The sequence below is a fragment of the Acipenser ruthenus genome, chromosome 8 (assembly GCF_902713425.1).
Source record: "Acipenser ruthenus chromosome 8, fAciRut3.2 maternal haplotype, whole genome shotgun sequence".
Classification (NCBI taxonomy): Eukaryota; Metazoa; Chordata; class Actinopteri; order Acipenseriformes; family Acipenseridae; genus Acipenser; species Acipenser ruthenus.
The window spans coordinates 63,061,444-63,131,713 of NC_081196.1; the positions used below are offsets into that span (position 1 = coordinate 63,061,444).

General features: G+C 44.9%; 4 protein-coding genes across 7 annotated transcripts; 3 read left to right on the top strand and 1 right to left on the bottom strand.

The window, feature by feature from the left end:
• Nucleotides 1-13,984: 13,984 nt before the first annotated feature.
• On the top strand, nt 13,985-18,548 carry LOC117972940 (uncharacterized). The gene is made up of 5 exons (XM_034923460.2): nt 13,985-14,244; nt 14,749-14,889; nt 15,681-15,715; nt 16,675-16,828; nt 17,699-18,548. Exons 1-5 carry the CDS (start codon nt 14,148-14,150, stop codon nt 17,728-17,730), a joined length of 459 nt encoding a protein of 152 aa, XP_034779351.2. The 5' UTR covers nt 13,985-14,147; the 3' UTR covers nt 17,731-18,548.
• Nucleotides 18,549-19,061: 513 nt separating this feature from the next.
• On the bottom strand, nt 19,062-33,479 carry LOC131696635 (chloride intracellular channel protein 4-like). Of its 2 annotated transcripts, none has more exons than XM_059029440.1 (6): nt 26,063-27,766; nt 25,471-25,580; nt 24,511-24,636; nt 23,690-23,796; nt 22,030-22,211; nt 19,062-20,897 (listed from the first exon to the last, which is right to left on the bottom strand). In XM_059029440.1, exons 1-6 carry the CDS (start codon nt 26,123-26,125, stop codon nt 20,736-20,738), a joined length of 750 nt encoding a protein of 249 aa, XP_058885423.1. In that variant the 5' UTR covers nt 26,126-27,766; the 3' UTR covers nt 19,062-20,735. The 2 variants fall into 2 exon arrangements, with proteins under 2 accessions (XP_058885423.1, XP_058885424.1); XM_059029441.1 differs by lacking the exon at nt 26,063-27,766 and adding an exon at nt 32,971-33,479 and having other exon boundaries at nt 19,079-20,897.
• Nucleotides 33,480-35,714: 2,235 nt separating this feature from the next.
• LOC117406709 (calcipressin-1-like) lies at nt 35,715-57,356 on the top strand. Of its 2 annotated transcripts, none has more exons than XM_059029442.1 (4): nt 35,715-36,445; nt 54,681-54,854; nt 55,281-55,440; nt 56,212-57,356. In XM_059029442.1, exons 1-4 carry the CDS (start codon nt 36,305-36,307, stop codon nt 56,379-56,381), a joined length of 645 nt encoding a protein of 214 aa, XP_058885425.1. In that variant the 5' UTR covers nt 35,715-36,304; the 3' UTR covers nt 56,382-57,356. The 2 variants fall into 2 exon arrangements, with proteins under 2 accessions (XP_058885425.1, XP_033866874.1); XM_034010983.3 differs by lacking the exon at nt 35,715-36,445 and adding an exon at nt 53,335-53,932.
• Nucleotides 57,357-66,028: 8,672 nt separating this feature from the next.
• Nucleotides 66,029-68,169, top strand: LOC117405163 (potassium voltage-gated channel subfamily E member 1-like). Of its 2 annotated transcripts, none has more exons than XM_034007997.3 (2): nt 66,029-66,488; nt 67,297-68,169. In XM_034007997.3, the coding sequence occupies exon 2, from the start codon at nt 67,571-67,573 to the stop codon at nt 67,916-67,918; it is 348 nt and encodes a 115-aa protein (XP_033863888.3). In that variant the 5' UTR covers nt 66,029-66,488; nt 67,297-67,570; the 3' UTR covers nt 67,919-68,169. The 2 variants fall into 2 exon arrangements, with proteins under 2 accessions (XP_033863888.3, XP_033863887.3); XM_034007996.3 differs by having other exon boundaries at nt 66,029-66,479.
• Nucleotides 68,170-70,270: the final 2,101 nt, after the last annotated feature.

Consider the following 70,270-nt stretch of genomic DNA (forward strand, 5'->3'; position numbering starts at 1 on the left):
AAAATAACCACAATTAAAACATCGACAGAGTTATTGCAGGGCTCCAAATCAAATTAATAGATATATTTCTGTTTTAACTCTTTCAGCACTGGACAGCAGTACAGAAACAATAACAGAAAGCAACAGACCAGCTTGTAAAGCGAGCCTAAAGTGTTGCCTAGTGTTTTGTCATTTAAAACACAAACAAAACCATCTTGAAATGTGTGGCAATTAAATTGATTTTAACAGCACAGAGTTAAATGAGATCATATTAGCACCAATTAAATATTCATTAGGGAGATTTTAACAAGATCTTAAAACTGATTGAACCAGCAATGTGTGTGAATGTATGTGATCATGTGATCCACTAAGACACTATAAGCTGTATGAGAACTGTGTGCAACTAATCAGCAACAATAACAGGGAAGCAGAAGGGGCTCGGTGACTTCACAAGGGGTCTGATAGTGGGTGGTCATGCATTGACCAACTGCAGTGTCCATTAAGACAATCTCCTGGGCTATCTTATAACCCTTCTACACTGGGTAAGACACACTTGTTTCCATTGAACGGAGCCCTGTTCACACACTATTGAGCCCAATCTCTAATTTATTGCCCGGTATAATTAGCCAGTAGAGGGCACTGTTATATCCTGGATCCTTTTTGAAAGACAGAATAAAGTGTATATCCATTGTGTTTGAAAGTGTCATGCTTTCCTGCACCGAGATGTCAGATGAAATGCATGTGCTCCCTTTACAGCAGCATTGCTAGGGTGTGTATGACACGGTAGACAGAGCTGCAGCTTGGCACAGTGCAAGCTGACCAGGTGAAGCTGCTCATAGTTAAACTTCAAGGACAGCAACAAGACACCGTAGAGGAAGGGTCAGTGGGAGGTCAAATGCTCTGACATCATTTCTTTCTTTTTGTCTCCATTTCTTTCTTTCTTTCTTTCTCTTTTACAGCTGATTAAAAATTTACAAACTTGAGGGAATCCAGGCCGAGTGTGATAATGATTGATGGCCTAACGAGAGTGCAGCAGTTAGCACTAAAAAACACACGATCAGGTTACTGTCCTTATCGATGTGACACCCATTAGTGTCTGCTAATAGTAACCAATCACTTGTACTGTCTTCCTCAATTTCCTCAAGGGCCTGTCTGCTTTTCCAGCCAAGCAGCCCACCTTTCAGAGAGAGGCAGAGCTGAAGCACTGACAGTGTGGCCAGCAGGACCTGGGCCGCTGCACTATTTCAATTAACCTTAGCGGACATTGCGGAATATTTCAACTCCGCCATCAAACACATTCCTGAATATATTAGAATATATTTTTAGGGTGTGCTTCTACAAGGGTATGTACAGTAGTACAGGGCATATACAGACACTCCTGTATGTCCATTCATGCATTCTTGCTGAGATGGACATTTGTCTTGATCTGATCCAGACACTGTCTTGAGATGATCCAAGCACTGTCTTGAGACGATCCAGACACTGTCTTGAGATGATCCAGGCACTGTGTTGAGAAGATCCAGGCACTGTCTTGAGATGATCCAGGCACTGTCTTGAGACGATCCAGGCACTGTCTTGAGACGATCCAGACACTGTCTTGAGATGATCCAGGCACTGTCTTGAGATGATCCAAGCACTGTCTTGAGATGATACAGACACTGTCTTGAGACGATCCAGACACTGTCTTGAGATGATCCAGACACTGTCCTGAGACGATCCAGACACTGTCTTGAGATGATCCAGACACTGTCTTGAGACGATCCAGACACTGTCTTGAGATGATCCAGACACTGTCTTCAGCCGATCCAAGCACTGTCCTGTCTTGGCAGTCACAATGGGGGGAGGGGGCAATGAAGAACAAGTATCCCATCCAAATGAATACAGTGTGGATACCACTGCACTTGTGAGATTGCTCATTGAATTATTTAGCATGTTGTGTAAATACTGGTATTTAGTGAGGAATGACTCTAGTAAAATGGGCAACCAATGTCCCTATCCCCAGCTCTGCTGCTAAAATATCTTAAACTGAGGGAACAAGAAACCTCTTTTTGAGGAACAGTGGCTTGAAACCTGGTTCCAGGAGACCGGGAGACCTAGTTTGAAGCAGCTTTACTGTATCAAACCCCAAGTCTCCCCTGGTGTGCCGTGCAGTGGCCTGAAACCTAGTCTCCTGAAACCAAGTTCCAAGCTGCAAAGTGGCTTTGTGTTCCCTCAGCTTTACCCAGAAGAGCCAGCCCTCCCACACTACTGTACCTGTGAGTTAGGGCACGTGGACTGTACGTCCAGCCTAGTTCTGCTAAAGCAGCAGAGCTAACGTACGGGAGCAGTACAATCGGGTTACATGATTTCACAATTGCACATTCTGTAGGGGGCTAGATGACTCTAATTTTCTTCTTTATTTAAAGGTTTTCAACCCTCGGCATGTTGGTTCAGTGTGCGCACACAGAGCAGTGAAGTGAGCTCACTCTCACAGCGCCTGCTAACACTGCCTGCCCTCAGCCAGTTCCACAGTCCCACAGAAAAAAAATATGCACGTGAGGGTAATTACCAGGAAGGATTGGTACTGCACCTTGACACATGAAACTTCACTTCTGCACTCAGTTTGCCAACCATTTAAGCCACTTACTTGCAAGACAAGACAACATGAGATACCAGGCGCTGTTTCTGCACTGGTGTTTTGAATTGCTCCTAATTGATTAGGGTAAATGATAATACAATACTAAGTACTTTACAGGAGATGGATTAAGTCTGTGCTCAGGACACTGTTTAAGGGCTGGTTATGGGGTTGAAGTTAGACCTGATTCTTATTGGGTATGAGTGACCTGGTGAAACGGGACCTCCTCATTCAGGTGTCCACACCCTTTTTATGGGAGAGGGGTTGCATACCGGGCGCCTAATTTCTGAAAGGAATAAAGCTTTCTGGAAACAAAATTTTCAGAATAAAGGGGGACAAAGTTTCACACAACAGTTCTTGCGACTGTTGAAGCAACTGGGTTAAGGGAACCTTTGAAACAGCTTTCAACACTGAGAAGTTGAAATCAAGAATGTTTCCATTTTGTTGCCTGGTCGATACACTTGATGGAGATTGTAAATGTCAACAATGACTTGCTTTGTCAGAAAGACAGCTGTTTGGCTAAATCATAGGTAAGAAAACTAAAGCATGGTAAAAAATCAGGGTTAACCATGGTAAAGTATGGTTAATGCAGAGTGTCACAGACAGTGAGACCGTCAAGAAATGAAGCAGGATCCCCAACAGGAACAATATGTTGCTCGGCAACGGCCCTCGGCAAAGCGATGCTCAGGCGATATTTACATGCAACAGTCATGATTAATTCAATAAAGTCCATTTAACTTTACTGAAAAGTTGTGGGGCGTTGTTCTCCTGAACGCAGTGTCAAAGCCCTGAGGCTGTTCCTCCAGGAGACACAGCTGAGTGCCTGAACCCAGCCCTCCACACCCGAAGCAGCCACAAGGGTGAAGCTCAGCTCCAAACAACACACTTCAAAATATTGTTACAAACACAGGAGGAGGAGGAATAAAAATGGTGGAATCTGATCCCTAGCCACTCTGCCCTTCACTGGGTAAACTGTGTTCCTCTCAGTGCGACTGCATGTGCAGTTTGTCGCTGTGGTTAGGCATACCCAAGCCACAATGAACCACACTGTCCTGTGGTGGTCCACTGAGGTCGCCCGGATTAAATGACAGCTCTCCCTAGTGGCTGTGCTCCTTGGCAGAGTGTGTATAAACCTGACCCTGAATGAAAGAGCAGAAAAATGTCATTAAAATAAAATCTTATTAACTCTTTCTTAGCGTTTGATCATTCACAGATTCCACCCCCCCTCAAACCCTCCTGCAGTTTAATCACGCACACACACACACACACACACACACACACATGCACACAGGCACACACACACACACACACGCACACACACGCACGCACACACACACACACACACACACACACACACTCCTTCGCACACTCTGCTCGCGAGGTCATGCCCTTCTTTGGTTTCGCAGGTCGAGTTTCGGGCTGACAAGTGGTAAGTGATTCCGCTGCTGGTTAGGTTGGTGGTAAGTGGGGGGGATATTGTTACACTGAAAACAAATAGCACTTTGCTCAGAGCTGACCTTCCCTCCCTCACCCCCCCCCCTCACTCCTCTGTCCATCTCTCCCTCTTCCTCGAAAAATAAAATATTTTTCCTTCCATCTTTTAATGTTTTTTGTCCTCCCACTGTGGATAATCCTGCTATCTATTCGGTATCATTTCCCTCTTGCATTCCTTCTCTCTCCCCTACCTCTTCCCTTCCTCTCACCCCACCTCCTCAGTTCACTTCCATTTTTGATATTCTCTGTCCACCCTGCAACCCTCCTCTTCCCCTCGACCTCTACCTCAAACGCTGGAACCATTTACTATAGTTCTATGTTTTTGAAATAGAAAAAACAACTGCTAGCATTACAAAACTTTAAATGCATATCAATGTGTTCATTTCAAGACCCCAATGAACACATTTTTGTGGCTGTTTATATGTAACAGGGGCAGAGGCTGGGCGTAATCCAGCGACCCCTAAAACCACAAGTGAGCGTCTCAACCACAATGCAAAAGAACCAAACTCGTCTGCAGGACTGGATATGGAGCTTTTAACAGCACCTCTGTAATGGCAGAGCATCACACAACACAGCCCGTTAAATAAAGATAAGTGAAGTTGAAATGAAAGCCCATACACATATACAGTGAGCAGGTTCATGCATACTGGTATATAATAAATCCACCTTTAATATAATATAGGACGTTTTTCTATACTTTTTGAATACAGTACTGACACTAATTATGAAAAATAACACATGGTTTCCAGAAAGACCAATGCTGAATGACTCTGTGGAGTATTTGTTCTCTATTTTACCACAAAATGACCTTCCAGAATGGTGACTGCCACCACTGGTACAATATTGAATGTAGTGTCGTCACTGGCTGTCCTAAGACAGAAATCTATTTCTGAGGCAAAATGAAGAGAAAAGGTCACCCCCATTCATTCTGCATTGGGAAGTGGATCATATGGGGCACCACTGCACTTGTGAGACAGACTGCTCATTAAAATCTCTTGTATCTCTCTAATGAGGAGACGATTATCTATTCAGGGATTCCAAGATATTTAGTAAGTACAGGTTCTGATGATTGAGGAAACATGGGCAATAAAATCCACTGCCCCAGTCGTTCTGTAAATCATTGTTGTTTCCATATTGTGTGTCAGTACTGCATATTGTAAAACAAGCCGATAGTCATTGAACTTACTGGTATGTGGTAAGTAAGGCTCCACCTTGTCTTGTTACTGTGTACCATACAACCAGAAACCCTGGGAAAAGGAGCCTTAGAAAACAAACACACACACACACACACTCCTGATCACACTACGTATATATCAAACAAACACTTGTCCTGACTACAAAACACCACAATAATTCACACACACTGACGGTAGTCGTCTCCATCCTGCACTTTCCAAAAACAGACACTCGGATCACATTACATCAGAATGCTTGTATCACTGACTGGATGTGTCCTCAGCACAAAGAGGGATGGACAGGCCCAGGAGTGCTCCTGTGATGTCATCGGTGACACTGGAAGGGCAGGAGATGATGTCATTGTTCCAGGCACAGTGGAGCTGCTTTGGAGATCAAGCACTCGCAGTCTTTAGGGTTTCATTGACAGCGGAGGTCTGGATGATAGGGGGTTAGGGTTAGGGTTAGGTCTGGATGATAGGGGGGTAGGGTTAGGGTTAGGTCTGGATGATAAGGGGTTAGGGTTAGGTTTAGGATTAGGTCTGGATGATAGGGGGTTAGGATTAGGGTTAGGTCTGGATGATAGGGGGTTAGGGTTAGGGTTAGGGTTAGGTCTGCATGATAGGGGGTTAGGGTTAGGTCTGGATAATAGGGGTTTAGGGTTAGGTTTAGGGTTAGGTCTGGATGATATGGGGTTAGGGTTAGGGTTAGGGTTAGGGTTAGGGTTAGGTTAGGGGAGTTGATGAGACGTGAGAATCAGTCAGTTTACCCGGGCACAAGGATTCACACCCCTCCTCTTCTTCTAAAGATGCTGGTGGGATCTTCAATGACAGGAAAGACTTTATGTCCCTCAAGTCCTCCCGAAGATGACCTATCAGGGACTTCCAGCTCCCTCCTCCCTTTGGATGAAAGGTCATCAGAATTTTTTGTAAGAAGGCCAGCAGCCTGTGGGACAGGGCCCCCGTCTCATATACATGGCCTGGACAGTTAGGAGAAAACCTTTACAGCATGATTCTCCAGCCCTGTCTGTAACCTCCGTGTCGAGATGCTTGTCAGACTCGTCGCTTGCTCTGCACAGCTCTGCACAGCTTTGCTGACTGCGGTTTACTGGTGGTCAGAGGTGACAGTGGATGATGCCTGAGAGTGATGCCACTGCACTAGAACATGACACAAGACCTGTGAGTGGACTGGAGATTGCCTGTGTTCCCAGGCAGCGGCTGCATCTGAAACAAAGTCTTTTCTAAAGAGGCCGCTTTGCACCTTTCACACAAAGTCAATTAAGTGAGTGGCCAGTCGATAGCTCTTCTTGATTAGTCTGTGCAAATGGACCAATTTGTATGCAGTCAATTAATGCAAACAGAGAAGGAGTCGCTGGCTGCAGGGCTGGGGCCTGGACTCCCAGCATTGTTCTTCATCAATCAGCTTGTAACCATCATCAAACTATAGAAAGTAACTACCAGTGTTGTACCTGCTATGCAATTTCACCAAGTGATGGACCAAAGTAAGCACTGAGGTAGTGCAATGCTGGATTTTTAAACCAGGTACATTCACCTGTGTGTCTGATAAGCAAATCAAACCCCTCTACCACCTAGCCATCCACCCATTCATCTACCCATCCATCCATCCATCCACCCATCCATCCACCCCTCCATCCATCCATCAATCCACCCCTCCATCCACCCCTCCATCCATCCATCCACCCCTCCATCCACCCCTCCATCCATCCATCCACCCCTCCATCCACCCCTCCATTCATCCATCCATCCACCCCTCCATCCATCCATCCACCCCATTCATCCATCTATCCATCCACCCATCCATCCACCCCTTCATCCATCCCTCTATTCATCCATCCATCCACCCCTCCATCCATCCAGTGGCAGCAGTGTGGAGTAGTGGTTAGGGCTCTGGACTCTTGACCGGAGTGTTGTGGGTTCAATCTCAGGTGGGGGAAACGGCTGCTGTACCCTTGAGCAACGTACTTTACCTAGATTGCTCCAGTAAAAACCCAACTGTATAAATGGGTAATTGTATGTAAAAATAATGTGATATCTTGTAACAATTGTAAGTCGCCCTGGATAAGGGCATCTGCTAATAAATAAATAATAATAATAATCTATCCATCCACCCCTCCATTCATCCATCCATCCATCCACCCCTCCATCTACCCCTCCATTCATTCATCCCTCTATTCATCCATCCATCCAGCCATTTATACACACACACATACACACATACATACATACATACATACATGCCTCCTCAACAAATACTCCAGGGCCTCCATCAGAAGTCATTTCACATACTGTACACTGGCAGCAGCATCAGGGATTAAGACCAAAACTATGACTCGTGCAACAGCATCTTGCGTGAGCGTGTTCCTATACTCTATTCATTTTGATATGCTGCTGTGTTTTGTTTGTAAGCACTAACAGCACCGCTGGACTAGGATCTCCCTCCCTTCCTCAATCTCTGTCCAGTCCTTACACCCTGGGCTAATTACAGCACAAGGTCTCTGGTGTCCTGTGAGCACTGCACTGTCACCTATCTGAGTGCTGCACCCGTAGGTTCACACATTACTCACCAGCCCCTGGCTTCTCATCTTCACAGCTTCACTGATCCTCTGTACCCGAGCCTGCAAAGACAATGAGAAGAGCCGCCCCTGAGGGGAGAGCAGGGAAGCTACTGCGCTTTGATCCCACACTCAGGTCACGGGCAGGTGGAGAAACCTCAGTGTGTGCCTGTGATCCAGAGCTCAACCTCACTTTGACAGATTATGCTGTCCCCTCCAGGGTGTGTGTGTGTGTGTGTGTGTGTGTGTGTATATATATCTGTGTGTCTGTGTGTGTGTGTGTATATATATGTGTGTGTGTCTGTGTGTGTCTGTGTGTTTTTGAATTACAATCACGTCTCATAACCTTATTTCAAACTTTATTTATTGTGTTATGTATTTCTTTTTTATGGTAACTTATTTTTTACTCACAAAAACAGCTGTGAAGTATTTTATAATGCTCTAAACAGTAGCAGATATACTTAAAGGCACTTTATAAAATTATTAGTAGTCGTAGTAGTAATTCAATTGCAAATCTGCAGTAGCACAGAGACCTTGCGGATGAATGAAGTTCTGATTTTTACAAGAGGATTGGGGTAAAAAAATACAATGTTTACAGTTAAACAGTGCCATCTTGTGGTTAGCAAAAGCATTGCAAAGAGCAAGCACTGGAGAATGATGCAAAGGTGTTTGCCAAACACAGCAAATACCCCCAATGTGCACTCCAAGAGCATTCCACTCTGGGTTTTACTATATCTGCATTTCTTACTTGATTTATTCCCCCACCTTTATACAGCCGTATTCAACACTTCATATCAATCCAAATAGTGCTTTCTAAATGCTGCTGTCTAGTGTGTCTATCAAAGGGACTGTTTGTTTATACAGTTCCTGCTAGTGGTATGTAAAGTGTCATTCTAACCCTTCTAACACTGGAAGCTCTGGTTCTTCACATAGAAGAAGGTTTTCCCACTAGCTCTTTCTCACTGTATTTAATGTATTATGCATTGCTCCTCACTATCTTGTAAAGCGCTTTGTGATGGTGGTCCACTATGAAAGGCGCTATATAAAATAAAGATTGATATATATATATATATATATATATATATATATATATATATATATATATATATATATATATACATACAGTAAATATGGACTGGAGAGGAGGGCTATTGTGGAAAATTATTTGCCCCGAGTGAAGACTATTGTTACCAACAGGGGGCTATAATACCTGAAGCCTCAGATAACAATAGTCTTCCCGAGGGGCATTTATTTTCCACTATGAGCTGAGTCTGCAGTAAAATATTTAATATATGAATGGGTCAAGAAAATAAGTGAGGAAAGGTTGGACAGTAAATATGACTTTATATATTTTGTTTAAATATAGCTGATACGTAAATAAATAAATAAATAAATAAATAAGAGAAAATGTTTTGAAGTTCATACCACACAGTGTAGTTATAAACGTTTTTTTGGTGTCCAGCTCTCCGTGCCGCTTGCTGACTGCTGAATCCTGTCTATATTGACGAGTCAGAAAACAATGACAGTGACGTTTTTGAACAGTCTTGAACAAAGAAGACTATGCGGCGATCTGATTCAAACATTCAAAATCCTAAAAGGCCCTTTTTTACACAGAGAATTGTGAGGTTCTGGAACCAACTCCCCAGTAATGTTGTTGAAGCTGACACCCTGGGATCCTTCAAGAAGCTGCTTGATGAGATTCTGGGATCAATAAGCTACTAACAACCAAACAAGCAAGATGGGCCGAATGGCCTCCTCTCGTTTGTAAACTTTCCTATGTTCTGATGACACTGCTGCTGTACCCTTGAGCAAGATACTTTACCAGTAAAAACCCAACTGTATAAATGGGTAACTGTATGTAAAAATAATGTGATATCTTGTAACAATTGTAAGTCACCCTGGATAAGGGCGTCTGCTAAGAAATAAATAATAATAACATGACAGACTGAGACTATTGCCCGGCGGTGTAAGGATGCCAGGCCAATAGTTCAATCTATTTTAAAGAAATGGAAACACCAATGCAAAGTCACTTAATAGGGCGTTGGGCCACTATGGTATCCTGCTCTGTGGAGTTCTTGGCGGACCTTTTCTGATAAAACTGTCTGCTCACGCCCCAGGTTGAAATTTGCAGTCAATTGATCTGCAGTTGGTCGCCTGTTTTGCCTTGCACTTCAAATTAATGCACGGATATCACGATCCTGGAGTATGCGCTTCCGCCCACTGTTGCCCTTTGCTGATGATGTCTTTCCCTCGGAGTCCCATGCCGACATCACCTTAGACACCGTTGCTCATGAAACATCAGCAAGTTGAGCTGTCTTGGTCACTGAAGCTCCTGCCAAACGCGCCCCAACAATCGTCCCTCTTTCAAAGTCACTGAGGTCTCTTGCAGCCATGCTAGCCATAATTATAGGCAACCAGGCCTGTAATTTTATACAGGCATTTTTATACATGACCCTAAGCATGCTGGGATGTTATTTGCTTAATTAATGCATGAGCCACACCTGTGTGGAAGCCCTCGCTTTCAATATACTTGGTGTCCCTCATTTACCCAGGTGTTTTTTGTCCACTACCTGTATATATATATACAGCTCTGGAAAAAATTAAGAGACCACTGCAAAATTATCAGTTTCTCTGGTTTTACTATTTATAGGTATGTGTTTGGGTAAAATGAACATTTTTGTTTTATTCTATAAACTACTGACAACATTTCTCCCAAATTCCAAATAAAAATATTGTCATTTAGAGCATTTATTTGCAGAAAATGACAACTGGTTAAAATAACAAAAAAGATGCAGTGTTGTCAGACCTCAAATAATACAAAGAAAATAAGTTCATATTCATTTTTAAACAACACAATACTAATGTTTTAACTTCGGAAGAGTTCAGAAATCAATATTTGGTGGAATAACCCTGATTTTCAAGCACAACTTTCATGCATCTTGGCATGCTCTCCACCAGTCTTTCACATTGATGTTGGGTGACTTTATGCCACTCCTGGCGCAAAAATTCAAGCAGCTCGGCTTTGTTTGATGGCTTGTGACCATCCATCTTCCTCTTGATCACATTCCAGAGGTTTTCAATGGGGTTCAGGTCTGGAGATTGGGCTGGCCATGACAGGGTCTTGATCTGGTGGTCCTCCATCCACACCGTGATTGACCTGGCTGTGTGGCATGGAGCATTGTCCTGCTGGAAAAACCAATCCTCAGAGTTGGGGAACATTGTCAGAGCAGAAGGAAGCAAGTTTTCTTCCAGGACAACCTTGTACTTGGCTTGATTCATGCCAAAGCTGCCCGATTCCAGCCTTGCTGAAGCACCCCCAGATCATCACCGATCCTCCACTACATTTCACAGTGGGTGCGAGACACTGTGGCTTGTAGGCCTCTCCAGGTCTCCGTCTAACCATTAGACGACCAGGTGATGGGCAAAGCTGAAAATTGGACTCATCTGGGGGTGCTTCAGCAAGGCTGGAATCGGGCAGATTTGTCTTTGTGAAGGACGCATGAATCAAGCCAAGTACAAGGTTGTCCTGGAAGAAAACTTGCTTCCTTCTGCTCTGACAATGTTCCCCAACTCTGAGGATTGGTTTTTCCAGCAGGACAATGCTCCATGCCACACAGCCAGGTCAATCAAGGTGTGGATGGAGGACCACCAGATCAAGACCCTGTCATGGCCAGCCCAATCTCCAGACCTGAACCCCATTGAAAACCTCTGGAATGTGATCAAGGGGAAGATGGATGGTCACAAGCCATCAAACAAAGCCGAGCTGCTTGAATTTTTGCGCCAGGAGTGGCATAAAGTCACCGAACATCAATGTGAAAGACTGGTGGAGCGCATGCCAAGACGCATGAAAGCTGTGCTTGAAAATCAGGGTTATTCCACCAAATATTGATTTCTGAACTCTTCCTAAGTTAAAACATTAGTATTGTGTTGTTTAAAAATGAATATGAACTTATTTTCTTTGCATTATTCGAGGTCTGACAACACTGCATCTTTTTTGTTATTTTGACCAGTTGTCATTTTCTGCAAATAAATGCTCTAAATGACAATATTTTTATTTGGAATTTGGGAGAAATGTTGTCAGTAGTTTATAGAATAAAACAAAAATGTTCATTTTACCCAAACACATACCTATAAATAGTAAAACCAGAGAAACTGATAATTTAGCAGTGGTCTCTTAATTTTTTCCAGAGCTGTATAGAGAGAGGGGGGGGGGGGTGGTACATAGATAGACAGATGTTTCATGTCTGCAGTTCTTATACTTTAACTTTTAAAACGCTGTGAATGTCACATGATTTGATTGGCTCTTGTAATGCTGACATTTGCATATCCCGATTACCTATAATTACATAGATAGATAGATAGATAGATAGATAGATAGATAGATAGATAGATAGATAGATAGATAGATAGATAGATACTGACCATTTTGCATTTTGAGTCTCTGAATGGAGCGCTCCAGTGGTAACTGTTTGTCTTCTATTTTAGGAGGATGTGTATCAGACACTGAGTCTCCACTGCGAGAGGGCTGGGCCGTGTCGCTGGTCCGTTGTGTGGATATAGCAGTAAAACAGTGAAGCGCTGTCTCCGAGGCCCAGTCCTGTGGAGTTTACTGAGTGAGCACAGAGAGGACTGGCCAGGGCCCAGCAGCACACAGACACTGACACCATGTATTAACTATTGAAACACAACAGTACACAAGCAGCCTACATCAAAATGTATTTTACCTATAGTTTGTAAGAGTGCCTTGGTTTTTGGTGATTTGCCTGATGTATTAATTTGAATCTATACGAAAACAGTGGACTTACAGGTATTTTTTCACCTATATTTCTTATTAACCATGTATTAACTATTGAAACACAACAGTACACAAGCAGCTTACATCAAAATGAAACAAATCATTACACTGACACCATTTATTAACTGATGAAACACAACAGTACACAAGCAGCCTCATCCCAAACATTAGACTTGTGAGCCATATTCCAGCCAAGGCCCCCAGAAGTGAAAGGGTGATGAATTAGTTCCTGTTGCAAAATTCTCCAATAAAAATAAAAAATGCACAAATAAATAAATAACTCATTTTATCATTTTGTTGCTACTGTTTTCTTTTTAAAGCTTGTGATTTTTAATAGCTGTTAATGATAAGGCTGCGTTGGAGGGCAGCATCATGGGTTTCGATATTTGTTTTTTTTCACTGGAGGTCTCTGGCAAGTGTTTCAGTGTTGAGTCCAAAGGGAGCTGTGCTAATCCAGGGTTATTCAGACCTAGTTGTACCACAACTAACTGCACCTTGCTTTCAGACGTGTGTGTGTGTGCATGCGTGTGTGTGCATGTGTGTGTGTGTGCGTGTGTGTGTGTGTGCATGTGTGTGTGTGTGTGTGTGTGTGTGTGTGTGCGTGCATGTGTGTGCTTGTGTGTGTGTGTGTGTGTGTGTGTGCGTGTGTGTGTGTGTGTATGTGTGTGTATTCTGCTACCATGCCATGGGTCCAACCAGAGAGCATCCACTGCAGGTCAATCAGTCAAACTTATAAAGTGAGGCTGGGTCATCGTTGTGTGCAGAGACCCTTGTTCTCAATTGAATGGCTGTGGTGCGCATCTGATCTCGTAGGGCTGGGTTCCGCAGCTCGCCACTGCTATTCACTTGGCTGAAAGGTCTAGCTGTTTGCTCAGTGCTGGGAGCTATGCCTTGCTCTTCCTGGCTAACTCACGTCATGGGGCGGCTGGGAGACCTCGAAATTAACTGTTCCCATTAACATGCATGAGGAGGACAAAGGAGATGGGGGAAGAGACTAAACTGTCCCAAGCAATGCCTCACCACCCCCACCACCTCTTCCCAAATCCACTGTAAAGTTTGCCCACACGTTGAGATTGCCCTTCTGTTTAAGCAGCGATAACGCACATTTAATATGTTTGCACAGGGACTAAGCAAGAAAGGGCTCTGACGTGGGAAGGACGATTGCCTACCCTACTGGTCACAATAGCCAGGCCGCAGCACTCAGAGACAAACACGTCTCCAAATGTCAGGGTGATGGATTGTAAAGTGCACTTTGATTGCCGATCTGCTTTCTGCTGGTCTGCTTGAGGCCGCCGCGGCCGAGGGGTTTAAATAGCGAGCGTTTCCCACAGCAGAGCAGAGCAGGGTTAGAGCCACAGCAAGAGAACCGACAAGCCTTGAAGAGAGGCGCTCTGATATTGGAGACAGACATATACATGCTAGATAGATAGATATAGAGAAAAAAACAATTAAATCACGGAAAAACCGCGAGCAACCTTCAGCACTTGAGAAAACAGTAAACCTCCTGTTACGAAACCAGAATGCAACCCAGTGTTCTTCTCAGCTTCCTGATCGCGACAGTCACCTTCACAGTAAGATGCTCCCCTGTCGGGTCAGAACAGGTCCAGTCGGGGGAGGGTAAGGAGTCGAGTTTGCTTACTTTCTAACAAATTAAATTGATTTAGCCCTGCAGAGAGCATTATCATATTGACTTCTATACACAGAGAGTGGTGAGGGCATGGAATGGGTAACCTTGCCCTGGTGAATCACTGGGATCATCCATAACTATTGCAAACTCAATAGTGCCATATTTAGAAACATTAAAAGAAACATAATCAATTCAACAACAAATGTTTCGAATAGAAATCTTTCCGAATGTCTTGAACCTGGTGATGCCTTCTAGTTGAAACATTTGTCATTGAATTGATTACGTTTCTTTTAGTATTTCTGAATTAGTGGGATCCTTTAAGACCCGATTTGACGAAGTTTTTAAACCAACCAGCTACTTGGAACATGTAGTGCAGAGCACTGATGGGCCGACTAGTCTCTCCTTGGTAGATTTTCTTCTGATAATTATAGACTAGGATTTTAGCAATCCTTTGAAGGTTGGCTGCCAGTTTTTTGGTTTTTTTTGTTATTAAGATGAGCGGAAGCATCCTGACTCTGTTGAGATCCACTCTGAGCGGCGGGGGAAGGTCCTGAGAATCCTGACAGCGCTGGAAGAGAGTCGGAAAAGTGAGAGTGTGAGCAGCAAACTGAGCACCCAGATCACCGGAGCCCGGGGTGAGTTAGAGCCAGTGGGAGCCACTAGCACAGCAAACACCTGCTGCAGCTACATGTCTGAATGCACAGCAAACACCTGCTGCAGCTACATGTCTGAATGCACAGCAAACACCTGCTGCACCTACATGTCTGAATGTATAGCCTGAGAATTACTTTTAAAACTTTGCTGTCAAAATGGTCAGGTACTGAAAGCTACGTTTCCATCTTTCACTTTCGATTTGGACTCCTTCAGCCCCAGTTAGGGTTACATTTAGACGTTCTAATTGATCGTACAAGCAATATAGCACTACTCTCGATTATAAACGCCTTAATATGTTTGAAATGCCCCTACAGTGTACGAAATAACCTACAGTTGTGTTGAGAACTGATCTGGCTCTGCAGTGTATGAAATAACCTACAGCTGTGTTGAGAACTGATCTGGCTCTACAGTGTATGAAATAACCTACAGCTGTGTTGAGAACTGATCTGGTTTCTGCTACCAGTTTTCTTAGCAGATTAACATTGAAGTGTAAACTCAAGCATTTGCAATAAATTCAATGGAACTAACCGTGGGGATTTCTAAAGAAAGAAAGTCATATCCTGAAGGTTACCCGGTTGGGGAGTCCCTGCAGATTGAGTTCCGGCACTGGTCTGCAGCCCCAGGGGAGAGGAACCTATTTCAGGCTCAAGGACTGAACAGACCTGCATGCAATGTATCCCTGTCTCTGAGTACCAATAATGCTTAAGACACAGGGCTGTGGGAGAGTACGTCCATATCATTTTAATATGTGTTTGTCTTTTCCTTATTGTAGCTAATACAAGGACTCTGGGGAGAAGGGCTAAAACGGTAAGACAAGCTCTTTTTAAAGCCCTTTAATTGCAGTGAGGTCGTATATTTAGCATTTTGTATTTTGAAAGGCCTTTTTCAGCCAAAGCAATTACAAAAAAGTACTATGAATCGATTGAAGTTTTGTTCTATGACTTATGAATGGCAGTTATCTGAAATTCCATCCCCAGTTCAGTAATCTATTTATTATTATTTATTTATTTATTTATTTACCAGGGCGACTTACAGTTGTTACAAAATATCACATTACAAAATATTAAAGTACAAAATATCACATTACAGATAAGAGCAGTTATAAAATACAATAGTCAGTAGTAAATAAGAGAACTTTTAAATAAGAGAAAATAAATCTACAATAAATGTTTGAGAGCGAGGTCAATCAAAAGCAGCTGAACTTACACTAAAAATATTTGCTTATAAGAGTAAGATCCATCAAGAGCAAGCAGGGAGTACAGTAAATGGATAAGAACGATTTCAAACAAGAGAAATTACAAAAAACGTGATTACGGTTACCTTTAAGAGTAAAATCAAGTACCAGATACAGAAATATAGTTCTAATTGAGAGCAGCAGTAGAATGCAGCAATGGTTATGCAGTAAATTACAGATGACTGTACAGAATTGCTATAGTGCCACTTGACATCACTCTCTGAGAGGCCAAGGAAGGCATAGAGTCTTTTTGGTAAAGAGAGCCATTGTGTACTGCATCCTATACCCGTGTCAATATAAATACAGCTATTCAATGCCCATACAGTGCATCAGTCGTCTGACCATGTCGATGCTTGTGTAACAGGCAGTGATGTAAGATACACTGCTGTTGCAGATTCTGTCCTGTCCCCTGTCGGTGAGATGAGATGAGATTAAAGCTCTAAATGTCTTTATGTTTTTTATTGGGTTAGGGTTAGGGTCAGTGAGCGCTCTGCTGTCTCTCATGCACTGTGTTGATTTATTGTCTCCCCAGTTCTCTGAAGAGTCTCAGGTAGCTCCCACCCCTTCCTCTCAAGACGAGGGCAGCTTGCTTGAGTTCAATGACGAGCTCTCCGACCCCCGCTATCTGGGAGGGAGAAGCTTCAAGAAATCTGTCCCGCCTCCAGCGAAGAAGCCGAAAAAGAGAGGTGAGTGTTCCAGCAGGCACCTTCATGCACATGTTCTGAGATTGCCCTGCGATTGCAAACCTTTGGAGTTATGTGGCCTCCGTGCTATCCAATCTGTTAGTGGTTAAATTTGGATCTGATCCCTGTATGTTTGTTAAATGATGATTCAATATTTGATTTTGCACTGCCTCAATGTATAATTCTATTAGAAGGTCTAACTTCAGTGAAGAAGTGAATTCTGCAGCTCTGGATAACCCCAAACTCGCCTCTGATCCGATACTGGCTCACTGCTTTTCCAGCCATTGTGCAGCTAGAGAGCACTACAGCTAGATTAAATAGGGCCCGGCCAGCTACAGTAGAGGCATGGAACCACTGCCAGCTTTATCCAGGCCTGGCAGCTTTTATTTCAGTTGTACAGTTATTGTTCCTCTTGCTTGTATGATGTATATGTGTAAACATGCCAGCGGTTCCTGTTTCTGTGTGCTTTGTTTTGGGTTTTTTGGGGGTTTTTTAAGTTATTGTTCTATGTATGTAAGTGTGATCCATGCATTTCCTTTTTATTGTGAAAATTATAAAGAAAAAAATATTGATCACAAAAAAAGTGCCGATTTGATATGGCAAGGGATTAAAGGGCTAAAAGGCATTTTTAAAGCTGACTGTATTCCCCCACCGGTCGGACACGACCGCCTATCTGTCTGAAGTAGCTGGCACCAAAGTCACTTTGTAAACCCTTTTATGTGCTGCAGACTCGAGTTGTTAATCTTTAAACCAGCAGTGAATCCAAGGCTCAGAGCAGCTGTTCAGAGGCACGGGTCTTGTGCATCAGTGCTGGATCACAGGCAGTTTTTGTCACTTCCTTTATCTATTTATTTTTTATTATTCTTTTTCCAGCATGTTTCTGGAAGTACTGTGTGCAGAACTGACCTTTAACGCTTGACCCCTCGACTGAACCTCTCCGGTGACCTCCTAACCCAGCGCACACCGACGATGACAACGATGACGAACACTTCAAGGAAGAAAGTGAAGAAGCTTTACACTAACCCACTGACGCCGACCATAATCACATAGAACCTTATGTGAATCACGACTTGTGTACCGGCTGTGTGCATTAAGAGCAGAATAATATACAGCACAGTAAATAAATGTTAAGGCATGAAATAATAAAACTGAATTTTATTTTTGTACAAACTGGGGTGTTCCCTGAATTCCGTAGACATGGTTTCTGGGGTTACACTGTGTTATCATACAGAGTTATAAGGAGGCTGCCCTTTACAGAAAGGAAAAGAGTTGTGCTCTTCTCTGTTTTCTGTGAAAGAAACACAAAGGAGACGCGGCCCACCCCTATGGAGACGCAGTGAAATCCAGGCCCATAAACCAGAGTCCGGGCAATAAACAGTGTACCGTGAGTCCAGGCAGCTGTCAATCCTCCTGTTGCCATGCCAACTGGGCAATTAATGAGCAAACGACTTCCAGCAAACGAGAGGACTAAAATAACTCGCCCTGGTGGGAAAAACTAATAGAAATCAAGAGTTTCCATTCAGCTCAGGTCACACTGTGGATGAACACCAAAACATACAGAGGTTGGTCAACAAAAGAAATAGAAATAATGTTCTACAGGGTGCAGGGCCGCCATGGGCACGGGTCTGCGAGGTGTTTAACATGGGGCCGTTCCTGAACGAGGGCGTTTCAGTTCACTCTAGGACCGGGCAGCTCTTGAAAGTTTCCAGCAGAAAGCAACCAGACTAACCCCAGCCCTAAAGGCATACCAGCTCCGTAGATATAGGGCAGGGGGAACCATTTAGCAAAGAACAAAGAAGGTATAGAGAGACTCGACTGCAGTGTTTGAAAGCTGAAAGGAGTCTCTGCATAGTAACCCTAGAGTCTCTACTTCAAGCACAGGGGGTAGGGGACTGTAGTGAGAGCATGGAGCAGAGGGGAGGGGACTGTAGTGAGATCATGGAGCAGAGGGGAGGGGACTGTAGTGAGAGCATGGAGCAAAGGGGAGGGGACTGTAGTGAGAGCACGGAGCAGAGGGGAGGGGACTGTAGTGAGAGCACGGAGCAGAGGGGAGGGGACTGTAGTGAGAGCACGGAGCAGAGGGGAGGGGACTGTAGTGAGAGCATGGAGCAGAGGGGAGGGGACTATAGTGAGAGCATGGAGCAGAGGGGAGGGGACTGTAGTGAGAGCATGGAGCAGAGGGGAGGGGACTGTAGTGAGAGCACGGAGCAGAGGGGAGGGGACTGTAGTGAGAGCACGGAGCAGAGGGGAGGGGACTGTAGTGAGAGCACGGAGCAGAGGGGAGGGGACTGTAGTGAGAGCATGGAGCAGAGGGGAGGGGACTGTAGTGAGAGCACGGAGCAGAGGGGAGGGGACTGTAGTGAGAGCATGGAGCAGGTTATCAAGCCACATTGTAGCTGCTGACTCACTGGAAGCCTTTAAGAGCCAACTGGACAAAGTTCTGGCACCAATCCGCTCCGTGTTTTACAAAGTTTTGGGACCAATCCGCTCCGTGTTTTTTGAGTCAGATCAGAAGGTAAAGAAACACATATAGAGATAAATCATTAGACAAAAATAAAAACATAAAAGCATTGTAATAGATTTGTATTTTATTCTCTTTTGAGATGAATAAGGCATGTGTACAGTAATACTGGTGTTCAAATTGTTAATAACAGCTGATATAAAAAAAAACACTACACTACAAATAGTGGCAGATTAAATAACCCAGCAAATTAAAAATCAATAATTATGATTAATACCAGATGAGGATATAATTGGGTGATTTTTTTTTGGTCCTGGTCAAATGATAAAAATACAATTAAGTATTGCAAGCTGTCTAAGTCTAGTTTTCAGAACACAAACTAGAGCCAATGACAGCTGATACATCTAACTGATTACAGCTGTTGTTATTATACTAATTATATATTTATGCAGGATTGTTTCACATTCTGTCACAGTCATCTTTCAAAAGCAGGAGTAAATCCCAGATGGATTGGCTTTTTCTAGACATGTCCTGTTAACCTGGTCCTATTTTTGAAATAACGGGAACGGGAAGTGTCAATACAAGCCAATGTGCCGAGCTTTGGTATTGCTGCTACTTTAAAATTTTGTAAAAGAAAAAGTGTAAGAACTTCTATAACCTAAACATTTCACACACAAAAAAGGGGGCAACGATGCAATTTCAGCAGCGAAGGAGGCAATAAAAAAAAGGTCATACATAAAAGTAGAGAAGGAGGGGGGGGTGGGAGGGGCTCAAAGGAAATACGGTGTCGTATGGGGTCAAAATGATGACTTGTTTACTCAAAGCTGGTAAACTTTAGCATTTTATACTAGTGTATTGATAAGGCGATATTTGTTATGAATTTGCAATTCGTGTTCGGGCTTAGGGTTTCCCAGTGAGTGCTGAAAATATGATGCAAATCTCTTAAACTTAAATATTGTGAAGCCCCAGTTTGAAGGAGAACTGGATTGTTCCCATTCAAAAAACTAAAGAAATGGACTTCAGTCTACGCTCACTGTAACTGCAGATTGTAACAACAGTACCGTTCATTGATGTAAAACAAAAAACTCCAGATACGCGTTGAACCCAGACACCATGTGATTGCAGTGCAGCTTAACTGCGGTTACAGTTAAACTACGGTCTAACTATTCACTGCAGTTAATTGACATGGCTTGACATGGGGGCACCAATGGCAGTCATTGAATTCCAATGCCCCCCAGCAACATAAACCCAGTCAGAGTGCAATTCACCACTGCACATCACTGAGCTGGGCAAGGACACACTCTCTGGCACCCCATTATTCACGCTTTAGTATATGCAGAATCCTAGATTAAAATCACCATGAGTCTTTCTTGATAAGGGGACTCTTGTGTATGAACTGCTGTCCGTAGCAGCTGTGATCGTCCCCGCCTTCCCAGAATGTTTGTTTTTTTATTTAATCCTCTTCGCCACGTCCAGGTACGCGACCTCGATCTCGCGGTCCACCGGGCACGTGTTAGTGAACTCGTCCCTGCTGTAGGCGTTATTAAGGTATCTCCAGACTGCTGTCATCTCCACTGGGATCTCAAAATTGCGATATTTCCTCGCTACCACCTTAAATAAAATTACATTAATAAAAGTAAGAACAAAATTAGGATTACAGATAATTGTGATGGGTAGTTTTTTGAATGTGCAGTTTGGGGAGCAGGTTGCAGTTCAGTATACATTACTGTAGTGTGGGTGGAGGGGTACCTTGATGATGTGTAGTTTGGGGAGCAGGTTGCAGTTCAGTATACATTACTGTAGTGTGGGTGGAGGGGTACCTTGATGATGTGCAGTTTGGGGAGCAGGTTGCAGTTCAGTATACATTACTGTAGTGTGGGTGGAGGGGTAACTTGATGATGTGTAGTTTGGGGAGCAGGTTGCAGTTCAGTATACATTACTGTAGTGTGGGTGGAGGGGTACCTTGATGATGTGCAGTTTGGGGAGCAGGTTGCAGTTCAGTGTACATTACTGTAGTGTGTGTGGAGGGGTAACTTGATGATGTGTAGTTTGGGGAGCAGGTTGCAGTTCAGTATACATTACTGTAGTGTGGGTGGAGGGGTACCTTGATGATGTGCAGTTTGGGGAGCAGGTTGCAGTTCAGTATACATTACTGTAGTGTGGGTGGGGGGGTACCTTGATGATGTGCAGTTTGGGGAGCAGGTTGCAGTTCAGTATACATTACTGTAGTGTGGGTGGATGGGTACCTTGATGATGTGCAGTTTGGGGAGCAGGTTGCAGTTCAGTATACATTACTGTAGTGTGTGTGGGGGGGTACCTTGATGATGTGTAGTTTGGGGAGCAGGTTGCAGTTCAGTATACATTACTGTAGTGTGGGTGGAGGGGTAACTTGATGATGTGAAGTTTGGGGAGCAGGTTGCAGTTCAGTATACATTACTGTAGTGTGGGTGGAGGGGTACCTTGATGATGTGTAGTTTGGGGAGCAGGTTGCAGTTCAGTATACATTACTGTAGTGTGGGTGGGGGGGTACCTTGATGATGTGTAGTTTGGGGAGCAGGTTGCAGTTCAGTATACATTACTGTAGTGTGGGTGGAGGGGTACCTTGATGATGTGTAGTTTGGGGAGCAGGTTGCAGTTCAGTATACATTACTGTAGTGTGGGTGGAGGGGTAACTTGATGATGTGTAGTTTGGGGAGCAGGTTGCAGTTCAGTATACATTACTGTAGTGTGGATGGAGGGGTACCTTGATGATGTGCAGTTTGGGGAGCAGGTTGCAGTCAGCCAGGGTGAGCTCCTCCCCGTCCAGGTACTTCCTGCTGGAGGAGGGTAGCTCGTCCATGCTGTCAGCGTCGATCTCGTCAGGGAGCGGAGTGGTCAGGTATTCATCCAGCCTCCCCAGGGCCTTCAGTAGAGCCTTTTCCAGGTCTGCAACCAACACATGGCCATCAGCAGCAATACTGAACTCTCCTCTACTCTAGTGCATCTGGGTCTCATGAGAGATCAGCAGCAGCACTGAACTCTCCTCTACTCTACTCTAGTGCATCTGGGACTCATGAGAGATCAGCAGCAGCACTGAACTCTCCTCTACTCTAGTGCATCTGGGACTCATGAGAGATCAGCAGCAGCACTGAACTCTCCTCTACTCTAGTGCATCTGGGGCTCATGAGAGATCAGCAGCAGCACTGAACTCTCCTCTACTCTAGTGCATCTGGGGCTCATGAGAGATCAGCAGCAGCACTGAACTCTCCTCTACTCTACTCTAGTGCATCTGGGGCTCATGAGAGACCAGCAGCAGCACTGAACTCTCCTCTCCTCTACTCTAGTGCAACTGGGGCTCATGAGAGATCAGCAGCAGCACTGAACTCTCCTCTACTCTACTCTACTCTAATGCATAGGGCTCATGAGAGATCAGCAGCAGCACTGAACTCTCCTCTACTCTAGTGCATCTGGGACTCATGAGAGATCAGCAGCAGCACTGAACTCTCCTCTACTCTAGTGCATCTGGGGCTCATGAGAGATCAGCAGCAGCACTGTGCTCTCCTCTCCTCTACTCTAGTGCATCTGGGGCTCATGAGAGATCAGCAGCAGCACTGAACTCTCCTCTACTCTACTCTAGTGCATCTGGGGCTCATGAGAGATCAGCAGCAGCACTGTGCTCTCCTCTCCTCTACTCTAATGCATAGGGCTCATGAGAGATCAGCAGCAGCACTGAACTCTCCTCTACTCTACTCTAGTGCATCTGGGGCTCATGAGAGATCAGCAGCAGCACTGAACTCTCCTCTACTCTACTCTAGTGCATCTGGGGCTCATGAGAGATCAGCAGCAGCACTGTGCTCTCCTCTCCTCTACTCTAGTGCATATGGGGCTCATGAGAGATCAGCAGCAGCACTGAACTCTCCTCTACTCTACTCTAGTGCATCTGGGGCTCATGAGAGATCAGCAGCAGCACTGAACTCTCCTCTACTCTAGTGCATCTGAGGCTCATGAGAGATCAGCAGCAGCACTGAACTCTCCTCTACTCTAGTGCATCTGGGGCTCATGAGAGACCAGCAGCAGCACTGAACTCTCCTCTCCTCTACTCTAGTGCAACTGGGGCTCATGAGAGATCATCAGCAGCACTGAACTCTCCTCTACTCTACTCTAGTGCAACTGGGGCTCATGAGAGGTGCGGCACAGCGGTTATAGCCAGACGCACTGCTGGTGAATGCTAGTGTAATCACATGAGCTCAATTAAATCTGAATGCCATAAGCATCAGAAAAGGCGTAGTGACTGGAGTGGCTGTGAGTTCAGTAAGCATCAGCAGAGCTGTGGCAGCAGTTCACTGACCCTGCACTGCAATGGGGCTACACCTGCACTCAGAGCAAAGAGCCGGGCTATCTGTCGCAGGGCTAGCAATACTTACTTTCATTGAAATCCTTCCTGGCGTTTTTAATGTAGGCAGAAAACTTGGCAAAGACATCATTCCCTGCAGAGTTGGAGTCTGGGTGCTTGGCAGCCAACTTCGGGTATCTGCAAATAGAAACGCAGCGAATCATACCTGCAAATAGAAACGCAGCGAATCATACCTGTAAATAGAAACGCAGCTAAATATACCTGCAAATAGAAACACAGCTAAATATACCTGCAAATAGAAAAGCAGCTAACTATACCTTTCACATACTTTTGATGAGATTGGACTAACAGACCCTACTGTCATTTAGAGTGATGATAACAAACAAAGAACATTCTTTCAATTGCTCACAAGTGAATAGGAGCCATTACTGGATATGCACACCTGTGGTATACTGTATATTGCTCTTAGGCTCTTTGGATCTAAGGACAGTGTAAAGCAGGGGTGTATACATTGCGGTTCTCCAGATCCGTACTCCTCCAGGTCTTGTAAATTGGTCCCATTCAGTCATTTAGGGAACAGGTGCAACAAAGACCAGGACTGGAGCTGTGCACCCCTGATGTAAAGACCAGGACTCGAGCTGTGCACCCCTGATGTAAAGACCAGGACTGGAACTGTGCATCCCTGATGTAAAGACCAGGACTCGAGCTGTGCACCCCTGATGTAAAGACCAGGACTCGAGCTGTGCACCCCTGATGTAAAGACCAGGACTGGAACTGTGCATCCCTGATGTAAAGACCAGGACTGGAGCTGTGCACCCCTGATGTAAAGACCAGGACTGGAACTGTGCACCCCTGCTGTAAAGGCTGGGGACCCCGTTTCTCTCTCAGTACCTGGGAGGCACCAGCTTGTCCTCCAGGAACTCCTCTATCTTGTTCACGTCTGTTTTCACCTCCCCGTTAAACGTCATGAATGGAGGGTTCGTCCCCGGGGCCAAGTCCTGCAGGTCTGCTGGTTTTCTGTTGAAAGTAATGAACTCTTCTAGTACTTTTCAGGCTTCTGCTAAAATAGAGACTGTGCTGTCATTATAAATCAGGCATGAGAAATCAATCACAGTTAAGAACGTGTCAAAATCCTGGTGCGTCTTATTGTGTGTGTGCAGGTGTCACCCCGCGCAGAACATACGTTAGGTTTAATGTTAGTTCCTGTTACAGTCTTCATGCTTGTCAATTATAATAAGTTCATATTGTGTTACAACGTGTAGCGTGTCTCGTATTATAAAAGATTTCATTTGGCACAGTATGAGTCGCTTCGTTTCACGGTCCACTGCGCAAGATGACACCAAACTGCACAAGATGACAGCTCTTATACAATAAGAGGCACTCTAGACACATAGCAATCCCTGATATTAAATAGAAAAAATGCCATGCCTGACTATGAAAGCGACCCAACTGAGGTAAAAGTATGGGACATTGTACAGCAGCATTGGAAGCGTGGTAAAGCACAGGTATATTTTTTAAATGGGTTGCATTTACAGGTACATGAAGATCAAGACAGGAAGCTGTACCTTGAAAAATTCAATTGAAAGTTCAATTACAGGTTGAGGCTTCATAGTGCACCTACTGCACTAAAGCTAAGAGATGATGTTAAAAGGGTTAGGAAGTTTCCTGTTTGTATGTTAAAAATCTGGTAATACATTCTGAACTTTAATTACAATACACGTGTGCCTCTCACAAGCACATAGGCAAGCCTGGGAGAGCCAGGGACAAAGCTGCTTACCTTTTCAGTAGGAGAGCCAGGGGGACAAAGCTGCTTACTGTTTCAGTGGGAGAACCAGGGACAAAGCTCCTTACCTTTTCAGATCCACAGTGGTGACGTTGAATATTACTCCTTTAAGCCAGAGGATCATGAAGAGGCGCTGGCAGAACGGGCAGTTCCCAATGCTCTCCCCGTCACTGCCGGCCTGCAACAAATAAAGCAACCAGACAGGCTTTTAACAGGCAGCTGGAAACCAGACTGTCCCAAGTGGAGAATCAGAGAGCCGAGAAGGATCGGGGGGCTAGACTCTTTAGCACTCTCTCACTCAGGCTGTCTAGCCCACACCAAACTAGAAGCAAACCAGATTCCCATTTCACAAAGTGATGCTTACTGAGGCTGTCCTGGTGGAAGTGTTCATATTGAAAGAAGGAATTGTCTCAGTGTTGCATGACTTGCGTGGCTGACCCTTCTGTCGTCTGTCTAAGACAGTAGTAAGATATGTTTTTATTTATTGTTGGTCTGTTTGACACTGAGCTTCCACAGACAAAGTGACACATGAGCAATGGGCAATAGAAGAGTGCCAGCACTATATAGTGTGCACTGTACTGGCATAGTCTCATTACTCTTAGAGTTACATTTGTTTTTAAAATACGATATCCATCATTATCTCAGAAAAAAACACCTTACCTTTACAAAGAGCTCTATATCTGGAAATCCATACTTTTCCCGTGCCAAGTCAAACCAGGCCATGGCCGCGCCGCATTGAGCAGCTGTGCAGGTCCTCTTGTCTCACAACACTGACAACAGCTCTTTATTACCCAGAGGAATGACCCCGTGCCTGAGTTAACTGAGTCTGCTTTCACTTCTAAAGAGGGCTTCCTCTGCTGTTCCCAGTCCCAGTGCAATGGAAAGCGAGGCGTCCTGTTCCTACCAGGGAAGGTGCACCAGACTGCAGATCTGTGGGGCAGGGGTTGCTGTAGCGCCCTTGTGAGATTAAACATTTCTGTTTGTGGTGTGGGCTGACACAACATGATGAGATGCATGAAGTATGAAAGACTCCTACAGATCAGCTCTCTGTTGAAAAGCTCCATTGAGAAGCCGTCTGGATTAGGGGAGTGCCTAGTTGGGTTTAGGGCCTGTAAATGTTGTTGTTGATCACTTATTTTCTTTCTCTGGGCAGGGACACAATTTCTGAAAAACATATTTTTGTTAACCTATTTGGTACCAGATATCTTTTATTTTTATTATTTAATATTAAAATCCATGGAACTATTTCATTAGCTGTAACCCTTTTAAGCTTGACTGATACACAAATAACACCCTTCTCTAAAAAAGGTATTTGAATTGGTTAATAACAGACCTGAAACTACATCAAAGTGAGGGGTCCTTGTAAACCACACCATACAAAGCTACTGCTTCTGCTACACACACGGTCCCCAGTCGAATGAAATGTATGATTTCTGTCATGCATTTCTCTGGGTCTGTAAGCACTATCTTCCACAGGAGATCCTGAGTGAATGTGCGGTCAGATCAGTGTGATCCCTTATGCAAGTTTACCATGGGATTTTTGCACTATATTTTTTGCTCTTTTACCCTGCTTTTCCCATGGTAATAACATGTATTAACCATAATTTACCCTGGTTTACCATGTTTATTAATATGCTTTATCATACCTCACTGTTCTTTACTATACTTTACCATGCTTTCACTATGCTTTGCTATGCTTTTACTATGGTACACGTTTATAAAGGCTGCTATCTCAGATCAAGCCTCCTACATCCTTTCGCTCCTCTGTTCTCTCACAATGGAGTCTTTATGTTCCGCTGGGAATAAGAATTCCAGGGTGGCTGTTCTGCATTGTTCAGCCCGTTGCAAATCTCAAGTGCAAACACTGCCAAATCCATTGGGCCCTGCTTAGCTTGTGAAACGCTCCAGCATGTCGCCGGCATTGCTCTGGATCACACAGTATGAAATGGCAGAGGAAAGGCTGTTGACTTTATGGTTTGGTGGCGTCATTCATTCCAGGTGGCTTCTGCTCTCTGGAGACTCGCTCCCCTTGGGACTCTATGGTTACAGCCAGCACTGCGGCAGAATTGTACAATAGAATGGTACAGCTGAAGACTGCCCTATGATAAACCCTGGTGTAAAGGGTTATCTATAAACAGGCTGAACTACTGTAGATGGGTGTTTGTCTAGCACGGCGAACGATGTTGATTTCTGCTCCCTAAGGAGCAGTTTGTTATGAAAATCTGTAATTGTGCCTGTTTCATCGTTCCCTGCTGTACGCACGCGTGCACACACACACACACACACACACACACACACACACACACACTGGCTTAACAGTTACATCACAGGAATTAGTTGACATGATTGAAGGTGTTTATAGGAATCCTCTGCTGCTGTTCCTCAGTGACAAACCTGACACCTTCACAAAGGTTTATTCTTAATCACCTGTGCATGCAGGGGAGCATGCAGCTGCAGTTCCAAACTTTCCCACCTGGGGACACTGCTGCTCTGCTGTGTTTTAGGAGCCTGAGCTGGGAGCGTTGAGGTCTGTTTTAATGTGTCAAGATTTATAGTAGATTACATACAGCCTTACATGTTGTCATCTGCTAAATGGTAAGCGTACTGTAATTAAAATTACAAAATCACTTCAGGCACATGTAAAGGGCAGCATTGTGTGATACACTGCTGTTACGGATTCTGTCCTGTCAGTGAGATGAGATGAAGTTTAAAGCTTTATAATAACCATGAATCTAGATGAGCCTGGCTCTTTTGCACAGTGGTTAAGACGCTCACCTGCAGTGTGTGGGGTCGTCGGTTCGCACCCAGCCTCTGCCCTGTTACACATATAGACCACATAGTAGATTAGTATAGGGCAGCTTCTACTTCAGTGTCTGTTATTAATTCAATGTGGGTATTGATCTCAACCCGTTCCACTCAGAGATGCAGTTACTGAGAATTGCAGATTTCACGATTCAGATCGATATGGAACTGCGTTATTATATTAACTCAAGGCTGATGTAAATGTGTGTGTCGCTCAACTTCCTATAGCTCTGTGCTCCCCTATGATGCAGAGTAGAGGTTTGGAGTGAGGAATGCAGCAGCTGAGGGATTACTGCAGCTTGGAGCCAGTACAGCTCCAGCCCTGGAGAGGAGCGGAGAGCCGAGCCCAGCGTGGAGAGCATTGCAGGCAAGGTCTCCACTAGCAGAGAGAGGGACGGGAGCCTGCATAGAGAGGCCACTGCAGCTGGGAAAAGAGTGGCATGCTGGCTTCATTTAACCAGCTGAAACCACCAGCAACAAACAACTAAACAGTAAAGCACAGTGAAGGCATGGTAAAGCATAGGCCAGCATGCTGAATCAATGGGAAACCTTGGTAAAGAGCAGTAAATGGAAACACACACCATGAGCATTGGGAAGTGTAAATACAGACCCGTTTGGTGGAAAGGACCCAGTGTAAGAACCTAGTGAAGAGACCAGCACGCTGCCTGCCCTTAGAAAAGTTGACCACAGTTCATTTGCATGGTAATTTGGCACTTTTACCATGGTTGTACTATGCATTTACCATAGTTTACTACAGTCAGCTAGTTATACCAGTGAGCTGCTGAACTGTTCCTTTAAATAAGTCAATAAAAAAGCTCACTGTTATTTGTGTGCTTCAGGTACAGACTAACACATTGAGGGAACCGTGTTTCAGAACAAAGCAAACACTGTGCAGTGTATTAGGACTTGACTTCCGCCTACAGTTGCAGCTGTACAGTACAGATGAAAGGTTTTGAAATCCTTCATTAACTCAGGAGGCTTCCCCCCCTGGAGACTGTATTATATTCTTCTGAGAGAGACCTGCCATGGTTATCCCATCACACACTTTTTTCAATTTCTCCTGCAACACACAGGACCCTTTTTGTTAACAGAAATACCTCAAAGAAATGGAAAGTGGAATTAAAATATTTTCCCTCAGCTTAACCCTTCCCTCTGGTCCCAGGCCATGTTATTAAACAGGGATTTAGCTGTACATTCCAGTTGTGTGCCTGTGTGATTCCCATTAAGAGTTCAATTAGCGGGTGGTACTTGCTGTGGAGTTTATATGCAGGAGTGTGTCCATTGGAAGTCCCAGTCCTCAAACAGATCAGACCCTTTCTACTGAAGTGCATGTGAGGGGACACTAAGGGGGTAGAGCAGGGTGACCGTATGGCTCATACAAAAGCTAAAATATCATTCAAACACAGATTTGATCACGGAGACCTCACAAAACACCATGAGAACGACTGCATGTATAGAAACAAGGATCATGAGATCGGTAAGAGATATATGTGGAGAGGTATGCTCAAGTTTCAAGTCAATTCAACAACAACCCATAAGAACAACAACCAGTGCTACATATGTGCATTGCAGTCTCTGTCTCCATGGTGCAGTGTGTGCATTGCAGTCTCTGTCTCCATGGTACAGTGTGTGCATTGCAGTCTCTGTCTCCACAGTGCAGTGTGTGCATTGCAGTCTCTGTCTCCATGGTGCAGTGTGTGCATTGCAGTCTCTGTCTCCATGGTGCAGTGTGTGCATTGCAGTCTCTGTCTCCATGGTGCAGTGTGTGCATTGCAGTCTCTGTCTCCACAGTGCAGTGTGTGCATTGCAGTCTCTGTCTCCACAGTGCAGTGTGTGCATTGCAGTCTCTGTCTCCACAGTGCAGTGTGTGCATTGCAGTCTCTGTCTCCACAGTGCAGTGTGTGCATTGCAGTCTCTGTCTCCACAGTGCAGTGTGTGCATTGCAGTCTCTGTCTCCACAGTGCAGTGTGTGCATTGCAGTCTCTGTCTCCATGGTGCAGTGTGTGCATTGCAGTCTCTGTCTCCATGGTGCAGTGTGTGCATTGCAGTCTCTGTCTCCACAGTGCAGTGTGTGCATTGCAGTCTCTGTCTCCATGGTGCAGTGTGTGCATTGCAGTCTCTGTCTCCACAGTGCAGTGTGTGCATTGCAGTCTCTGTCTCCATGGTGCAGTGTGTGCATTGCAGTCTCTGTCTCCATGGTGCAGTGTGTGCATTGCAGTCTCTGTCTCCACAGTGCAGTGTGTGCATTGCAGTCTCTGTCTCCATGGTGCAGTGTGTGCATTGCAGTCTCTGTCTCCACAGTGCAGTGTGTGCATTGCAGTCTCTGTCTCCACAGTGCCGTGTGTGCATTGCAGTCTCTGTCTCCACAGTGCAGTGTGTGCATTGCAGTCTCTGTCTCCATGGTGCAGTGTGTGCATTGCAGTCTCTGTCTCCACAGTGCCGTGTGTGCATTGCAGTCTCTGTCTCCACAGTGCAGTGTGTGCATAAATCTGTTTGCAAGCCTTGCTTTCAGATTGTTTTCCACCTGGAGAGTGAAATGGTCCCCATCCCTACAGGGCCTTCTTTCCAGCCAGTAACCAACCAGCTGTTTCCCTGATTGACTGACATGCTTTACAGCCAATAAGATACTTTGACCCCAAAGACACTGCTGGGTGAAATTACCTTAAGGATGTAAAACAGTAACAGACTTCCTGGAAGGCAAGGCAAGCAAACTGAAAACTTTCCTTAACGTAGGGTAGTACCAAATGAAAATACATGTTTGCTTTGACATGTGTTTCTTTCAAAACTGCACATTTGAGCCCTATATAGTGAATGGAGGTGCATGAGAGGTAAACTGTATTCAATGAATTATTGCCATGTGTGGATTGCTCAGCATGAACAAAAAATGAGAAACATTTCTTAACATGCTAGTAAGCTAGTTGTTTACCCTTCATGAAGAAAAATAATAACTGAGAAGTCTTTCTAAAACATGGTCTTATGATTGTGTGTTTCAGCTTATGGATAAAACTATGCTGAAGATTGCAGATGATGATTCTGGATCATAGTTTTACTCTAGTACCCTGCACCCTCAGTCTTCATGGAGTCACACCAAGTCTCTGTCCAATGTGACAGTCCAATCTGAAAAGGGAACATCACTTGATCACTTGTAATGAAGGGTGGTGGAGACTGTGCATTGCTGCACGATTTCTAACATTTCAGAAAACCACACAATATAGTTTCCAGGGTTCATCAATGTGCATTGCATTGAAATAACCTTCCTATTACAGAGTGAAGAGAGGCAGGCAGCCATGCTGTGATCAGCAGGAGGCCCCGCAGCCCTGCACTGAAGTGGGTAAGTCTTTAATCCGCTGGACTCCACAGCTGCCTTCTAATTAAGACTCTGATGAACTGCCCTGCCAGGTGGTTATTAGTGGCCAAGCCAAGCACTATTTTAGACTCTCCGGGAGCCTGTAGTTTTGTGCAGACGCCCGGCCGTTACTGTGAATTAAAGAGAGTTGAGCAGAAACACACTCCACCACGGAACCTGCAACTCAGCAATTATGGAACACAGGGATCCCATTAAGTTGGGAGTCCCTGTGCCACTGGATCTATTTTCAATCAGCCTGGATTCAAGCTGATCTTTAAAAACGAGTGGCCAGGCTTGCTGCTACATATCATGCCTCGCCTCTGTCAGCAGACCATCTCTTAGATCTTGCACCCCCCCACCCCCCCCACCCCCCCTCCCCTGTGTGTATTGGATTGAGGTTACCCTGTGAAACAGCGTATTGGATTGATGTTCCCCTGTGTGTATTGGATTGAGGTTACCCTGTGAAACAGCGCATTGGATTGAGGTTACCCTGTTAAACAGCGTATTGGATTGAGGTTCCCCTGTGTGTATTGGATTGAGGTTACCCTGTGAAACAGCGCATTGGATTGAGGTTACCCTGTTAAACAGCGTATTGGATTGAGGTTCCCCTGTGTGTATTGGATTGAGGTTACCCTGTGTGTATTGGATTGAGGTTACCCTGTTAAACAGTGTATTGGATTGAGGTTACCCTGTGTGTATTGGATTGAGGTTACCCTGTTAAACAGCGTATTGGATTGAGGTTCCCCTGTGTGTATTGGACTGAGGTTCCCCTGTTAAACAGCGTATTGGATTGAGGTTCCCCTGTGTGTATTGGATTGAGGTTACCCTGTTAAACAGCGTATTGGATTGAGGTTACCCTGTTAAACAGCGTATTGGACTGAGGTTACCCTGTGCGTATTGGATTGAGGTTATCCTGTGTGTATTGGATTGAGGTTCCCCTGTTAAACAGTGTATTGAATTGAGGTTACCCTGTGTGTATTGGATTGAGGTTATCCTGTGTGTATTGGATTGAGGTTACCCTGTTAAACAGTGTATTGGATTGAGGTCCACAGCCCCCACAGCATGCAGGAAAAGCTTATTCCTCCAAGCAAAAGCTGGCAATGTCAGCAGAACTCTGAATCAAACTGGAAGTAAATAAAAGGAGTCTCTCACTGCAGTCTAGCACTCTCACCACTGAGTTACTCAAACCCACTGCAGTCTAGCACTGTAACCACTGAGCTACTCAAACCCACTACCTTCCACACTGTAGTCCAGTACTCTAACCACTGAGCTACTCAAACCCACTGCAGTCTAGCACTGTAACCACTGAGCTGCTCAAACCCACTACCTTCCACACTGCAGTATAGTGCTTTGTGCAACTCTTTGACACATCCACACACAGCCTGTTACTACAGTGACCCAGATAATATTAAAAGGGTACCTTAACATAGAGGGAGATGTCGTATTCCTGAGGCTCAGCAGCACTCTCCCATCTCCTGGTTCCTGCCTGGGCAGGGTCTTCACTCAGGGTCTTTTCTGTTGTGGGGCTTCCTCCTCCTTCTTCTGCTTCTTCCTGAGCTCCTGGGGCCGGCTCCTCGCCCTCCTTGGGCAGCCCGTTCTCCTGCACGGCCTCCTGGCTCTCCCCTGGTGTGCCCCCAGCCTGCTTATCCTGACTCTCATCCTCACTGCTGAAGTCCTCATCACTGCTGCTGCTGCTGCTCTCCTCCTCATCTGACTGTCCACTCTTCTTTTCCTTTTCTATCTCTCTTTCTTTCACAGCCTCTTCCTGCCCTCCTTGTTTCTCCCCAGTCTCCTCTTGGTCCACTTTCTCTCCTTCTATCTCTTGTTTGCCTTCTTCGCTTGTCGTCACCCCCTCTCCCCCTCCTTCCACTTCTCCCTGTCCCCCCTCAGTCTCCTCTTGGTCCACTTTCTCTCCTTCTATCTCTTGTTTGCCTTCTTCGCTTGTCGTCACCCCCCTCTCCCCTTCCTTCCACTTCTCCCTGTCCCCCCTCAGTCTCCTCTTGGTCCACTTTCTCTCCTTCTATCTCTTGTTTGCCTCCTTCGCTTGTCACCACCCCCTCTCCCCCTCCTTCCACTTCTCCCTGCCCCCCCTCAGCCTCCTCTTCCTCTCCAGCTCCCTGGTTCCCATTAGGAGTCCCGCTCTCCTCTGCAGACGCCCTCTCCTCTTCTCCCTCATTTCCCTTCACAGCTTCCTTCTTATCCAAGGGTGCTGTCTGTCCCTCCCCAGCATTTCTGTCAACAATATCAGCCTCTCTTGAGGGTGAACAAACCCCCTGGTCCTGCATCTCTTGTCCCGTGGCAGGAGTCTCGCTATGCATCTTGGCTTCCCCCTTCCCTTCTTCCAGTCCGTCCTCCAGCAGGGTGTTATTGCTGTGGAGGGGTTCTCCATTGAGCAGCTCTGATTCCAGGCCAGCACTGACCTCCTGAACCTGAGAGTGAGCCATGCTGCTGCTTGTTATCTCTGTGTAGTGGTGTGTCTGAGTTTGAGAGTCTTCAGAACGCTGTCTCTCACTTCACTGGCTGCTCCTCATCTGCATGTGTCCCTGTGCTCTCTCTCTCTCTCTCTCTCTCTCTCTCTCTCTCTCTCTCTCTCTCTCTCTCTCTCTCTCTCTCTCTCTCTCTCTCTCTCTCTCTCTCTCTCTCTCTCTCTCTCTCTCCTCTCTCTCTCTCTCTCTCTCTCTCTCTCTCTCTCTCTCTCTCTCTCTCTCTCTCTCTGTGAGATTAGCCAGAATTTCAGATCCTGACCTCCACATGACTTTGTCCCCTATTTCAGAAGCTTGCACACACAAGCTGTTCCTTTTAGAGAGGCCGGCTGACCTTTCAAACTGTTTTCTTTTTCCGGTCCTGCTATATGTGAAGAAAGGAAGTTAGATGGAGAAGGCGATTACTGTTTTCTATATGCTGAGCTTGTGCAGCATAAGGGAAGTTAAGGTTTGCGCAGAACACTTTAGAGCAATTAATAAATAGACATGTTAAAATGCGTCTTTATTGTGTACAGGTAAAAAAAAAATCCTTGAATCAGACTTGGGTGCATTGTTATTGAGACTGTGTAACACTGTTTTTCAGTGGTAATGCTTACAGGAATGTTTAAGGATAATGTGCAGTTACTGGGTAAAGGGGAGAATATGGCATGACTTAGGGATTTTCAGTTGCAGATACAAAACGTGTTTGATATGTTATACCTGCTGTCTCAAACATAAATGTACAGTAAGTCACTCGAAGAACTAGAAACGTGATGCATTAATTAAATATATACAGTGCAATAGATTGCTGTAAATTAAAGTTGCCACGTGAGGGCGCAGTTCCATTGCAGTCCCTTGCACAGAGGCCACTACATATTAGTTATTTTTAATTATTTTCTGTGTTTATCGCGCAGACGATCAAATCTCTGTTTATCAATGTTCCAAAAACTCACTCTAGGTCACATTTTACTAAACATTTTTTAACTAATAAATAAGCAATTACTATAACGAACATGACCGTATTTATCAGGGTAAAGCTGAGTTCAGGACAGGTTTAAGAGGTCCGGGGGGCGGGCGGTGATTGAACAGGTATGGAAGTACCCTGTTGAACGCCTTGAGTGGTTCTCGTTGGTTGTAGACGTGGCGTATTTTTTGCCCAACGTGCATGCTCAGCCTCTGCGCATATTTTGCGCACGGGTTTAGTAAAGACATCACGTTATTGTTATTATTAAACACGACTGACATTGACAGCCACGAGATGAACCGATATTGTGACGTTTGCTGGTTTGCTGGTCTATGTGAATAAATAACTTTTATTTTGTTAAATAAATACAATAATAATAATATAATAATTAACAATAACCAAGAACCATTTCCATTCAAATTATGTGCATGTATTTTTATAATTGCAAAAAATACTGCAAGAGTCCAAGGAACACAAACCCCCGTCCTTCGCCCCCCCCCCCCCCGGACATCTATTTATTGTTGACGTTCCTCAGTGCTGGTCTATGTGAATAAATAACTTTTATTTTGTTAAATAAATACAATAATAATAATATAATAATTAACAATAACCAAGAACCATTTCCATTCAAATTATGTGCATGTATTTTTATAATTGCAAAAAATACTGCAAGAGTCCAAGGAACACAACCCCCCGTCCTTCGCCCCCCCCCCCGGACATCTATTTATTGTTGACGTTCCTCAGTTGGGTCTGTAATTAACCAGCAATCCCTATGCATGACAGAGCACCGGGTTTAGTTTAGTCTGAGTGCCTGCAGTGCGTCTAAAGCCACTCTGGTTTTGGAGAGTTGGAGAAGGGCACGTTATGCGGCGAGTTAGGAACAGAAGCCAGAACTAGCAGCAGCAGCAGCAGCAATAACAGCTGCTCCTCCCGTGTAACTGTCTTTAGAAGAGCAAGAGGAAGGGGCGGCAGAGATCCGGAAGCGTCTTTGTAGTGTGACTGATACCGTGCAGCTGCTTCGTCTCCCGGTCGCGGCCTCGCCTGTTAAAAAAACAGTCGCCACAGACACACCGAGAAGAGGACAGTCCTTTGATTTGAGACAGAAGCAGCAACAGCTCCCCTTCCACGGACTCAGCAGATCGATAGCGGAAGACAACAAAGACGACGAGGAAGGGGCCGCTAGTACGAGTAGCATTCACAAAGAACAAACGCCGAAAACCAGATTGGTTTGCTCACTGCGAATCCCAGTACGCACAGACGCCGGTGTCGCGTTGTTGGTACCACATCGGCAGCAGAAACAGCGTGGGAAAGCCCTCAATAACCCGTGCATGCAACAAGAAGCAGCAGCGGGGCAGCAGACGGAAGAGGCCGGCGATTCGAAGATGGTTGATGTGCATTTTACCGATCTGCCGAATGCACTGATTGCGTGCAAGGTGGACGAGAACATCTTCACTGACCGTCAGTGCAAGGTACGGTTCAAAATCGAAGCGTTTGCAATATAAATATTATTATACTGTAAATGCAACTGCAAAATATAGTTTAACGCAGTGTGACAAAACACTGGAGGGGTGGAGCCGGTTAGATTGAAAAGGCAGATAGGCTAAAAAAAAAAAAACAGGAGACTTCAGTCAAATTGAATACACAGACCGTAGGTGATTTACTCTTTAAAAAGAACAACAAAAATCTAAGTTGTATGACTTATATTGTAACACTTGAATGTATTTGTATTTGCTTGCGATTGTAAGTCGCCCTGGATAAGGGCGTCTGCTAAGAAATAAATAATAATAATAATAATAATAATAATAATAATAAGTTGCTGGTAAGATTATAGGCAATGCTTTGGGGGGCTGGCTCTGTCCCGTGTTTGTACCGCATTGGTGTCAGAGAGATCCCAGGCTCTGAGCTTGAGAGAGGAATCACATCACGTTACATTATTAACTGCAGTAAATTACACCACAGGCACACGAATGCCTTTCAATAGAAATAAGCGACTGTAGTTACCAAGGCATCAAAAGCCTGTAAGTGCCTCCACAGTTTTTCAAACGCACTTTCCCTTGACAAAGCTCTGTTAACATACCGAAACTTTGGGAAGCTGTCTCTTTGGGTAAAAAGCCTTTTCAGTTTCATACATGTATTTATTTAGAAATCCAGAATGTGAAGGGCTTGTGTAAGCAGAAAGGAAAGGTTCTCGTTCACTCCTGTTTTGCACCAGAGAGCAGATAGACAACCCTTTGAAGTCCACTTCCATTGAGAAAACCAAGAGGGGCAAACCTACTGTGTGTGATGAAACCAAGCCCTTGTGTTCAGAGTTTCGTGGGAGGGGTGTGGTGGAGAAATCGCTCCATTAGCATTACTGCCAGTTTTGGATATGCAGGACCAGGTGTGATGCTGTGTTTGTGGCCTGCCTAAAAAACACAAGGAGCTGGTCATGTCAAGGACATGTATATCATAAATCAGCGAAACTACATAGTCAAAATGACTGTAACATGCATGTTAAATGTGCCATTGTTTGTTCTCCCATACATTGTATTTAATTGTATTTCAGATGGTTAGAATGAGTATTTTACATTAAATATATTAGTTCATCCTTAACTATGAAACCGTGCTAAATTTAGAAATGAAAAAAAGAAACCCTTCTAAATCTACTAAGGTTTGAAGAGTGTAGCCTCTGTTGTTTACACCTGGGGTATTCACTAACATGCTGCAAAGCTACACATCAGTGTCCAAAAAACCCATTTACTGACACATTATTTCCGAAGTCTAATTTGTTTTGAATTTCAGTGTTTATTTTTCCTATGAGCTGGTGGAGGGCATGTGCTTTTGTAAGTCAAAAAAGATTGTCGTTCTAGTGAGTAATATCCTGATTATTGTAAATTGTGAAATACTTATGCAGGCTTGTTCCACCCACTTGTCACGCTAAGACAGTTCCTTTTTCATACATATAGGAGTGTTTTGGCAGCAAGGCTCAAGTTTGTCATTTTTTCCTGAGGGGGGAAAAACAAAATTAATTCTAGCTCTGCGTAGTTTTAGTACAGAGATTTATATCAATCTGTTATAATGACCGTTTCAGTAAAAAAAAAAATCAGAAATCCACTGGGTTAATGTAGCCAGAAAGCATAAAGAATTGAAGCTCCCACAGCTCTTATTGTGACTTGTCTGCTGTAAGAATTATACATACACGTGTCTTACCTGCAGGTTAGCATTCATCATGCAGGCCTGCAGTCTGGAATTTGGTCAAGTGTTAGCAAGCGGTTCCTTGCATCTCCAATTCCAGATTCACACGCAATCCAAGAAGCTCGTTGGAGCTCCTCCTCACAGTGCTTGTTTTACAGTGTTCTGGAAGCTCGTTGGAGCTCCTCTTCGCTGTGCTTATTTTACAGTGTTCTGGAAGCTTGTTGGAGCTCCTCTTCGCTGTGCTTGTTTTACAGTGTTCTGGAAGTTTGTTGGAGCTCCTCTTCGCTGTGCTTGTTTTACAGTGTTCTGGAAGCTCGTTGGAGCTCCTCTTCGCTGTGCTTGTTTTACAGTGTTCTGGAAGCTCGTTGGAGCTCCTCTTCGCTGTGCTTGTTTTACAGTGTTCTGGAAGCTCGTTGGAGCTCCTCTTCGCTGTGCTTGTTTTACAGTGTTCTGGAAGCTCGTTGGAGCTCCTCTTCGCTGTGCTTGTTTTACAGTGTTCTGGAAGCTTGTTGGAGCTCCTCTTCGCTGTGCTTGTTTTACAGTGTTCTGGAAGCTCGTTGGAGCTCCTCTTCGCTGTGCTTGTTTTACAGTGTTCTGGAAGCTCGCTGGAGCTCCTCTTCGCTGTGCTTGTTTTACAGTGTTCTGGAAGCTCGCTGGAGCTCCTCTTCGCTGTGCTTGTTTTACAGTGTTCTGGAAGCTCGTTGGAGCTCCTCTTCGCTGTGCTTGTTTTACAGTGTTCTGGAAGCTCGTTGGAGCTCCTCTTCGCTGTGCTTGTTTTACAGTGTTCTGGAAGCTCGTTGGTGTTCCTCTTCGCTGTGCTTGTTTTACAGTGTTCTGGAAGCTCGCTGGAGCTCCTCTTCGCTGTGCTTGTTTTACAGTGTTCTGGAAGCTCGCTGGAGCTCCTCTTCGCTGTGCTTGTTTTACAGTGTTCTGGAAGCTCGCTGGAGCTCCTCTTCGCTGTGCTTGTTTTACAGTGTTCTGGAAGCTCGCTGGAGCTCCTCCTCGCAGTGCTTGTTTTACAGTGTTCTGGAAGCTCGTTGGAGCTCCTCTTCGCTGTGCTTGTTTTACAGTGTTCTGGAAGCTCGCTGGAGCTCCTCTTCGCTGTACTTGTTTTACAGTGTTCTGGAAGCTCGTTGGAGCTCCTCTTCGCTGTGCTTGTTTTACAGTGTTCTGGAAGCTCGCTGGAGCTCCTCTTCGCTGTGCTTGTTTTACAGTGTTCTGGAAGCTCGCTGGAGCTCCTCTTCGCTGTGCTTGTTTTACAGTGTTCTGGAAGCTCGTTGGAGCTCCTCTTCGCTGTGCTTGTTTTACAGTGTTCTGGAAGCTCGTTGGTGTTCCTCTTCGCTGTGCTTGTTTTACAGTGTTCTGGAAGCTCGCTGGAGCTCCTCTTCGCTGTGCTTGTTTTACAGTGTTCTGGAAGCTCGCTGGAGCTCCTCTTCGCTGTGCTTGTTTTACAGTGTTCTGGAAGCTCGTTGGAGCTCCTCTTCGCTGTGCTTGTTTTACAGTGTTCTGGAAGCTCGCTGGAGCTCCTCCTCGCAGTGCTTGTTTTACAGTGTTCTGGAAGCTTGTTGGAGCTCCTCTTCGCTGTGCTTGTTTTACAGTGTTCTGGAAGCTCGTTGGAGCTCCTCTTCGCTGTGCTTGTTTTACAGTGTTCTGGAAGCTTGTTGGAGCTCCTCTTCGCTGTGCTTGTTTTACAGTGTTCTGGAAGCTTGTTGGAGCTCCTCTTCGCTGTGTTTGTTTTACAGTGTTCTGGAAGCTCGTTGGAGCTCCTCTTCGCTGTGCTTGTTTTACAGTGTTCTGGAAGCTCGTTGGAGCTCCTCTTCGCTGTGCTTATTTTACAGTGTTCTGGAAGCTTGTTGGAGCTCCTCTTCGCTGTGCTTGTTTTACAGTGTTCTGGAAGCTCGTTGGAGCTCCTCTTCGCTGTGCTTCTTTTACAGTGTTCTGGAAGCTTGTTGGAGCTCCTCTTCGCTGTGTTTGTTTTACAGTGTTCTGGAAGCTCGTTGGAGCTCCTCTTCGCTGTGCTTGTTTTACAGTGTTCTGGAAGCTCGTTGGAGCTCCTCTTCGCTGTGCTTGTTTTACAGTGTTCTGGAAGCTCGCTGGAGCTCCTCCTCGCAGTGCTTGTTTTACAGTGTTCTGGAAGCTCGTTGGAGCTCCTCTTCGCTGTGCTTGTTTTACAGTGTTCTGGAAGCTTGTTGGAGCTCCTCTTCGCTGTGCTTGTTTTACAGTGTTCTGGAAGCTTGTTGGAGCTCCTCCTCGCAGTGCTTGTTTTACAGTGTTCTGGAAGCTCGTTGGAGCTCCTCTTCGCTGTGCTTGTTTTACAGTGTTCTGGAAGCTCGCTGGAGCTCCTCCTCGCAGTGCTTGTTTTACAGTGTTCTGGAAGCTCGCTGGAGCTCCTCTTCGCTGTGCTTGTTTTACAGTGTTCTGGAAGCTCGTTGGAGCTCCTCCTCGCAGTGCTTGTTTTACAGTGTTCTGGAAGCTCGCTGGAGCTCCTCTTCGCTGTGCTTGTTTTACAGTGTTCTGGAAGCTCGCTGGAGCTCCTCTTCGCTGTGCTTGTTTTACAGTGTTCTGGAAGCTCGTTGGAGCTCCTCTTCGCTGTGCTTGTTTTACAGTGTTCTGGAAGCTTGTTGGAGCTCCTCTTCGCTGTGCTTGTTTTACAGTGTTCTGGACCAGCAGGTTATAGTTACAAAAAACAATTTAAAAAATCACAGTTTATGGTTGTTTTTGAGTTGTTTTAATTGAATATGTTTTTGTTTCGTACATTTTATATGTTAAACAAGTTTCAAAAGGAAAATGCTGAAACGTTGAATTCAACTCCCTGGTGATGTAATTGATTGACCTCAAATGGAAAACTTGAGTACCAGTACATTGCAAAAGCATTTGGGATGCATTTCTCACATTGTAGCTCCATGATTGAGTTGCAGAGACCTACTGTACAATGTGCAACACAGTCACGCTTTAACAGAAATAAACGCACCAGAATATAATGCTGACGTCAAACCCAGTTGGTTTCCGATCTGTATGAAAATGATACTGAACCGTTTCTGCTGGCAAAGCAAAAGGCTTAGTGCTCGTGAGAGCAACAAAGAAGAAAATGGCTTTCTGTCAGTAACGGATCATTTGTAAATACTCTCTCAGTAACGGATCATTTGTCAATACTCTCTCAGTAACGGATCATTTGTAAATACTCTCTCAGTAACGGATCATTTGTAAATATTGGATTGCACAATGAAGTCATGCCTTGCTTCTTGCTTGTACCTGCCAGTGGAGGAGTATACAGTATTTGACTCCATTGCACTCCTTTTGCTTACACAGCAGTGTTGTGTTGGAGCGGGGAGGCTTGTTTGTCCAGTAGGGTTGGCAATGAGCTGGATACACTCCAGGAAGCTCAGGGCAACAGAAACACGGTATCTCAGTTCTGTTCTCCACTTGGTTCGATTTAGTTTTTCAGAGTAGCAACAACTATCGTATGAATTAGGGGTGTAACGACCCCCTAATGTCACGATCCAGATCTGTGTCGCGACGTGCAGGTCGGTCCGATCTGTATCGCGACGTGCAGGTCGGTCCGATCTGTGTCGCGATGTGCAGGTTACTGGAGTAGGATCCTGCTCCCTGGAGTTGAGCAGAGAGAAACCAGTACCATACACACTCGCATGCACTACTGCATGTTCATTCTCATCACCTTGCTACTCCAAGCTTCTAGTGTTTAGATCAGCTGCTGTTCAGATGACTTGAATAGACCCCTCCAGGTTCCAGTGGGGATATTGATCTGCCTGCTGTGCTGTATGTCATGTCCCTCCCCAAAGCATGACCTCTACAGAACGAAGTGCAAAGCCGGACAGCATGCAGAATAAATGTTTCATGATATCACTGCCCTGAAGGAAATGACTAATGCCGTCGTCTTCACCCAGTAATGTATTTACATGCGTCTTCTTTCCACCAGATACCAGGAATCTGAGGACTGGGCTGAACTGCTTGTTCCTCTTTTTCCTGCATGTCACTCGCTCCGGGATACAGAGGATTAAGAGATTTTTCCACAATGACTGAGCAGTACGAGGGTCAGGGGAAAATAAGAGAGGATGTGGGAGCTGGGAATGTTGAGTGTTTACTGTTCTGAGTTAGAGATTTGAACACATTAAAACAGGGATCAGTGGGTTAACCTGTGGGCTTGGGAACTGGGAGATTTGTTGTTGTTGTTAAGAACATAAGAAAGTTTACAAACGAGAGGAGACCATTCGGCCCATCTTGCTCGTTTAGTTGCTAATAGCTTATTGATCCCAGAATCTCATCAAGCAGATTCTTGAAGGATCCCAGGGTGTCAGCTTCAACAACATTACTGGGGAGTTGGTTCCAGACTCCCACAATTCTCTGTGTAAAAAAAAAATGCCTCCTATTTCTGTTCTGAATGCCCCTTTATCTAATCTCCATGTGTGACCCCTGGTCCTTGTTTCTTTTTTCAGGTTGAAAAAGTCCCATGGGTCGACATTGTGAATACCTTTTAGAATTTTGAATGCTTGAATCATATCACTGCGTAGTCTTCTTTGTTAAAGACTGAACAGATTTAATTCTTTGAGACAGTCTGCATACGACATGCCTTTTAAACCCGGGATAATTATGGTCGCTCTTCTTTGCACTCTTTCTAGAGCAGCAGTATCCTTTTTGTAACAAGGTGACCCGAACTGAAAACAGTATTCTACATGAGGTCTTACTAATGCATTGTAAAATTTTAACATTACTTCCATTAATTTAAGTTGTTGTTGATTTATTTGTTAGAGGCCTTTATCCAAGGCAACCTTACAGGTGTTCCAGGGTTACAATGCAAAAATCAATATTTGAAATAGTGTAGTTTACAGTAAAGACAAATTATACTACTAAAGTACTATATGAAATAAGATGCAGCAAGTTAGGATTACAGCAGTTTAATCTACAGTGAATGATAGTCCAGTAACATGGTGCTGAGGTCAGGTGAGTACAGTGCAAACCAAGAGGGGTGGATCAAGAGATCTACAAGTGCAGTCTAAACAGGGGAGACTTGAGGAGGCGGCGAGAAGCAGTGATTAACCTGTGGTACTATCAGGATCTGACTCTGAAAAACATGCAGCGCTGGTCTCAAGATTGATATCCTAGTTGAATAAATATTTATTTTAAACATTGTACAACTGAAAAAAAAAACCCTGTACTGTAAGAGCAGGGTGTAGCACAGCTGAATAAACTCCGTCCCCAGCCCCGGGATATGGAATGCAGACGGGACAGCTGAGCATAGAGTGGAAATTCCTTCCTGTAAGGCAGGTGGAAATGTTGTGTGCTTTGCGCAGGGAGTGCGATGTTCCCGTCATTGAGCCAGCCTTGTGCAACACCGATCACAAAGACAGTCACAGGGCCTTTCATTCCAGCACAGAGACAAGCCTGGGCCTCCACTAAACAAAACACATCTGTCTTCTGCACACTTCCCTGTAGTGCCCCAGAGCCAGGCCACTTGCAGTAAGGCCTGTTCACACTTGGTTCATTGGTGCTGTTTATATAATATATAGAGATAGGTGTGTGTGTGTGTGTGTGTGTGTGTGTAATATATATATATAGATAGATAGATATGAATGTTCCAACCAAATTAGTCCTCCACAGGGTTTGTGTTAATCAAACTGAACTGGTCTTGGTACAGGGTGACAGTTAATAAGACTTATTTCCATTCCTGCGCTGCAAACTGAGTTTGGTTAGTCAGTTGAAGTGTAATGCGAAAGCAAAATCAGTTCAGAAAAACAGACGTGAAACAAGCAGTGCTCCCTGCTGAGTGAGTCCTTCTGCTCTGAAGTGTGTTAAGTGAATTGGAATGGCAGTTTTTACCATGCACTTCCAAGCAGCTGAACTGTTGAGCCATCCGGTGCGTGCAGACTCCAGGAGCGGGGACGTTTCCATTCTCCACACTCTCAAAGCCAGGCCTCTCAGAGACGAGAATCAAGACGGGCAATTCCACTCTGGACTTCACAAGTAGTTTTTTTTAAGAGACTCTCTCTCTCTCTCTCTCTCTCTCTCGCTCTCTCTCTCTCTCTCTCCTCTCTCTCCTCTCTCTCTCTCTCTCTCTCTCTCTCTCTCTCTCTCTCTCTCTCCTGCGCTAAAGCATCAATATTGCCGGAAATGTTTTCGTAAATTGCAATGTAATACCAGCGAGTCTGATTATGTAATGGAAACACTGTTACTGTAATCTAAACTCTGTGTCTAATGACTCATAGAAAGAATCTGCCTGCACTGATGTAGGGTCGGCAGCAATGTGCTTTGATGTAGGGTCGGCAGCAATGTGCTCCACTTACTGTAGAATAGGGGTGTAAGATACGATGTGCATCACGGTATGCAGCTACAGTACTGGATGTGTCACGGTACATGTGATGGTCCTTAGACTACCTTAGACATAATAAGATCAAATGATCATCTAACAATGGTCTGTTTTGTTAAACTCAAATGAAATGTGGGAGAGTGTATTCATAGCATCTATAAAACACACGTCCTCGTCATTCAAGAAGCATTGGGTGAACTGCAATGAGCTCTGTTGTGCTTTTGCTCTTGTACCACGATGCAAACGCTACAGACCTGCAGGAGTGAAGAGGTTAATGTAATCAATAAATACAGCAACAATCAATCGAGTATCAATCGAGTGTTGTTTTAACCTGCCTCTGTGTGAAGGCTTGCCGGAGGAGGCTCGCTTGTTTTAACCTGCCTCTGTGTGAAGGCTTGCCGGAGGAGGCTCGCTTGTTTTAACCTGCCTGTGTGTGAAGGCTTGCCGGAGGAGGCTCGCTTGTTTTAACCTGCCTGTGTGTGAAGGCTTGCCGGAGGAGGCTCGCTTGTTTTAATCTGCCTGTGTGTGAAGGCTTGCCGGAGGAGGCTCGCTTGTTTTAACTTGCCTGTGTGTGAAGGCTTGCCGGAGGAGGCTCGCTTGTTTTAACCTGCCTCTGTGTGAAGGCTTGCCGGAGGAGGCTCGCTTGTTTTAACTTGCCTCTGTGTGAAGGCTTGCCGGAGGAGGCTCGCTTGTTTTAACCTGCCTCTGTGTGAAGGCTTGCCGGAGGAGGCTCGCTTGTTTTAACCTGCCTCTGTGTGAAGGCTTGCTGGAGGAGGCACGCTTGTTCTATCTTGCTTTTTGATGATAGCATTTCCTCAATAGATGTATAATAATAGGAAATGAATAAATCAATTCCAATTCCAACTATAGTTGTGTTGCTTATTGCTTTTGTATTATTCTGCACTTCCACAAATCTCTCCCTGTCTTCTGCGGATACAGCTTTAAATCTGCAGGCCGCTGTTTTGTTTTGGTACAGACAGTGTTTTGCAATGTTAAGTGCTGGTAGTAGAGTTTTTTTTAAAAAATTGAGATTAGCAGTTTTATCATCAACCTTATTATACACGGGCAGTCTTGCTATACATGGGTCTCGCGCCGCCAGTGTGTAGAGCAACACTGTAAAACACTGATGTTTATAGCCAATATGTGAACTGAACCCATTAGAATTCCAATGTAAACCATCACCTCCTTGTTTTCCCTGCTTAGTTCTGCAGGAGTTCTTCGGTGCTGTGTAGAAACCCGAGCTGCTGGTTCCTGTGTGCATGCTTACAGCAGTGAGGGACAGGCTTTGTGAGCTGCTGGTTCCTGTGTGCATGCTTACTGCAGTGAGGGACAGGCTCTGTGAGCTGCTGGTTCCTGTGTGCATGCTTACTGCAGTGAGGGACAGGCTCTGTGAGCTGCTGGTTCCTGTGTGCATGCTTACTACAGTGAGAGACAGGCTCTGTGAGCTGCTGGTTCCTGTGTGCATGCTTACTGCAGTGAGGGACAGGCTCTGTGAGCTGCTGGTTCCTGTGTGCATGCTTACTGCAGTGAGGGACAGGCTCTGTGAGCTGCTGGTTCCTGTGTGCATGCTTACTGCAGTGAGGGACAGGCTCTGTGAGCTGCTGGTTCCTGTGTGCATGCTTACTGCAGTGAGGGACAGGCTCTGTGAGCTGCTGGTTCCTGTGTGCATGCTTACTGCAGAGAGGGATTGGCTCTGGCTGGTGCCTGCTGCTAGTGATCATTGAGGTGCATAAATGTATTGCAACAAACAGACCTGTGCAAACAGCACTATTGTTTCACTGGCGACTCTGCAGTGCACAGATAAACCGAATCATTTGTTTTCTGTTTGTGTGTCCCTGCCTTGTGTTTCTGCGTGCTTGTCTGTGTATGTGTCTGTATTTGCTGAGTGATTCTCTTGCCCTTTGCCCTGCAGTAAGTAGATATCTGTCTGTACATACTCCTCCTGGGAAAACAGTTTTGCATGTCATTAGCATTGTAAATGATCTTTTTTTTCCATATTGACACTGCAGCTATTTCCAAACACTAACGTCTATATTATTTAGCATGGCTTGTTTAAGCTGATTACATTGTTCCAGGCATGTGTCATCTGTTACTCCCATTAGAGGTTTTAGCTGACAAAAGTAGTTAAAATTCAAATAGATTTTATTGGCATGACAAGTCATACAAGTATTGTCAAAGACAATGTAGTAAATGTACAGAAATATTGAATATGTATATATATATATATATATATATATATATATATATATATATATATATGTAACAGTACTAATGTTGAAAGGCCTCTGCTCTGCACTTCCAGTGTTGCAATATTATTATACTGTGCAGAAGATTCAGCTGCCTTTCTTTTCAGTTTTTCTTCATCTCCTTTCATCACTGAAACACGTTTTTGTCTGCAGCCTGACAGAGTGTTTTTCTCTCTACGTTTGTTTTGCACAGTGGAGGATGCACTATGTCTCTGATTCAGTCTCTCCACTGACTGTCGTACTGGTTACAGAGTCCAGCCTCTCTGGGCTTCCAGTTTCATTTGTGTCTGCCTGTTTCATTTTTTGGTCACGAAGGAAAAGTTAACAAGAGTAGTGTAGGCCCCTGTGTACAGCACTACTCATTGGTAGTGTGTGCTGGACAGAACGTCAGAATGCAAGATTTCCACTAGTTTTGTATGCGGATTGTATTTCCTTCTACATCGCAGATAAGATGTCCAGGATATTCATGTTGTCAGCACAGCTGCTCCTATAGGGTGATGGACTGCAAGGACAGGTTCTCTTGATTTTTCAGCCACAGTTGAAGGAAGAGACAGGTCTGTTTTTCATGTCCTTTTCCAGCATGTTTCTACAGGTTTTTTTTCCATTGAGTTTTGTCGGGGCCTTGTCAGAGTGCTGTACACCCCCCTTTGTAAAGAGACAACAAGGCCTTACCCCACATTCGAATTCTCTTAAAGCTAATAAACACTTTCAGTGTGTGGAAGGTACTGTTTCCGCTCCTCTGCACTGTTTTGCGGGCCAGTGAAGTGTGGCGGCTGGCCTTTGGGTTTTCCAATAGCCTGTGGCTTTTCACTAGTAACCGTCTGTATGTTTTCAGTACAGGAGTCCTAAAGGCAATTGGGGATTCATAAGACATTCACTTTTGAAAGGCTGCCTGCAATTTGGCCTTTTCTATAAGGTCAAGTGGCTGTCCATTGTCCATTTGCATTTTAAACAGCTGAATACCAGCTGGCTACATGAAGTAATTAGGAAGGTTCCTGACCAACAAGCAGCCAGCTTCATGACCCTTGAGCTTCTGCCAGCCGGTGAACGCTGGAGGCTAAAGCAGTCCAGTCCTGCTGCAGGCTGTGTGTGAGGAGACCCAGGGGAAGCTGCAGGCTGTGTGTGAGGAGACCCTGAGCCAGCCTGCTGTGGACAGGCTCTGATACAGACTGCCAGAGAGCACAGGAGGAACGCTGGCCTGCCTCGCTTATAACTTTAAACCTCCCGCAGCAACGTGGACCTGGATTGGAAAACAAGAAACCTGGTAATAAGAGGAACGCTTTGACAAGAAGTTGCAGTCCATGTCCGTCATAGCTCTGTAAACTGATGAAGGCACTAGCAGGGATGTTTGTTTGTTTGTTAGCTCAGCTTAGTTTCTATTGTGATTGTTATGATCTTGTGTAGAGTAAGAGAGCTACTTTTAATCTGCTCCTCCTAACTGCCTGTGTGCAGTCCAGAGGTCAGTAACCCTCGCCTGTGTTTGGGATATTATTATTATTATTATTATTATTATTATTATTATTATTATTATTTATTTCTTAGCAGACGCCCTTATCCAGGGCGACTTACAATCGTAAGCAAATACATTTCAAGTGTTACAATACAAGTAACACAATAAGAGCAAGAAATACAATAACTTTTGTTGAAGCAAAGTACAAGTGTGACAAACCACAATTCAATAATACAGCAGATAATAGTGATAGTTACATCAGGATATGATTAAATAGTGATAGTTACATCAGGATTTGATTAAATACAAAATACTACAGGTTAAACACTTGGCAGATTACAGTATTCTGAAGTATAGGATTAAATACAGTAAAATAGGGGGCAGATAAGAGCAAAATAAAGCACATTTAAATGAAGGGTGATAGTGTCCCAGGATACAAACAGAGGAGTTCTACAGGTGCTGTTTGAAGAGGTGAGTCTTAAGGAGGCGCCGGAATGTGGTCAGGGACTGGGCAGTCCTGACATCTGTAGGAAGGTCATTCCACCACTGCGGAGCAAGGGTAGAGAAGGAGCGGGCTCTGGAGGCAGGGGAGCGTAGCGGAGGTAGAGCCAGTCTTCTAGTGCAGGCGGAGCGGAGAGGTCGAGTGGGGGTGTAGGGAGAGATGAGGGTCTGGAGGTAGCTGGGTGCAGTCTGGTCAAGGCATCTGTAGGCTAGTACAAGAGTCTTGAACTGGATGCGAGCGGTGATCGGGAGCCAGTGGAGCGAGCGGAGTAGTGGAGTAGCGTGGGCGAAGCGAGGCAGAGAGAACACCAGGCGGGCAGCAGAGTTCTGGATGAGCTGGAGCGGACGGGTGACGGACGCAGGGAGGCCAGCCAGGAGGGAGTTGCAGTAGTCTAGGCGGGAGAGTACCAGGGCCTGGACCAGGAGCTGGGTAGCGTAGTTGGTGAGGAAGGGTCGGATTCTTCGGATGTTGCTCAGGAAGAATCGGCAAGTGCATGCCAGAGTGGAGATGTGCTGGGAATAAGAGAGGCAGGGGTCCAGGGTGACTCCGAGGTTCTTAGCGGAGGAAGAGGGAGAGAGTGTGGTAGATTCCAGAGGAACAGAGATAGAGAGATTAGAGGAGGGGGAGGAGGAGGGAAAGAAAAGGAGGTCAGATTTAGAGAGGTTGAGTTTGAGGTGATGCGAGTGCATCCAGGAGGAAATAGCAGGCAGACATGTAGAGATACGGGAGGAGATGGTGGAGTCAGAGGTGGGGAAGGAGAGGAAAATCTGAGCATCATCAGCATAGAAATGGTATGAGAAACCATAGGATGCGATGAGGGGGCCCAGGGAGTGGGTGTAGAGAGAGAACAGGAGAGGACCCAAGACTGACCCTTGGGGGACTCAAGTTAAGAGAGGGTGAGGTGTGGAGGTTGCTCCACGCCAGGTTACCTGGTAAGTGCGGTTGGAGAGGTAAGAGGAGAACCAGGCCAGAGCAGTGCCAGAGATCCCCAGGTCAGCGAGAGATGATAGTAGAATAGAGTGATCAACAGTGTCAAAGGCAGCAGAGAGGTCGAGGAGAATTAGGACAGAGGAGAGAGAGGCAGCTCGGGCACACTTAAGTGAGTTGGTGACAGACAGGAGGGCGGTTTCAGTGGAGTGAGCAGAGCGGAAGCCAGATTGGAGAGGCTACTGATTAGAAAAGGGTTTGTATCTGAAAATATTAACGGACACATACTCCTGTACATTCTCCAGTGTCATTTTATTTTGTTGTTGTTGATCGTTCGTTCTGTTAGATCTTTTCTTTTTTCTCTATTTTTGTATATAGTTCACTTTTCTGTATCTGTATTCTGATGTGCCCTCTTCTCTCTGCCCTGGGACTGGGATGAAGTAAAGCATGTCAGACACAGTCTGTAGAGACTCTCTCTGTCTCTGTGCGCACTGCTGCAGATACTGGACTGCGTTACAGGCAGGTCGATCGCTTCACCAGGACTCCCCTTTGTACCCTCTCTCTGATCAGATGCTCTAAAGCCTAATCCCAGCATACACTCACAAAAACAGTTTTATAAGGAAACGTTCCGGGGAAACGTTTTCAGGATACATTTGTAAGCGACACGAGATTGTGACCCCCAAACTCAAAGTGGAGGAAAGCTTTTAATTCTAAGGAGTGGTGCAACTCCGATTCTACCTTCTACAGAAATGGCCAGAGTACATGTCAATTAAAATGTGCACGTCCGCAGCTTTCCGGAGAACGTTCTCCAAGTAGACGCCAGTCTACTCCAGGGAGAACAAGGAGTGATCCGCACAGCTCAGGACACACGGTCTCTGGAAGCACGCTTCCTTTTAAATGTTCAATATTAACAGCAAAGGACTGACCCCATTTTTATAGCTTGCCATTTTTTGTAGACAAACATTTCTCATTTCCATTATAGTACATTAATTACAGCAGGGATGGAAATAAGACTCCCATTACATAGCAGTTTGATCCGTTCCTGGCTTTACAATGAGTTTAATAAAGCACACCTGAGCTTGTTACCTATACCAAGCATGTGTTAAACCCTGGAATCGGTGAAACTGCTGTGCGATAGTCTAGATCAGTAATAAAGAATAAAGACATTTCATTGTGTGAGTGGCACGGATGTTCTATGAAGGTTTGTTAGAGTGACCTGGTGGTTCTTGGAACAGTGAGCCTCATGAGTAGGACTTGGTTTATGCACAAGGTTACAGGCTGAGTTTAATGTGGATGTAAGCCATGTACACACACACAGCACGTTCTTCTTTGCTGACTTGATTTCCACTTTTGCTCAGATATCTGAAGCATGACTCTGCGTTTTGATGGTGTTTATTTTTCCGTTGTGGAAATTTAGGTAAATGCTAAAAATGTACAGTAAGTTAAGTACCGTTCTTTCGTTCCAAGATAAAACCCAAACTGTCAGGGGCTCCTGAGTGGCGCATCCGGTAACAGCACTCCGCGTGGAGTGCAGGATGCACCCTATAGCCTGAAGGTCGCCGGTTTGAGTCCAGGCTATTCCACTGCTGACCATGACTGAGAGCTTCCAGGGAACCAGGGTGTCCTTGGCTCACCATGCACCAGACACCCCTTTAGACTGGCAGGGCACCTGCAGGCTTGCCTGTAAGCTGCCCAGAGCTGTGTTGTCCTCCAACTCTGTAGGCAGGCCTGCAGAGTGAAAAGAAGCAGTCGGCTGACGGCACACGGAGGACAGCGTGTGTTCGTCTTTGCCGCTCCCGAGTCAGTGCAGGGGTGGTAGCGGTGAGCTGAGCCTAAAATACAATTGGACATTTCAAATTGGGAGAAAAATGGGGTAAAATCAATTGCCAATTACTACATTTTTGTAAAAATTAAAAAATTAAAAAAACTGTTATTGCTGCTCACCTTGAATGCCTCTCACTCTAGTCTAGTTGTATGGACATGGACAAGATCAATAAAGTATCATTCTTCAAGTGAAAATGAATACATCAATATATATATTTCTATGAATCTTCTATGCGTAAACTGGCAGGCTAAATTCAACCATAATCCTATCCGTTGTTGTTTTATTATTATTATTTAGACCAATTTAGTTTTAAGTACCCACAAGGAGGGAAACGCTGACAAAGCCTACCTTAGGAGGACACAGGCCAAGTCCCTTTAATGTTTAAACAGATATTTCAAATATAAAAATGCAGCAGTATTTCCTTTAGCTCCTGTAACTTTCATTACTGTATTATTGGGTTGATCATGTGCGTGTGTGCGTGTGTGTGTGCATGCTGTCTCTGTGTGTGTGTGTGTGTGCTGTCTCTGTGCATGCATGTGCTTTTTCTGTGTGTGTGTGTGCTGTCTCTGTGTGCATGCATGCATGTGTGTGTGTGTGTGTGCTGTCTCTGTGTGCTTTGTGTGTGCTGTCTCTGTGTGTGCATGTGTGTGTGCTGTCTCTGTGTGTGTGTGTGTGCTGTCTCTGTAGCAATGAACTTAGCATGCTGTTTATCCCAGCTGTGGAAAGTCTGCTGAGCCAGGAGAGAAGCAGGTCACAGCAGTTGCTTTTTTAAAGCTGCATTTGTGAGGGAGGGGGAGGTTTAATCAGCTGATTGTCAGATTCCTGAGAGGGGGAGTCAGTCCTGTGCTTCATGAAAACTCTACAGACTGGACACTGTAGTTACTTTTTGCTCTTTTAGTGTTTCTTGCACTGTCAGACTTTCCATGTTCAGCTGCCAAGGCCCTGCATCAAGGCACACACACACACACACACACACACACACATGTTTACATTCACACGGGGGATGGTTTTTTCCATTTCAGATTTGGAACCATTCTGTTTCTATACCATTGCATGCACAGTGCACCGATGTTGCTTCTGCTTTATCTGAATTGTCATGACTGACATCAAATAACAGATAAAGTAAGAGCTGCTTATAAAAGGAAAGGTATGTGCAACCACTGTGACCACTTCAATGCTTTCTACTGACACAAGCTGTGCACAAACGCACTGCAGTGATACACTGTGTTAGTGCTGTACGTTATTCTGGGTGCAGCGCTGCAGTGATACACTGTGTTAGTGCTATACGTTATTCTGGGTGCAGCGCTGCAGTAATACACTGTGTTAGTGCTATACGTTATCCTGGGTGCAGCGCTGCAGTGATACACTGTGTTAGTGCTGTACGTTATTCTGGTTGCAACACTGCAGTAATACACACCTGATGTCGCCATACAATAAACTTCCCAGCACCTTTTTCGCACAGTGATTCCGTATCCCTCCGCATAGTGATTCAGTATCCCTAATGTTCAAGGCTGTGCTGATCCATGCCCCTCTGTAGCACTAGGCACAGTTAGATGCTGTGTCATCTCTGCACAGAGATAGTCACGCAGGCCTGTGTGTATTCCAGTGTGTACACGTGCCAACACAATATATATATCTTCACAGAGAGAGAGAGAGAAAGAGAGGTGAGTGTAATTAGCACTCATGGAAACTATGCTGCTGGGCCGTTGATAACGCAGCTGTCACTCTGCAAACTTCAGCTGATTTACTTTTTCCACTTTCAGCAGCAAAAATGAAGAGAGGAGTGGAGTAGAGCTGTCATTAACGGGTGTGGAGAAGGTGATGTCACCTTTTTTCCAGCTGGTCTTTCTTTTCTGTCTCTGCCTCTCTTGAGGGCTCAGCTAGTGAGGGAGGGGAGGTTAAGGTTCATTGGAGAAACACTTGTCCTGCCCCCTGGCAGGGCCGGCCCTCTTTGTTCAGTGGAAAAGGGGCCGGGCCGGCTGGTGGAGTTATAAAGAACAGCAGCTCTGAACTGGCCTCTAGAAACAGGGAACCTGAGGATAGATCGCTCCAGCTGGGCTGTGTCAACATTCCTGTACAAACAGAGGCTTGTGGAAGACAAACCTGACTCATAGGGTTTTGGAGCTGTTTTTAATTTTATCTTTAGAGCTAGATGAAAGCTGCAGAACTGTGGTTCCATTTGAGTTCCTCTGCAGCCCAGTGAACCAGGCTGAGCAGTCTTAGAAAACTGCTTTGCTTCATTTCAGACTGCCAGGCTTGGTTGGGTTCAGTGAGAGCTGTGCCCGGGTTGGGATCCTGTAAAGAAAGAGCTTAGGCTTTGCCAGCACTGTTTGAAGCAGTGACAGATTTGTTTAAGTCAACCTTTGCCGGTCTCTGCTGCTTCCTGAAGCTGGTGTTCCAGCCTCACTGTCTGGAGAGCCGGCATGCACCTGAAAACCCTGAAGAGAAGCCGCTTCTTCCTGATTGCCTCCCTGGCAGATCACGACGTCTTCTACAGACCCGATGTCAGGGTAAGAGCATCAGGGCAGAGAGGGAGAGGGCTCAGTGGCAACTGCTTTTGAAGTTGGTGTGATTCCAGCCATGGCATATTTATGGTTGGAAGTTTGGAAGTCTATAATCCATGCTAACAGTAAAGACTTGTGCTTTATGCTGTTTAACAAAGTGATCGTATGCACTTTCTAGAGAAACAAAGCAAAGTTAGTTCCTCAGGAGGGCATGCTCCTGTTTACTGCCTGCCTCGACTGGAACGTAAGCTTTCTGCAAGGAGCCTCACCACTGAATCCGATCCAGAGCCAGCCCCACCCATCCTCTTTGACCCTCACCCATACTCTCTGACCCTAGACATGCCCTCCGACCCTGCCCGAGATGGGCTGCGTACAGACTCTCTGTTTTACACACATGAACGAACTGTCCTCTTTTAGGGCTGAAACATCCGAGTCAATCGCCTTTCTGAAATGTAGGTGTTCTGGCTGGAGCTTTGATCATCCAGCAGGTTGCTGTAAACGGAGGCACTTCAAACTCTAGTAGTGAATTCAGAATCTGTGGGGCTGATTGTAGTTGTTCAGTGTTGGGGCTATTTCCAGCACAGCGATTTCACTTCAAACAGTTTCCTTGGAACGTCATCTCTCTTGAAGTGCATTCAGATCTCTTCTCTTTTTAACTAGGTTTTGGGCTGCTTTTTGTGCCGCTTGTATCGAATGGAGAATCTCAAATCCATATTTTGTTTTTAACTCCGGTTGCGTGCTTTCTCTCCCGCAGGCGGGCTTCGAGGCTCTGTTCCGTTCCTTCGACTGCGACGCCACCTTCCAGTTCTTCAAGAGCTTCCGCCGCGTCCGAATCAACTTCAGCGACGCCGTGACGGCCGCCGAGGCCAGAGTGACTCTGCACAAGAGCGACTTCAACGGGAAGGAGATGCGCCTCTACTTCGCCCAGGTGAGCAGCACTGCTTCCACTGCCACTGGGGGTGCTTTCAGCATAGTAGCCTGCACAGCAAACTAGGCGCACACAGCTAAATCAGCTGGACACACTGAAGCTTAGCCAAGCCTTTGCTCTCGGTAGCAGAGAGCCATCTCCTTAATTGTATACAGCAGGTACAGCCTCTGCTACAGACAAACATAGACTCAGCCTTGCCGAGACACCAGCTCCCCCTTGTGTAATAAATAAGTGAAGGTCTGGAGACCAGTGTAGTGCTCTAGACTAACATCCTGCAAGGCATGTGTGCATTCATCCTTGACACTACAGCTCCTACACAGCAGAGTAAGGCAGCCTCAGGGAGTGCAATACCATTGCCAGGGCTGTGCGATTGCCAGGGCTGTGCGATCGGTTCAGGGTTCCTGAGATGTCTCTTTCTCTCCGCAGTCTCTGCACATCGGGAACTCCCGACTGGAGCCCCCCAAACCAGACAAGCAGTTCCTGATCTCCCCCCCGGCCTCGCCCCCGGTGGGCTGGGAGCAGGCGAAGGACGCCACCCCAGCGATTAACTACGACCTGCTCTGTGCCATTGCCAAGCTGGGCCCAGGTGAGTCACTGTCCCTACATCTAACCCTCCATCTCCTCCTGTCTATCTCTCTGTCCTCTTCTCCACTTTGAGTCATTGCTGGTGCTGTGCCTGCCTGCCTGCCTGCCTGCTTGCCTGCCTGCTCTATCTGTAGCGCTGTTCACATGTCTACAGCCAGCCCCCAATGTTTTATCAGCAGGCTTTATCCTTGGCTAGGTCTGAAAACCTTCCAGTTCAAAAGACACCAGTGCTGTTACAATCTAGCAACACACAGTCCCAGAGAAGCAAACAGGCAGCAGTTAGCTGCTACTGCCATTTAGTGGTGGCAACCTGTCACGATTCCTAGCCAGAGATAAAAGCCTGCTGTAAAAACACTGGGGGCTGGCTTGCTGTCTCACGGTACAGACATGTGACTTACACAATACTCCTAAAGAACAGTGATTTCATAAAGGATTTCAATATCATTTGTTTTTAAATTTTTATAGATTTATATAGTATAGTGAGATCACTATCTGATTCGTACATCAACACCAAATCATTACACAGTCCATACAAGGTGCTGCTGAGGTATTGATCCCCAATAGAAGGCTTCACTGGCATTGAACCAGACTTGTGAGAGTGATCTAAAGAGCAGCAGATGTCAGCACAGCCAGCCTCTAACTCTGTCGACCCAGCCTGCAGGATTTGTAGTCCATGTTCAGATCGCTGGTTGGGTTTTAGGGCTGCAGTATTTAGAGGGACTGCTGTTTTAGATCATGGAGAGTGACCCTTTGCTTTCTGTTGGCTGCGCAGGTGATAAGTACGAGCTGCACGCGGGGACCCCGACCACGCCCAGCGTCGTCGTACACGTGTGCGAGAGTGAGCACGAGAGCTCGGGAGGGGAGGACGAGGAGCAACGGCGAGCGAGGCCTCGTATCGTCCAGACACGCCGACCCGAGTACACGCCCCACCCCCTGCACTGAGCCCCGACCAGGCAGCAGCTTCACCTTTTATTAAAGGAGCGCAGGGACCTGTGTGGCCAGTCTGGAGGCATCACCAGCCTTCCCTCAGCCCCTGCTGCAGAGAACCCCTCCTCCTGGGGTGTTTGAGTGCAGCCAGAGCCGGGACTGACAGACCCGTCTCATTGTTGTTATTGGGGTCTGTCTTAGTTGTATTCATTTCCTTTCTGTGATTGGTCAAGATGCAGGAGAAAGTGGAGCATGACTTTGTGGTTCTTGCATGGCTGCCACAGCACAGAAGATGAGACCTTCAGGATGAAAAATCTGAGGACCGTGTGTGTGTTTTGTACTGGAAAGGGCTTCCTTTGAAATCCTCTTTGGGTTTTGTTATTAGGAAGTTTTAAGCCTGCCAGTGTGTGTGTGTGTGTGTGTGTTTCTTTTTATATTTGTTATACTCTTCATTGTTTTTCTGGTCAACCTATTTTTTTGGCATTGTTGACATCGTAAGGATAGATAGATAGATAGACAGACAAATATATGATTGCTTCTTGAGGCGAGTTGCTTCTTGAAAGTGCTGAAAGGGGTTTGCTGTTGATTGTTTTGTATTTTTTGGTATCTCTGGCTGGGGTTGTGCTCAGCATACTGACCCATTCTCCTACTGTGACTACACTGTGGAGGCACACTAGACCGGTTTTCGGACTCCGTTCAGGTATATGCATCTGCACCTGTCTGTCCTGCCCTTCGTTTCCTGTCATAAACACTAATTGTATTCAAAGATGTAATCTGAAAAGTGGTTGCTATAAAAATAGTTTGATTGTTTAATGCACCAGTAGCATTTGTGTTTTTGTCATTTGTGCCTGGAATGTCAAAAGCACACCATGGTAGGAGTGTATGTTACATATCAGCATTGCAGGTTCATCACCATTGTAGTTTGCTCATTTATTAACATTTTTATATGATTTACTATTATTAAACACACCCAGGTGGCTGTCTGTTGTATTTCTTCTGACCTATGTTTCTATCTTTGGCAAGTCTATGAGTTGTTTCATTGAATCAGGGAGCCAGGGGGAGGCGGTACTGCTTGGTATTCTCCTGTAGCTTTCACAGTTCATGCATTTGACCCACACACACCCTGCTAATAAGATATATCACTACAAGAGATTACAACAGAAGACTACCAGACACCAACAACCTCCATATATCAAACCCAAATAAGGGATGTGTTTCCTTATCAGTAACTTTCCAGCAGCTTGCCTTTCCATTGAGAACTTATAACATTCAAAAAAGGAAACACACAGACAAAGCACAGCAGCATGAGGCATAGAGAACATTGCAAAAACAACACCTCATCCACCAACCGCATAACATCGTCACTAAGGAACATCTGTGATGGGTTTGTACAGTCTCTCTGCACCAAACGCCGCTCTCAGCGATCACACTGGTCTATAGAGCTGCTGTGGGTTTGTACAGTCTCTGCACCAAACACAGCTCTCAGTGATCACACTGGTCTATAGAGCTGCTGTGGGTTTGTACAGTCTCTCTGCACCAAACACAGCTCTCAGCGATCACACTGGTCTATAGAGCTGCTGTGGGTTTGTACAGTCTCTCTACACCAAACGCAGCTCTCAGCGATCACACTGGTCTATAGAGCTGCTGTGGGTTTGTACAGTCTCTCTACACCAAACGCAGCTCTCAGCGATCACACTGGTCTATAGAGCTGCTGTGGGTTTGTACAGTCTCTCTACACCAAACACAGCTCTCAGTGATCACAATGGTCTATAGAGCTGCTGTGAGTTTGTACAGTCTCTCTACACCAAACGCAGCTCTCAGTGATCACACTGGTCTATAGAGCTGCTGTGGGTTTGTACAGTCTCTCTACACCAAACACAGCTCTCAGTGATCACACTGGTCTATAGAGCTGCTGTGGGTTTGTACAGTCTCTCTGCACCAAACACAGCTCTCAGCGATCGTACTGGTCTATAGAGCTGCTGTGGGTTTGTACAGTCTCTCTACACCAAACGCAGCTCTCAGCGATCGCACTGGTCTATAGAGCTGCTGTGGGTTTGTACAGTCTCTCTACACCAAACACAGCTCTCAGCGATCACACTGGTCTATAGAGCTGCTGTGGGTTTGTACAGTCTCTCTACACCAAACGCAGCTCTCAGCGATCACACTGGTCTATAGAGCTGCTGTGGGTTTGTACAGTCTCTCTGCACCAAACGCAGCTCTCAGCGATCGTACTGGTCTATAGAGCTGCTGTGGGTTTGTACAGTCTCTCTGCACCAAACACAGCTCTCAGCGATCGTACTGGTCTATAGAGCTGCTATGGGTTTGTACAGTCTCTCTGCACCAAACACAGCTCTCAGCGATCGTACTGGTCTATAGAGCTGCTGTGGGTTTGTACAGTCTCTCTGCACCAAACACAGCTCTCAGCGATCGTACTGGTCTATAGAGCTGCTGTGGGTTTGTACAGTCTCTCTGCACCAAACACAGCTGTCAGCGATCACACTGGTCTGATTGTCAGGGTTTTTTTTATTAGCCACAAGTACTTGAAGTGAATTCCTCTTCATACCTTGCTGACTTGAACAGCACATCAGTAATAACAGGTGTGTGTGTGTCCTGTTCACTGGACAGTGAAGCCACAGTGCAGTATTACTGCAGCCTTGCCTGCTGTTTCAAACTAGGTCCCTGAGCTATGCCATTGCAAAGAGTTTTTCTTAGTCTGTTTTGAGAAATGAAATGTACAGTGAATTCTGCACTTGCAATTCACTATCTTTCTTTTTAATATTTTACTGTGCTCATTTGTTTCAACTAGTCTATTTGATTTGTATTATTTTATTATAAGATAGCTTTCAAATTGAGTATAAATTATTGCTGTATTAGCTTTGACTACAAGAGAGAGCCAGGGCCTCCCTGAAGAAGCTTTTATTTAATTTTTCTTTTATGAAACAGGTGGATTTTTACTCAAGGTGGATATGCCAAAACAAAGCACATCTTAAACCTACAGAATACTCATATAGAAATGAATGTACATCCATAGAGATACTAAGTATTAATACCTGTATAATTAAAAACAAACCCTTCTTTCCATTCTCATAAGAGCAGCCCTGAAGCAGTGCTGTTATTGCTACATCATAGTAATACTTATGCTATGAAGAGCCAGGCACCCAGTGTGAGTATTAAAAACTACGAGGCTTGAGTGTGCGAGGTCACCAACCTCAAGATGGAAAAAGACATGTGGGAGCCAAAAATAAAAGCTCTTCTTGTAGAGCAGACAGCGGTGGGTGTGGAGAGCTTATCGTAAGTCTTTCAGCAGGGCATGGCGTCTTCTGTGTAGTGTGAACTGAGGCCAGCTGACACATTCTCATTGACCACAGAGGGAGAGTCGAGTGTGTTTCATGTTTACATCCCGAGCTCCAGCACAGCTCATAACGATGCAGTGCTAATCAAGCGGGAAGGAGATGGTCAGCCCTTGCAGCTGTAACTGGATTCAGGCAATGGGAATCAGCTACAATGCCAGCAGTGTGTTATTTCTGATAAACAGAGTACACGGAAGGCTGGACTATGGAAAACTGTCGCAAGCGGACAAATGGAATCCGGTTTTAGTGTAAAACTAAACCAGACTGCTGGAGTGCTGCTATAATTCATCTCGATTCTTTACCATGCAAGGGAGTTACCAGTAAAGGATGGACGGCTGATCATGACCGCTCATTAGCACTTACCCTGGACTGCCTTTACCTGAGGTCTGTAACACTCAGCTGGTAATAAACGGAGCAGGATCTGCACGTACATCACTTTGGTCATTTTACAGAAGCCATACCAGCATGGGATTATTTTCAAGGAATCACACATTTGAATTCAAGCAGATATCCTCTGTCTTTCAATGCAAACCAGGGATGGAAATAAGACTGACATTGCATAGTAGTTTGATCCATTCCTGGTTTTACAAGGAGTTTAATAAGACACACCCGAGCTTGTTGCCTATACACTGGGGCTAATCAAGCTTGTATTATAACCTGGAATGGGTGAAGCTGCTATGCAATAGGAGTTTGATTTCTATCCCTGTAAACGGTGTTCCATTTGCCAGTGATCCAGATGTTGTGTTTTGTATAACATGGAGTGATAATCTCCTGATTGCAGCTGTTCACAGTAGAGGCAATGTTACGGGTGTAACAGGTCCTTTGCTTTTAAGAGCTCAGATTTTGCCACTAGGAGAGGCTGTTGACTCAGGTATCCCTTCATAGCTTGTGGTGTAAAGGGATTGCAACTGTTTATTTTTATATTGTGTAAAATAAAAATAAAAAAAAACCACATTGATGTAATTTAGGCCATATTCCAAGACAGAAAAATACAAATAAAAAGTTTACAAGTAACACACTCCTCAGAAGGTCCATGTGCGGGGAGGCAGATCAGTGTGTGTGGTACAGATTGCACTGTGGAAGGAGGCAGGGGAGCCCGACCCTGCCAGACTATGACATGCTCAGTGTGCTGCTCTACCTCCTCTTGAGAGAGAATCTTGCAAATGACCGGACCGGGATGTGTTAACTAAAGCGTTTTCTATTGAGCTTCCTGTTCTTTGCGCGTCTCTTATGCCCCTAGTGGTAGTCTTGTATACATACTTTGAAGAAATCGAGTTGAATATAAATCAAGCTTTATATACAGGCAGACAATCAGCTGAAAAGACAGCTGATCACAATTCATTAACATGAATCATACCCAAATGTAAGCACTCATTTAAAAAAGAAAGTCCTTTACTGTTTGTTTACAGAGACATATCTATTGGTTGAGAATAATTGCCTGTTTTAGAATGTTTACTGGGCATAAGTAAAAGGTTAATTACCTGTTTTTTTACAGTAGTTCCAGGAGAAATCAGATACATCCCATTGGTTGTCTGGAAACCCTAAAATCAGGAGCTTATGTATACTGTGTGCTGGAATTCTATGGATGATGAATTGCCCAGGTTTAGGGCCTTGCCCACACCCGACACCCCAGAGATCTCATGGAGAAAAATGATTGATACAGAAACTGTCCCTCCACATTTGAACCCAAAGTCACTCCACTAATACAGCTGCCTGTATAAACTGCAAACTTTTCTACTCTTTTGTACAAGGTATAGGCTGGTAAGAGCAAGATGCCAAGTAGTCCCCGCTGTCTACTTGTGCCTTGTAATAAAAGAGTTAAGAGACACACACAGATTCCCAATCTCATTTTCTTTTCATTTCTATCCCCATGTGTTTCTTTTCCTTTTTCCTTCTCAGTAAAATACCGATCATGTTCATCCTGTTGACATAAAACTCTCAAGGGGAACGCATACATGCCAACAGTCCCTATATGGTCGGGACAGTCCCGATATCCTAGCAAATGTCCCGTGTCCCGATGCATAGGAAGAAAGTCCTGATATTTACCCATAGAAAAAAGTCATTTATTCTATAGTGAAAACCACACGCTGTGCTCTTCGTGCGGCTGACACATCTGCTGATCACTAACTTATACAAAGGTAAGAAGGCTTCATTATGTCTATTTTTTACTGTCGTGATGGTCGTGTCGTGTTGAGTTTTTGCGTATGTCTCCTCCCACAGCCGCTGAACAGTTTCCAAATGTTGGCAAGCATGGGAACGGCTGCACCTTCCTAACCAATCTAAAAATGCCAGCATACAGTTTCACATCAATCAATTAGCACTGATGTTATTAGCACTGCATGTAATAAGACCCATTAACTGAGGAGGCAGCCTCCCTGCACTTGGATCCTGTATTCTTGTATTTTGGAGTGCTGGCTTTCCCTGCATTCCATCAGTAGAACGTTTCAAGGTGAAAGCTCCGTGCATTGCGACTGGCCTGTCCTGATTACACAGTACTTCCTTAGCTAACCTCCCTGCTGCAAACTCCGCTCAATGGCTGTATTGTTATCTCCAGGTTATCAATGTCAATGCTAAGATGCAGGATCGAGGGCTGTGGACAGATCTCATCTCTTCATTGAAAAAATGCAAAACAAGATCAGCACGGGATAAGGATAAGCCAGCTTTCTACAAGAAGAAAAAATCGTCCTGCACCCAGTTCTCGCTCTCTTTTTTCTGCTTGTGCTGTTGAGTTTCCAGGGACTGTCACTGCTAAAGGACACAGGCTCCTTGCTGAATGTATTCTTCACCCGAAACTGCAACCAGGGACGAGTGTTAGTGCTAGAAGATGAGCGCAATCAGAGCTGGGAATAGCTGCAAAGCAGTTTCACCCATTCCAGGTGTTAGTACAACTTCATACAAGCTCAGGTGTGTCTTATTAAGCTCATAGTAAAACCAAGAATGGATCCAACTGCTATCCCTGACAATTCAGAGAAAGGGAATTTGTGTAGGCAGATCTGTGGCTTCTCTCAAGATAACCACTGGAAATATATTATTCCTGATCCGTGGAGAGTGGAGACACCCCAGGGGCACTGGAAGCATCAGGTAGTTGTGTTCTTGGGTTCTTGAGTTGTGCACTGAAGGGCTCAGACCAGACTGCACTCCCTGCTCCCAGTGTGGAGGGCTCAGACCAGACTGCACTCCCAGTGTGGAGGGCTCAGACCAGACTGCACACCCTGCTCCCAGTGTGGAGGGCTCAGACCAGACTGCACACCCTGCTCCCAGTGTGGAGGGCTCAGACCAGACTGCACTCCCAGTGTGGAGGGCTCAGACCAGACTGCACACCCTGCTCCCAGTGTGGAGGGCTCAGACCAGACTGCACACCCTGCTCCCAGTGTGGAGGGCTCAGACCAGACTGCACTCCCAGTGTGGAGGGCTCAGACCAGCCTGCACACCCTGCTCCCAGTGTGAAGGGCTCAGACCAGACTGCACACCCTGCTCCCAGTGTGGAGGGCTCAGACCAGACTGCACTCCCAGTGTGGAGGGCTCAGACCAGCCTGCACACCCTGCTCCCAGTGTGGAGGGCTCAGACCAGACTGCACTCCCAGTGTGGAGGGCTCAGACCAGACTGCACACCCTGCTCCCAGTGTGGAGGGCTCAGACCAGACTGCACACCCTGCTCCCAGTGTGGAGGGCTCAGACAAGACTGCACTCCCAGTGTGGAGGGCTCAGACCAGCCTGCACACCCTGCTCCCAGTTTGAAGGGCTCAGACCAGACTGCACACCCTGCTCACAGTGTGGAGGGCTCAGACCAGACTGCACACCCTGCTCCCAGTGTGGAGGGCTCAGACCAGACTGCACACACAGTCTTGGCTGGCCTTGGGCTGTCAGCTCAGTTTCATTAACGATGGTGAAACATCTGATTAGATAAGATCCTGATTAACTTGTTCAATAATGAAGTGCTGTAGACAGACTGGAGTGATGATAAAACTGTTTTCTGAAAAAGAGGTCACATTCAAGGTGCTTTGCCCAGTAACAACAATGGCTGGAGTTGTGATTCTAAGCTTAATAAACACATGTATTCCAAATTGATTTTTATTTTTATTTTATTTTTAATTTTTTTGGTTTTCATTAAGATTAGATCTGATCAACTTTAAATTATGCATGAAAACCTGTTTGTGGTGTAACACTTCCAGTTGTTTTCCTTATATACATTTAGTCATGGTTTTGAGTCTTCTTAGATCGCCCCCTAGGGGATGGTCCCAGTTGAGGATACGATTATACCACAGTGGTCACGACTTTCACGAAACCTGTGAGTTTTGCTGTTTGTTTCCTCTCAGCGTGGAAACAGGAAGTGTGCAGTGCACGGTTAGCAAACCTCTAATAACAGAGAATACTGCAAAAAAGAAAAGTGGAGAAATGAAGTTCTACGTGACTAGCAGCGCAATATCCCAAAACAACGTCACAAACGCGAGGAGCAGCTTTAAAGGAGAATCAAGCTTTTCAAATGAACTGAAGCCTTTGTGCAGATAACATGCATCCCCTTGACAATACTGCAAAACCTAAAGGGTTAATAGACAATAATACAAAGGATATTGCTGTAAAACGATCCATTTATAACCAGTACATTTTAAAAAATGTATTTCAGTGTTCAGATTTTTTTTTTTTACATCTGACAAGGAATACATGTTAAAATTAAAAGGCAAACATATTCCTGTTACTTTTGAGCAGGACCGTGTGCAAAAAGAAAACACATTGAATACATGTTAAATACATTAATTAGACGTGTATTAAGAACAGCTATTACAATATTACAATGTATTACATTAATAAATACCCCTTTTTCAAATCAAATCTTAGTCGTGACCATTCCATGAAATTGTCTATTTTTAGCGTGCTGTTATTTTTATAATTTTTTACTGTGACTCCCCACACATCACACTAAACTGCCATTTCAAACCCACCAAACCAGCAGGCAGGGAAACTGCTGACCCAAGCACCCCCAGCACAAAGAAATTATCCACTTTCATGATAGCTGTAACCTAACAAAACCAAAGTGAAATAATATGCTTGCCTTATAATTTCAAAGAGTCATAAATGTAAAAACCATGAAGGTGCTGCCTGGCCAGGTATTTGTTTATTACCTGCCGCTGCAGCACTATGGAGCTGCAGCTAGGAGCTGGACTGTACATATTGTTTCAGGTATGTCAGAGCAGATTCATTGGGATTTTACAAAGAAAGAAATCTAACAATTACAACTCTCTTCTCACGAGCAAACTTAAAGCTTCCAAACTGTCGTCACCTGCAAAGTGTTTTCTTCTAGCAATGACAACATGTCCTGAAGCTGTTTTCTGAGGAGATACTTCACACACAAAACAGGGTGTGTGTGAAAAAAAGAAAAAGCTAAAAAGCCCTTTTTTCACAGCTTCTCTCAAACCCCTTGTCCATTTGAGACCCTGTTTACGGGGCAGGTTGTCACTCTCGTGTGAGAGTAGGTCCCGACAAAATGGGGGCAGTTTGTCACTCTTGTTGCAGCAACAGAGAAGGCTAGAGATTCCTGGGGGTGCCCTCCCCTGTTAGCAAAAGCATGGGTTTTAAAAGAGAGATGCAGGAACAGACACCCAAGGTCATCCAAGAAATCCACATGCCAACAGTTTGTACTTGTGTAACACTGGGAAGAACCTGCTGACAGTTTGTACGTGCGTAACACTGGGAAGAACCTGCTGACAGTTTGTATGTGCGTAACACTGGGAGGAACATGTTGTTCTCTGCTCCCTTCAGCCTAATCAATCAAATCTCAGCTGAACAGTGTAACAGACAGGGCTGACTGAGCCCCTGGCTGAAGTAGCAATATGCATGTAAAGCATTACTAGAAGCACTGCTGTTAGTATAGCTACAGGCATGCAGTATACTATATGTTAATATGTACAGCTGACCCTGTCTCTCGCTGTATCGCAGTGCTGTTTCTTTGCGTGGGCAAGAAGACGAAAAGAGTAGTTAGGTAGTTAATGCTGTCTTCATTTTCTTCAGAATCTTTGTCAGCTGAGCGAGACAGCAACATAATATGTAGTAGTTAAATCTGGCGTCTTGGCAGGCTGAGAGTGGCTTCAAATAATATATAGTAGAATATTGTTAAATCTCTCGTCTTGTCTGGATGAGAGTGGCTTTATGATTTATAATTATAGTTGTACAAAACAATCTCCAGATTATCTAAGAACCGTAGCAATCCTGCAGACAGGACCCTGTAAAGATAAGGTTCCCTGGCCACACCTTGAGCTGGTCTTGTAAAATGTGCTTTGAGAATGGAATGCAAGGCTGCTTGGATTCACTCTTTGCGCTGTCAAATTCTGTATTATTGTCGAATACTCAGACCGGATACAAACACAAATCAACACTCGGAAGACACCCACCACAGTGAATGACTTGCTTCTTCATTTCCTGGTACAGAACTCTTTTGCAGATGTAATAACCCCGGACTTTGGGGAAACTATGTTTTTAAGCTTCACTGACCAGACTCACTTACAAACTGTACAGTCCAGGTGGGCAGGCTGATTGGACACAAAGAAGGTGTGTTACTTGGAAGAAGAGGAGTCTGTCTCAGTCACCAGCCAATCAGGTCAAACGGGAGTCTAGAAATAGGGAGTTATTGCAACAGGAATGTCAGTCCTTCCTCAGAGAAGGCTGCTGTGAAGCGGATTGACCTGTCTACACCAGCAGCAGCAGGTCTGTCCTGTCTACACTGACAGCAGCAGGGCTCGTGAGGGGATGTCAGCACTGTGTTCCACAGGTGAGAGAGGTGGGATGGATTACTAGTTGTTGCGATGCTTCTCCTTGGTGTACTTCAGTTACAGTGCCAAGCTGCATGCTTTCCGGTTTTGTATTAAATAAAAATGTCTTATTTTGGTCTCTTCTTCCAAGTTTGAAACGCATGTCTTTAAAACTCTTTCCAAAAGGGGTCTAAAATGTGTTGCATTCATTTTGAATGATTTTTCAAGGATTCTTTTTATAAGCGAATGCAAAAATGTTAATTGATTGCGATTTAAATACATTTTATTTACTTGCTCGTGTTATTATGTTCTGCTGACGTAGTCCAGACTGTTCAGCCAGAGCACGAGCAGTTTGCATAATAGATTTTGTAAACCATAATAGGTTTACAGTTTTCTGCAATTTGCAGTACAGAGCTCAGCGTAATGTTTTAGAAGGGTTGTAACTGTCATTGATAGACCAGAAAGCCACCAGAAAAGCAGATCATGCTGTGTGGCACACTGGTGACATCTTGGACCAACACTATAAATAGAGTATTTCCAATAGATAGCCTCCTCATTCATCTCAAACTCTTCTGATTCTATTGGGTCACTTTCCGGGAGGAATACTTCAATTGTAAGGGTATGAAACCAGCGAGAATCAGGTTAGTTAGAGTAAAGCCATTCCTTATTGTTCTGAGGAGCAGTTCCCCTGCTGCTTTATACCACAGAAAGGTGTTTTATTTGGGTAGAAAAACATTAGCAAAAAAAAAAGAAAAAAAAGCTACTTACTTTACTGACAGTGAATTATTTCCATTCCCTTATGGCTGTATTTCATTGGATTTCAAATCTTTCTTTTAGGAAGCAGGACTAGTCTATAAACTGGGAGACACCTTGAGTTATCCATAGCACAGCTGAGACCCTCTAGAACTAACAAGACATCGTGTGATGTCCACTTAACCCACACGTGAAGACACTTAGCAGAAAAAGCTCTGTGAGATCCCTGACAGAGGCTGAGGCTGGATCCAAGAAACCACAAGAGGGCAGACATCCAGGAGAGTCCAAGAAGGTGCTTATCAAGGTCCATCATAACAGGACGAGGGCAGAGCGACGCGAGGAGATCTTCTAGAGAAGCATGTCTGTGGTGAATGACACCAGGCTGGAGTCCCTGCTAGCCTCGCTGCTCCAGGAGTACCTGAACAGGACTGCAGCGGGGGGCAGAGCGACACCGCAGAATGAGAGCATGGGGACCCTCTACATCGTGCTCATGATGGGCTTCTTCAGCTTCTTCACCTTCGCCATCATGCTCAGGTACATCCGCTCCAAGAAGCTGGAGCACTCCCACGACCCCTACAACCTGTACATCGCCAACGACTGGGCCGCAGGCAACTCCGCCTTGACCCACACCAACACCAGCAACAGCGGCTGGGTCATCCACAACCACATGGTGACAGAAGGGGCCGTCCGGCACATCCCCGGGTGACCAGCAGGGAGAAGTGTGTGTGTGTGTCTGGACACTGAGAAGCAACCTTGATTTGCTGCTTCAAAGCACATACAGAGCAGCTGGTTTTGAAAACTGTGTGTGTACGTGTGTGTGTGTGTGTGTGTGTGTGTGTGTGTACCTTGCATTGTGTTGACCAGTGTTGTCCACACACTGATGGCATTTAGGTTGTAACGCTAGTGGGAGATGATGCAAGACCCAATTGTGTTTTTTAAATAAAACATTCAATGCAGTATTTGCTTTATCCTCAGTGTTCATGTTCCATGCACCTCTGGAGTTTATAATTGTAAAAGTACACTTCAGTCAATGTGTGTGTGTGCATGCGTGCATCTGTGTGTGTTTGTGTGTGGGTGTGCGTGTGTCTCTGTGAGCGTGTATCTGTGTGTGCTTGTATGTGGGTGTGTGTGTGTGTGTGTGTGTGTCTGTGTGTGCGTGTGTGTTGGTGTGTTTGTGAGGAAAGTGGAACACAAAACAAGGAGATAACTTTAATTTCCTCTAATAAAGAAAGACCACTACAGTGGTTGGAATCCCATCACAAGCAAAACATTAAATGGCATGTTTTATAAAATGTATAGTTGTATTTTACTTTCACACAGGCTGGTGGAAATCACATTTTGATGTAATTGCCTTCAAGCCATATCCACAGATTAGAAATGTGAAGGCGTGGCTTCTCTTCTGAAGTCACAGCAGACTCTTCTATTACAAGTTCTATTGGTTAGGACTCCATGGGCAGAATTTTCAAAAAACAGCGTTATGGTATCGAGCTTGTGGTATAGTAACGAGAGCTTTAGTAGCAAGCAAATTTCAAATGAAATGTGTCAATTAAATCAATCTGTTAATGCTTTGAAATTGAGTCGATGAGGTCGTTAACGAACGCATTTCTTGTTAAAAAGCTTAATTGTCGCAGGTCATCTACATCACTTCCTGTCTCAACGAGTAGATAAGGGGAACTCGTTAATCAAAATGCATGTTAACGAGATGCAAGAAAAATGAATGGAAGCAGAATTCACTGTCACGGAAACTACTAGCGTACAGGGAGACGGCTCAGTTTGTTTATAGTTGATTGTTTGGTGAATTCCTCTAATCATGCATTTTCTCTGGTACTCTTTGCTCGCCTCCGTGATAAATAAACTCAACATGATTAGAAGTAGCCACTGAACACTTACAGTGTTATAAGAACATTTTATATGCATACAAGCGTGTGAAGGTGAAAGTGTACATTGTACAGAAAGTGTAGGGGGAGTCTGACAGCATTACAAAATACGTCTAGGCAAAATCCAATCCCAATCACATTCCTAGTGCATCACTGTGTGTCCTTGACGCCTGTTCTTCGTTCTTGTGTGGATAAGCCAAGGACGCATTGCAAATCCGCAATCACCTAAGGAAACTTTACTGTAATATCTAATATGCCGTTTTCTATACCAAGATTTCAGTTGTATAATTCAAACAAAATCTACAGTAGAGGTCAGCTGTCATATAATGTATGTATGCAGAATTCAAATAGGCTACAGACAATTGTATTGATAATTTCTTGGTAACATTACACTGGGTGCAAATAACGGTATATCATTACAGCAATACAACAAACTAAGTGAATAAATCTCATTCATAACTACAACAACTACGTCAGAGGTGTCAGTCTGCAGGATAAAATGTATGAATCATGATCAATTTACGCATGCATTTATTTCAGTTTTAGAGCCAATTTACAAACCTGTCGTGTCTCAAATGTGCACAGTATGCCTCTTTACAATTAAGGGGTTTGAATTTTAGAAAGAAAATGCAGGTAAAGGTAAAGGGTTTAAGTCCATAGTGTTTGTTTCTCTCCCTTTATATACTACGTGGAAATCGTGAAATTAGCCCAATACCATGATTTTTTCAATATTCTTGAGAAATAAAAATACATTATTTCATAATTGTTTGTATTTCATACAAAATAAATCACATTAACTAACCTGTACAGATCTTCTGTGTCTGCGTGTAATATTCGCTATGCACATAGTGCTGTGCAGTGATTATGTCATGTGACTACAGTATATGCAATCTAAGTGGGAAATTAAAATACTACACACTGTAAACAAGAACATGGCTGTCTCTAAAAATGTGTCTGCAGTAGATCACGTAAAGCAGTATCCAGCAGGAGTTTTAAGAACATAAGAACATAAGAAAGTTTACAAACGAGAGGAGGCCATTCGGCCCATCTTGCTCGTTTGGTTGTTAGTAGCTTATTGATCCCAGAATCTCATCAAGCAGCTTCTTGAAGGATCCCAGGGTGTCAGCTTCAACAACATTACTGGGGAGTTGGTTCCAGACTGCCACAATTTTCTGAGTAAA

Bases quoted from the DNA above. Each gene is read 5' to 3' on its own strand.
- LOC117972940 (XM_034923460.2), top strand. From the start codon at position 14,148: ATGCAACCCAGTGTTCTTCTCAGCTTCCTGATCGCGACAGTCACCTTC. The intron at 14,890-15,680 runs GTGAGTTAGAGC...TCCTTATTGTAG, and splicing joins CCAGATCACCGGAGCCCGGG to CTAATACAAGGACTCTGGGG. The intron at 15,716-16,674 runs GTAAGACAAGCT...TTGTCTCCCCAG, and splicing joins TGGGGAGAAGGGCTAAAACG to TTCTCTGAAGAGTCTCAGGT.
- LOC131696635 (XM_059029440.1), bottom strand. From the start codon at position 26,125: ATGGCCTGGTTTGACTTGGCACGGGAAAAGTATGGATTTCCAGATATA. The intron at 25,581-26,062 runs GTAAGGTGTTTT...TATTTGTTGCAG, and splicing joins ATATAGAGCTCTTTGTAAAG to GCCGGCAGTGACGGGGAGAG. The intron at 24,637-25,470 runs GTAAGGAGCTTT...TACTTTCAACAG, and splicing joins ACCACTGTGGATCTGAAAAG to AAAACCAGCAGACCTGCAGG.
- LOC117406709 (XM_059029442.1), top strand. From the start codon at position 36,305: ATGCAACAAGAAGCAGCAGCGGGGCAGCAGACGGAAGAGGCCGGCGAT. The intron at 36,446-54,680 runs GTACGGTTCAAA...TCTCTCCCGCAG, and splicing joins TCACTGACCGTCAGTGCAAG to GCGGGCTTCGAGGCTCTGTT. The intron at 54,855-55,280 runs GTGAGCAGCACT...TTCTCTCCGCAG, and splicing joins TGCGCCTCTACTTCGCCCAG to TCTCTGCACATCGGGAACTC.
- LOC117405163 (XM_034007997.3), top strand. From the start codon at position 67,571: ATGTCTGTGGTGAATGACACCAGGCTGGAGTCCCTGCTAGCCTCGCTG.